Below are 72089 nucleotides of genomic sequence, written 5' to 3' on the forward strand. Positions count from 1 at the left end.
TGCCTATAAAAATCTTAAGGATTCATCTACTATATGTATATATATATGTATGTAGATCTTAAAGTAGCATAAGAAATACAAAGATGAGAAAGAGGAACATGAATTTAAGCATCTTCTGATAACACCCTCTTGTCTATTGCAACATGACATGTCTATTGTTACTAGCTCTTAGTTAATATCAGCCCCGATATTGGTTCCCCTACAGTGAACCTGACATGTATGGGGTTAAAACTAAAGGCCTGCATTCCCAGTTCCCTGGGTCTTTAGTTGCACTCATATGTAAATGTTTGTTTCTTTAACCTCTGACTCCCTGAGATTTACAACCAAATAGAAGAAGTTATAGATTGTTAACGTCCAGATGGCCTCAAACTGGGCTCCCCCTAAAGTTGTAGCTAATCCCAGGACCGTGAAGGTCTTTTTCAGAGAAACTAACGTCCAGAAAATATCAAGAAACTGAAGCTTCCCTGTCAAACTCCTGGGCCTCTTGATGTCAGAGTCTACCTTCCACCATGGAGATAAACAGCCAAGAACAAACATCTAAGAAATGCTTCGTCTCCTCCTCTGGAAGCAGCCCTAGACACAGGCAGATGGGAAAATGCTGACCAAGAAGGCCACGGTCCCCCTGATGCGGGGTTGGTGAGCCGAGGAGTCGAAAGAAAGATTTCTTAGACTCTCAAGATCTGGCAGTAGTGCTCTTTTATTTAGAGAATAGTGTGGAATAGCATGGGGACAGGACCCACGGGCAGTCAGAGCTTCTACTGCCGCCGCTTCTGCTGCCCCCGCTGGCATGGGGACAGGGCCCATGGGCAGGCAGAGCAGCTGCTGCTGCCCCCACTGGCATGGGGACAGGACCCACAGGCGGTCAGAGCTCCTGCTGCTGCTCCGAGTTGAGGGTTAGGGCTAATTTTATAAGGCATGGGTACGTGACTTATTTTTACTGGAGAAAAGAAAAGATGATGTAAAAAGTCATTAAATGATTTCAGTGCAGATGGAGTCTGGTTATTGTGCGGTCATATAACTTTAGATACGAATCTGGCCATATAGATCGCCATGTAGGTGAGGATGCCCTGGGCTTCTCTCCCTGGGGCAGCCCTAATTCATACCATAAAAGAAGTCCACTGGGTCGTATAGTTTGGCATGTAGGCCAGGTCACCTTGGGCTTCTCTAGCTGGGGCAGCCTTAATCCACATCACCCCCTCCCCTACCTAAAACCCGAAATAAAAACCCCTACCCATTTCTTAACTGAGAGCAAGCAACTTTTGGGTCACTGGCCCTTGCTTTGCTCCCTCTGCCTGGCAAATTAAAGCTTTCCTTTTTCTCCCAAAACTCTGTTATCGCTATTTGGATTGGCTAGGATCAGAGACGGAACTTTTGGTAACACTGTCATGTCTACTACGGAATTGTGCTTGTTCCTTTTTACAACCTGAGAACCTATGTTCTCAGTTCTGTACAGCTGTATAAGCAACTGATCTTTAAAAGAACAATGGAATGTGCCAGTCAGATTCAGAAAGCCTCCAATGGTTTTATAATACTTTATTTTATGCATTAATACATCACAACTGCAATATAAAGATATCAAATGGTAGTGTGTGGTAAATTTTATAGAGTTATATAGATCTATATAGAGTGAAGCTTCTATTGGAAATGCAATGAATTGCTCTGCAGTTGCCAGAACAGACATGAAAATAGATAATAATAGAACATTCACACAAATACCATATGGGCATTGGAAGAGGGACAAGTGCTAATGCAGTGTGACTCAGCAAGATCATGCCTTTTGAAAGAACAAACTGACATACTAGTGTGGAATGTGCAGGCATTGCTTCTTTTAGTCCAATTATCTAAATGAGTCTTTAAATATGCTAGAGTAGCAGATTTTATGTTACAGATAGGATAATTATAATACACTTGTTAAAATTAAGACATCAAAGCTAATTTTTACTTGGGGGGGTGGGGGGAATACAAACATCATTCACACAACTTTAAATGCAATCTAAACATGCAAAAGCTATTAAGGTCAACTATTGTAATAATAACATAGACTGTATATGTTTTTCAATACTCATGTAACAAGTTTTTGTTCTTCACTATGATGGAGTAATCACTTACGAGAAATTTTCTAAAAGCCAATACACAAACCTTCAAAAATGTATAAATCAGATTGCTGTTAGGTTTTAACACTCCCTGTCCTCCCAAATGAACATCTCTCAACATTAGAATTGTTTTCCAGAATTTAGGAAAAAATATACTGATATATCAAGGACATTAGGGATATCTCAAAGGAAAATAAATGCATAAATCTATAAGTAAGGTCATTTGTAATTTTCCCTGAATTCGAATGTGTGTGTGTGTTTTTCAAATTTAAGCCTCGATTTACAATTTATGAAGGATTTTAAATTTCATCAGAATTATCATCACAATTCAGGTTAGAAACAATATTTCTACAGTTGGTTATGACAATTTTTCTTTCCTTATTCATAAACTAAATGTTTTTGTTAATGATGTTTCTTCTATGTTCACACTCAGTTGCATCACCCTGACATGTCCTGTTCAGTCAGTTGTCATCATTCTATTTTTTAAAATCCCTCAATTTTGGCATATTTATAGACTCCTCTGTAGACACGAGAAAGAATACCGGGGGTCTTCTATACTGTTTGCCCAGATTCCCCCAATTGTGACATCTTGCTAACTATAGTGTAGTGTCACCAACAGGAACGTGACATTGGATACAATCCACCACTCTGATTCAGATTTCACCAGTTTCATTCGCACTCACTTTATAGCCAATTACCTTCCATCCTCTTCCATCCGTGGCAACCACTAACATGATCATCTCTCTAATTTTGCCATTTCAAGAAAGTTACATAAATGGAATTATACAGAATATAACTTTTGAGGTTGGCTTTTTTCCTTAGTATAATGCCCCTGAGATCTGCAAAAGTTGTTGAAGGTATCAATAGTCCATTTTTTCTTTTTGCTGAATGGTATCATGGAATATATAGATACTTCAGTTCATTCAAACATTCTACAATTGAGTTGTTTCCAGTTTGGGGCTATTACCAATAAAACTTTTACAAATATTTGACTACAGCTTTTTTGTTATGCAAGATTTCACTTCTCTCGGATAAATATGCAAAAATGGAATTGCTTGATCCTATGATAAGCTAATGTTTAATTTCGTAAGGGACTGCCATATACATTCCAAAGTGCTGTACCATTTCACAGTCCCAGTAGGAAAGGGATCCAGTTTCTCCACATCTTCTCCAGCATTTGATATTGACATTATTATTTTTTTAATTTTAGCTATTGTAATAGTTGTGATATCTCATTGCACTTTTATTTTGCATTCCTCTAGGGACTAACAATGCTGAACATCTCTTCATGTGTTTATTTGCCGTCTGTATGTTCTCCTAAGTGAAATGCTTCTTCACACCTTTTGCTCATTTTCTAATTGGATTCTTATGCTTGTGTTTCAAGAGTTCTTTCCATAGTCCAGATAATACGTCTTTCCTGATATATGGTGGCAAATATCTACTCCTACTCTGTAACTTTTTTTCATCTTCTTAACAGAGCATTTTTTAAAATTAATTAGTTTCAGTTTATCCTATTTTCATTTAAGGATCATACTTTTGATGTCAAATCTAATGACTCTTTGCCTAGTTCTAAAACCAAAGAATTTCTTCTATGTTTATATTGTAAAAGGTTTACACTTTTATTGCATTTAGTGTTATAAATATCTCAGTACTAATTGTTTTTTGTTTTACTATATCCTTTTGTATAATTATCTTATCCAGTTATTACAATACACATATTTAGTTGTCACAATCTACTGGTATTGCCATTTTCACTGCCATGTAACTGCATCTGCATATTTTGATATATTGTTTTTCCCCGTTATATATTGTTTGATATATTGTTTGATCCCATTATGGTCAAAGAACATTCTGTATGATTTCAATTCTTTTAAATTTTCTTAAGTTTGTTTACTGGCTTTGAGTATGGTCTATAATGTTGAATGTTCCATGGGCTCTTGAAAAAAATAAGTATTATGCTCTCGTTAGATAAAGGATTCTACATATATCAATTGGAGCCTTTTGACCAATTACGTCATTTATGTGTTTTATATTCATTTTGATTTTGAGAAGGAGTTGTAGGAGTCCCAAAATCTATAATCGTGAACTTATCTATTTCTCCTTATAGCCCTAACAGTCGTTGCTTCATCTATTATGATGCTCTACTGCTTGATATGTACACATTTAGGATTATTATACCATTGGATTGATCCCTTGTCATTATTCAGTGCTCCTCTTTGTCTCTAATAATTTTCCTTGCTGTGAGTTTACTTTATCTGATATAAATATAGCCACTCTGGTTTTATTGTTTTTTTTTTTTCAATTGACGTTTGCATGGTATATCTTTTTCTACCCTTTTACTTTCAATTTACATGTGTTATTCTATTTGAAGAGAGTTACTTCTAGACTGTATATAGTTGGATATTATATTTTTTTAATCCACTCTGCCAGTCTCTGAAATAGGGATAGAGAGTGATGTCCAAGATCAGCCTTGCCAGCCACCAGCCATTTGACTCTTTCCATCCAGGCATCAGACGTGATTTGATAAGTTTTCATTTGATCTCAGCCCTCAGTCTTCAAGCCAAACTGGTTGATGCTGAGCAGAACAGAGAGGTGATACTCTGCTGTAGGGGAGGAAGACATTTCCTCTACCATCTCTAGGTTTGTCTGGCCAGAAAACGAATTAAATTCACATGAGACAGAATAGCAGGAGAAAATTAAACAAAGCTTTATAAGGACCATGACCCGGGGCCTTTCTGCCCAAAGGAAGAAAGGGCACTGAAGAAATGGGGTGCATAGAGTGGTTATATACCCCCAAACAGGATGTTTCACATGTTTGAAATGTCCCTCCCACAATAGTCACAAGATTGCCCTGTTGGCACAGCACTTGATGGACACAGCAGGTAGTGGGTCTGCTATCTTGGTGGGCGTAGCAGGAGGCAAGTCTATTGTCTCAAGCTGGGTGAGCACAGCAATCAGTTCCCAGCCTAAGGAAAGATGCTTAATCCTTAAGGAAATGCCAACCTTGGGAGGGTGAGGGAAGTTACACCTTTATCTCAAGGGCCTTTGTTCTTGCCATAGTAAATGTTTTAAAGCAGATATACAATGCGTGCTCAATGGCCACAGTCAGGCCCTTTTGGAAAAAATACGAAGTCAGGCCAAATTAGGTTTACACCAAATGGCTTCCTCACATACTCCAACACATCCCACTGCTTGCCGTTTCCATTTGTCAATGTATATATGGGAGAGACTCAGGCAAGCTGAGCAACTCACCAAAATGACTGAAACCACCACCTAAATAAATATCATATCCAGCTAAAGACAAAGGAGGATGTTGGGGGTGGGGGGAGTCAGTTACAGGAGGTTACCAGACAAGCACAATAAACAAATACAGATTTAAGTCCTTGCCTTCCCCATTGATGAAGAGTTTCTAGAGATAAGGTCATCTCCCCTTCTTCCTGGTAGAGAGGGAGATAGCTTTACAGATGGAGAGTTCCTTTGCAATGTAAATGTCTCTTACAAAGGGTAAGTAAATTCTACTTTTCAGTTGCTTTCCTGTCTGCAAAGGAACCAGCTTCAAATAATCATCATGCCAAAGAGACATATCTTGGGGTGGCCAATTCCAGGACCCCACACTGCCCATCTACCTCCACAGAATCTATCAGAGATAAAAATGAGTGTGGTTGATTTAAGCCACCCTGTATGGGAGATCATTTGTTTTGTCAGCAACTGATGATTTGCTTTACTACATGAAAAAACATGGAAGAATTCAACTAGCAAAATTTTGAAAGAGAGAAACCAAACACAAAAGCATACACACTATGTGATTCCATTTATATAAATTTCTGAAGAGGTAAAACTAACCTATGGAGTTGGAAGTTAGAATACTAGTTAACTGAAGTACTATAATGAAGAGAAAAGCATAACAGAAATTATGAAATGTTTTTTTCTTTTTCTATATTTGACTTGCATGGTAGTTAAACAGGTGTGCTTATTTCAATAAAAAATATTACTAACTATACTTGGGATTCTCTGTGTATTTGTAGTAATCAAATAACAAAAATTGACCAATAATACAGAGAGAAAACAAATATGAAAGTAAATTACCATTTGGTGTATGGGTAAAATTTCTTTAAGATTCTACCATTTATATTTTAGTTTATGTTTTAATTACCATTAAAAAAAGATAACTAGAACATCTACTGAAGAGGTAATTTTCTAGTTATGTCAACCTCTGGATAGAATACAGTCTTTATGGGCCTCTTCTTAAAATTGAGGTCACTTTTAAGCTCTCAACCTCACATCCTATGTGAGGACGGTTCCTGATTATAATGAGAGTTTCAAAGAACTCTGGGCCAAATTTTGATCCTAAGCAAAAGATTTCTGTTTTTCTTCTCTGACTTGAATTCTGTGCCTCAGTTGTGATTTAAAAATATCAGTCTTCCTCCCTATAAACTGAACGTCTATTGCCATCAATTATTAGAAATTGACCCTAGTGTGTCTGAGTGCTGTGTATCTGGGTCTCAGTGCCCATTTTGTAATTTCCCAACAGACGTCATAAGTGAAAGTACAAAATAAAATGCTGTTCAAGTAAGCAGGCTTCTGTGGGCTAAATTGGTTTAAGCATAATTTATGGTCTCACAGTATGCACCAGTCAGGAGGTAAAATAATCTCCCAGCAAAAGGGAAATATCAGATTATTTTTGCTTTGTCTCTCATTATCAAATTTCCAGAAATATTTCACCATCTTAATCACCATCTCAATCTTCTCCAAATATATGCATGTGAACCCATTGCTCCTAGCTATATTGCATTTCCCCCTCCCTTCTCTTAATATTTCTGTCTTAGTTAAGCTTACTGTGAAATTCTGATATATACTGTTTTACATTGATTTTTCCACTTCATATTGAGACATATTTGGCTAATTGTTTGATTCAGGGGGCTTTAGCTCCTGCAAGACTGGTTAATTGAACGTGCTATGTCCTTACTCTCCATTTCATATTCCAACATATCCCAAGAGGATCTGCGGGCGGCACAAGTGTCTTTCATTTGCTCTTGCTGTGCATTCTGTGGCTTACACAACAAATCAGCATTTCTTTGTGCTCTAAATGCCTTATATATGTATATAAAAAAATGATTAAAACAACTTGATTTTTCTCCGTTTTGCCTTGTCAGAGCTCTGACAGATTCCCTGCTGAGCAGTGGGGTGAGAACCATACATTAATATCATGCACTCATTCCACTCTGACCAGAACCAGTGGTTCTCTGATACTGACCCACTGATTTAAGATGAGTTAACACATCATTTTTGCCATAGGAAACTCTTTCCTGGGCTCTTCATGCAAATACACGTGTGGCATGCCTGTTCTAAAATGCCAGCAGATCTGCTGACACAGTCTTTGGGGAGTAGTGTTCATGCTGGATCTTGAAAGGCCAAGGGCAAAGTAAAACAAAGAGTACACAAATTACAGCAGATAGTTTTCTCCTGGAACATTGTCAAAGAGGGCATGACCAGGCACTGTGGCTGCCAAGTGTTATTCCGCAGACCTTTCCAATGATGTTTGCACTTTATCTTGTTATTTGCCAGTTCCGGCTGTCACCTCACCATGTGCTTTCTTTGCCTCCAAAATGCACTTCCTTCTAGGATCTTAAGCCATGTCCTGTCTTGCCACCTGCAGCCGGGTCCTGGATTCTCCTGTCTCACAGAACTAACTTCAGGCCTCTGTCCTTAGCTGGATAAAGTCCTTTGCATCTCCCAAGTGCCAGCTTTTTAATAATTCATCAGGGGACACAATGTTAATTAAAATTATACAAGTGAATTATTGTAGAAATAAGTGCAGATAGGAATATACATGTATAAAAATACTTGGAATCATATGAAAGTAATGTGACCTAGAGGGAGTTATAAACATTTAAAACATTTGAATTAGTATTTGAATTTAGCCTAGTTTACGAAATAACGTGAGACACTAGAAACCCCATATATTCATGAGTTATAAAATCTACTTGTAAAGAAAGGCAAATATAGAGGAATGCCTTCATTTAACTTTTCTCCTTCTCTTTTCCTTGCACATTTTAATTATAGTCATTTCCTTCGAAAATGTATTTTTGGATGCTGTTACTCTAATCTTCTCTTTTAAAATTATTTCAGTAAAATTCTTACTGAATGAATTCTGGCTCCAGATTATGACTACTATGCTTTTTTTGGCCTTATTCATATCTTAAAAGTATTGAATTCCTGCTTCCCCTTAATTTACTCCCTTCCCTGTCATTCAGCCACAGCACCTCTGCTTCAGCTCAATTTCCACTCTGCCCTATATAATGCACGATGCCACATCTGAGAAACTCGAATGACTAGATGTCACTTCACCTCAATTAACTGCCCTGGGTTTCTCCTCTGTGAAAGGAGAAAGCAAAGGATGCCTGATCAAACTCTTACACCTCAGATACAAAGGGACGGATGTGGCCTCAATGTCACCATGGAACTGACAGTGGGGAATCACGTGCACACACACGCCAGATGTGGTGCTTGCAAAGCTGTATTTGAACTCTCTGCTCCCAATACCAATGTGCTGCATTAGAGGTTTAACGAAGGCCGAAAAAGTAAAGGTCTCCTTTTCCTCTGAATATGGAAGACTTGAGAACAAGTTAGAGCGGCTCTTCTCTGATCCTTTCATTGATATTGTTTGTGATAATCAGCAGAATTTCTGACAAAATGCCTTTGGAGATAGATGGGTCTGACACAATACTTGTATATTTCTATGGTACCTTCTCCATCCAGCTCATTTCACAGGTGAACAAGATAACGTTCAGAGACATCATTTGAGTTGCAACCTCTGAAGTCCAATGTCTTGCACACTATATAATGGGCATTTTCATAGCACCCAACATTTCCCTAAAACATTGAGAATTTTAGAGTCAAGGAGAATGGCCACTACTTTAAAATTCCCTTGTAAGTTGTAATAGTGGGTAAACAACTTTGATATACATTCTGGGATGAATTTCTAGCTTATATTGAAGAGCAAGCTCTTAAATACCAGTGAGATTTGTGTGTTATAACAGGGTCAAAGAAACAAAGCACTTCCTTTCAGTTCAGTGGTACCAGTTGCATTTAGTGATCTCGGGAATTTATTTCCAAATTATTTTCAAGATAAATACATTCAGGATAATAGAGGAAAGAGCATCACACTAAATAAGCATACAATATTTGTAAAATTGCTGATAAACTCAGGTCCCTGTGTGTCATATAAGAAGTGTAAATTTGATTAGAATGTTTTGAGGAAAGCCAATATTCTTAAGAAGAGGTCAAACTCTGCCGCAATATTATGGGTAACTGTGCTAAGCTAAACAGCGTATTAGAATATATTCCATTTGCACGAAACGTATTTTATGGAAGATCATGAAGCAAATCCAATTTCTAACCTTTTAAAAGAAGGGGGGGGGGGGACTTGTATGCTACATTTCTATTCCTTGCTGTTTTTAAGCTTGACACCAATTTTGATATCAGCATTTTGAACCTGTTATTTATTATAGCTTCAAGAATGTGCCCTACTGTCTGCCTGCTGTCTGGGACTGAGCCAGTTGATGATGAGGTGTTATGCAATTTAAAATAGCCTGAGGAAGCCTCATGGCAAAGCTTGCAGTTCGTTTTGTGCATATATATATATATATATATATATATATTCTAGTTATATTATATTTTTGAAAATCTATATTAAAATATAGTTCAATAGAGTTATATTTTGGAGTGAAGCAAAGTGTCGTGAGAGCTGCACATGCTATTTGGGATTGAACACTTTTCAATATAACGGTAGTTATTTTCCTGTCAACTGCCATTTTACAGGCAAATATTAATCTGAATACCAGCTGTATTCATTGTCTTGAGGTAGGTAAAATTTACAAAACTCCGCAACAATTATTGCCACCTCAGGAGAAACATCTCCAATATGTGCCTTTTGAGTAAAGAAAAGAAGAAGGAATGAGCCTGTGTTTATGGGTTGCCTCTCAAATGACAGTCACTTTTCTATGCACTGTCTTGTTACATCAAATCTGTCAGGAGGAAATGCGACACACAATTTCACTAAATTGTCTTCTCTTTTAGTCAAATCTAATTGGAAAAACTTTTGTCTCTTTTTTAAAATATCCTGATTAATTCTTTTTTGGTGTCCTTCAAGCAAACTTCATTGAGAAATGCTCCAGAAACTGAATGAAAATGGACACACATAAGACTATTGGAAATTAATATTTTCTGACCAAAATATGGCCTTCAGTAAAAGCAAATTATGCTTAAAACTTTACATGAATATTTTTAGTCAACAAGAATGAGGACACAAAGCACTCAGTCTCACTCATTCTCTTTTTCTCTCTCCAAACTTGCTATTTGAATAGAAGTAATAATAACCTGGTTTATAAATTTGCATATGCTAATCCTTTTTAAAGCTTACAATAGCATTTGATGGATATAAAAAATTAATTGACATAATAATGCACCATCTTCTTCATGGGGCAAAACATTTCAAAAGGAAAAGAGATATTTGGGTAATGAAAATTGAGGAGACATTAAGAAAGATAAATATTAATTTAAGAATGCAGTTTCATACACAGCCAAAATTAATATGTCAAAGTGCTCTAAATCTGAATTTGTGTTTTATTTTTTCCAAACACAGTCTTCTACCCCAACACTGTTGATGAGAACACTCAGGTAATTACAGCAACTAAGATAATATCTTCCATATCTTGATTAAATAGCTAAGCGCATTTTCTCTTAAGTTGTAATATTCTGTGGAAAATAGAAATCTTATCATTTTCTATAATCAAACTTATTAAATACAATGTTAAATCTTTGTCAAGGTAAATCACTCATAAAATAAACCTTGAGATAATAAAGCAAATAAAAATTTATACAATAACTATCCCAGTAACAATTCACTAGCTCTGCCTACCCCAGTGATTAAAATTGTTGTTAATTTCTACAATTTTTAGCAAATTACCCTAAATATAAATGTTTGCTTTGTTTTATATATCATGCCAATTATTATTTGAAATCATTGTTGATTCCGAAATTAAATGTATTATTACTTAAAAAATTTTGGATATAAAATAAAAATAATTTTCTAATATTTTAATAAATATGTTGCTTTTGATTTAGTATCTATTTAATCCATCATGTAATACCATATATAATGATACAAATAACACAAGGGACTCCAGAGACAAGTTCTTATTTTTAAATAATTTTGCCAGACATAGAAAGGACTAAAGGTACAAGACCCCATACAAAGTAATCAGAGAGTCACCAGATTTCTCTATAACATCGTGGATGCTAAAACACAATGCAACCAACATCTTTAAAATCCTCAAGGGGATCTTTTTCCAACCTAGAATTCTATACACAGGCAAAATGTCAACTGTTATAATCAAATCAATATATTTTCTTGGAACTACATTCCTGGTGTTAGAATACTACAATGAAAGAAAACAACTTAGTGGTGGTTGTTAATGATTCCATCAATTACTGGGAAATTTTACAATTAATTCAAGTGCACACTTCATACAATTCTCAGGATGTAGTCAGATGCTCTGTCACACTCTCTCAGCTCAAATATTTCATCACATGTAACAGTTAAGATTTAGACAAATGGACAGGATGATTCCTTTTACGATCCGCAGGGTAAACTCTCCCATAAATACTCTCATTGTAAAGGTTGACAGAGAAAAGCCATGGATAGCCTTTGCTGAGCAAAGAGCTGAAATTGGCTATAGTTAATCATAATATACTTTGCAAGCTTTCTCTTGGAAGTTGCAAGCCTTCAACAGACCCCAGAGTTAAAAAATAGTTACATGAGACAGATTCTACCAGTTCAATCGTTGTGTAGGTGGGAGACAGATTCCTGGTGCTTCCTACTCTGTCATCTTCCTGGAATCATCTTTTGATGTGTTTATGTATTTTTGAAGTCCTTGGAATTTTTGTGGTTATGTATAATTATCTACTTGTACAAATATTTTCTCTAATTTTAGATCTTCTCCTCTCTCTCAGCTCTCAGTAGGATATTATAAAATAAACCTCTTTTTTCTGTCTTTGACCAACAAAAATGGAGCTCTTTGGAGATTCCTTTGACTTTCATTAAGTCCATTTTTATAGAAAGACTTTCTGTCAGGGATTCTGTAGATGAAAGAGAAGTGCCTATGGATCTGTACCACCTAGGAAGCCTTGAAACGGAAGACAGAGCTGTCTTTCACTACACTTGATCAAAATCATTATCTCTCAATAAATTCTTACTGAGCACATGCCCAAATTCTTACTGAGTACATCTTTCAAAATAAGAGTTTTTGCAAGTAGGCATTTATTTACCTAAGGGATATTGAAGGTCAGGGTGCTCAATATTTTTACTAAATAGTCCTTGGACTTGACCACTGCAAGTAAAAAGATTTGATTGGAGGATTAAATTATAACATCTAGTCTCTTATCACTGTTTGGACAGAAAAAAACCCAATAAGTTACTATTTATTGACTTATCTTGAGCTTGTTTTACTTGCCTTTGTCCATCATTGCTGTTTTCATTGGTGTAGTGGAGGAATCAAGCACTGATCTCTGAGAGGAATTGGATCTGTGAACCAAGGAGGAAATGCCGAAATCTAATTCCTGAACTAAAGCAGGTCAAGTCCTAAGCTTTAATCTATGTGTATGAAATGCCTTTGAATCATTTTCCCCATAATTTTGCCTTCTCATTCTTCTCTCTCCCATCAGTCACCTCCCCCACCTAGGCACACAAACTCTTCCTTTCCCACGTCTTCATTTTTCTTAATAATGTTGATGTATTTAATGGGGATATTCAATAAGATCTCATTTTTATTTGTTTTGACCCATTTTATATATTTTATTAATTTATTATCTAATTTCATACCATTTCCCAAAATGATTAAAAACAGATATATTTCCTTTGCTTGTTAAGCATTTTTGAAGAAGAACGTGTCAACAACTGTATAATGATGTAAGAGTTTTACAGAAATAACTTGAGCACTCACCTCCAGGATCTATCCCTTTAATGCGTGAAATAGATAATTTTGTAACTATATATTATGCAGGGATTTTTATGACATAAAAATAAAATATGTATTATTGAACTCAGAAGAGAGAGTCACTCATTTGGGTGTACCATGTGCTAGGGAATCCTAGCAGGAAAGAATAAAGATGATAGAGATGATAATGGTAGTACTAACAGCTAATCTTTGTCTAATGCTTGCAATATGTCTGTCTTTCTAATCTCTTTACAAATACATATGCAGTAAAACACCATGATGAATCCAGTGTGGATAAGATGTGATACGTACTTGCTCTCATCCTTTGCCTTGAAATCATCACCACTGCAAACCCCAAGCCATTCTCTCTTCCTCTGCTCTATCAAAAGTAACACACTAGAGTTCTTATCTTCTAATGAGAGTGTGTAGGTGAGACGTGAAGAGAAGTTGTTAGAAAATGATTGTATTTTGGGGGGACTAGGGTGGCCAGAATTTCAAAGCTGCCACAGGACCCAGTCCTCCCCAAAGATATATTATCCCAGAGTTGACGATCGCCACTAGAATGCAGCAAATCTTCCTGGGACAATGACAGATTTGGAGTTCAGTTCAACCCTACGTCTTAGGGGCAGCTGGCTGCACAGATCCTGCCTGGTCCTTACATGAACCTTGTAATAATGTCACCCCATCCCACATGTTGCATTATAGTGGGGCAATCTCATTTAATCTTCACAGCAGCCCCTGAGGTAGGTACTCATATTACCTCTTATATTTTTGCATAGGAGGAAATAGAGGTACAGAAAGTTGAACTAGTTGCTCAAGGTAAAACTGCTTCTATGAAATCCGTACTTTTCAGCTCTGTGCTCCAGGGACTATTGATGAAGATGATCATGTAAATTAAAATGTGAAGGGAAAAGCAGGGAAGTTGTATGTAAAATAAAATATGAACATAAGAAAGAAGGTTATTTAATCCTCATTTTAAGATGAAACCAGACTGGTAATTTAACACGAGTCCAGACTCAAAATCCATTTGATAATTCTGGTATTAAAGCGGAGGAGTTAGGGAACTTAAATCCTAAAATGTCAAAGCAGGAAATTATTCATTATGTCTTAAGATCTACAGGCATCAGGTGACCGAGATCAAGTGGTAACAATAATTATTTAAAATTAAATACAAAATTAAGAATGTCACAGTCTGACTTTGGAGAATCCAAAGTCCTGGCGTCCTTGGAGAAATTCATAATTTATCAGTGCAATAGTTAAAAGAAGTAATTAAACCTGGAGTACTTACCAACTCCCCCCCCCCCACTCAGCCCTGAAGTTAAAAGAGATACATCACAAAAGAGACTATTATAAAATGTGGACTAGGAAAAAGGAAAAAGGCATAACATCAAAAGACAGAGGAAGCGCAAATCTGGGGCTCTTCGCTCAGCCTTTTCTTCGCCATCAGGAAGTAGAGCAGCAGCCCGCTGATTCTCCTCCTGAAATGGTGGTGAGCACGCTCTTTCATTACGAGTTTTAAAGGTCTAGGGAAATTCTTCTTTTTCCTCATTTGTTTCGTCTCCAGAAAAAAAAATGTTGTTTTATACATGTTGCTTTGAAAATCATGCCCATTCTAATATTAAAAAAATCACTTCCCAAATGCCAAGATTCTTCTGATTAATTTATAAAATACCATCGTCCTTACTTACTTCAGGAGGAAAAAAAGAAATTTAAAACGTTTTTTAAAAACATATTTATCCTCTGGAATGACCTTTGGCCGGATGCTAGACTTGTGAAGAGCACTTTGGATGGCTCGCGATACTGCAGTAACTTCATTTTAAAAGAAATCTTTTCCCTGGCCCTTCCTGTCACTGACTTAAAGAACTGAGAGGAGATCACATAAGATGACCTGATAAGCCCGTTGTCCTTGCTGGCTTTGTGGAGGTCACTTTGTCCAAGCTCTGCACTTGATGTTGAAGAAACGGAGGTGAAGAGATTGATCCACCAGCACCAGATTGATCCACTTAGCTAGTAAGTACAGAGCTGTTAATTCTGCCCATCTGACTTCAAGAACTATTTATCATTTCCCAACTGCCCCCTCACGAGAATGTGAAAGCACAGAGGATACTATGTGGAGCCACAGTTTCATACAATTATCATATGTGTATGTCTATTGTTTTCTCACTGGTCAAATAAAGCATTTATGGTTTTCAAATAGTGTCAACAAATGAATAAAATGGTTTTATGAAGAATCAGATATATTTAATTAATTGATTGGAGCCCATAAACTACATACTAAAACGCTATTTGTTTGAAATAATACTTTATAGAAAAGAAAATCAAGTACATGATTAAATTTGAAATAAATTAAAGGGTTTCTCAAACTTTCAGATTTGATAACACTTCACAAAATAGTATACGATATCTCCTGAAGGACAACAGTAAATATGGGCAATATTTCAAGTTGGCAGCCAAATTAAAACCCAAGAATTTCTGAAGGGATTTTATCTGAAAAGAAAGACATGAATGAAATGACACATACAAGATTTCCAGCTCTAAGACACTTTGGCCTTTAATAATTTTTGTTTCCGATGCAGAACTCATAGTATCACAGAGAACGTAAAATCTGTAGCTAAACAAATTGACTGCATTTAAACCAAAGAATTACATGTCTAGAATTGTTATTTTCTCTACTTGAAAAGTTTAGTTATTGTATTTACCAATGACTGAAAAATATTTACTCATTCTAAATCAGTAACAACAACATTTTAGTGTTCAAACTTTTGTTTAAGTTCAAATGTTTGAGACAATACATCTTCGGGAGAGTGGACAAGGAGGGGTGGCTCTTGGAGAAAGTAAGGAGCAGTATTAGTTTTGTTGCTGTTTCAAAACAGCTAGATTGAGTGATATTTTACATACTATAACATTCACTCATTGTAAAAGTAAAGTTCAACGATTTTTAGTAATGGATAGAGGTATATAGTCATCACAAAAATTTTGTTTCAAAACATTTCCATCACCCCCAAAATGTCTTTCATTCCCATTTAAAGGTAATTCCTGCTTTGAGCTCCATTACCAAGCAGCTTTCTGACCTGCTTTCTGAAATTATAAATTTGTCTTTTCTGGAGATTCCATTTAAACGAAACCATTTACTATGTAGTCTCTTGTATTTGTCTTCTTTTACACAGTGTGATGATTTGGGGTTTATCCACATTGACATATCGGTAGTTTGTTCCTATTTATAGCTAAATAGAATTCCATTATATTGCTCTACCATATTTTATTTATCCATTTACCTGTAAGTGAAATGTGGGTTTATTCTAGTTTTGGACCATTATAAATAAAGCTGCTATGAACTTTTGTATACAAATAGTTTTGTGGGTAAACGTAATACCCCTAAGGTAGCTTCTGAGGAGTGTATAGTGTAGTTTTAATGAAGTACAATTTATCGTTTTTTTCTTTTATTCAATTTCTTTACTCTCTACAGTTCTATTCAGATTGTCTAGTTCTTCTTCAGTCAGTTTCAGCAACTTGCATCATCTACGTGTCATTATTTGTTGACATAAAATTGTCCATAATTTTCCCTCATGAGTGTTTTGATTTCCGTAGGGTTGGTAGGATGTCCTCTCTTTCATTTTTACTTTGGTAATTTCCTCTTCTCGCTCTCTGTTTTTTTCTTGGAGACTTGAGCTAAAATTTGTAACTTTCACGGCTCTTTCCCATAACTCATTCTCGGTGTCATTGAATTTTTTATTTGCTTATCTGTTTTATATTTCATTTTTTTTGCACAAATATTTATTGTTTTAATTATTCTGTTTTATTGTTTTTTTTCTTTCTCCTAGTGTTCTACCATCACCAAACTATTAATAAATTCAGTAAATTTTCTGCATAGAATATATATATACACAAAAGACAGTCTTTGTAAAGAAATCAAAATACAAATTTTAATGGAAACAAAAACTTAAGTCATATAACAAAAAGTTTCATAAAAATATGCATGAAATTGACGAAAATATGAAATTATTTAAAAAGCCACAAATCAATGCAATATTCATCGATAGAAATCCTCTACATCGGGGCATTCTCTTCAGACTCATGGGTAAATCCATTATATTTCAGCCATAACACCATAAGGATTTTCATAGATCTTGAGAAGTTGATTTATATTTCTTATGGAAAAATAAATGGCAAAGAATAGTGAAAAAGGAAAAAAAAGAGAAGCAAGAGATGATGAAAGAGTGGGTTTGACCAAACTAAGAGTCAAAGTTTGTAAAGCTACATTAACCAAAACAGCATAGCATTTGTCCAACTGTAGACAAGCAATGAGGAGAGCACAGAACTGAAAAAGACTCATCATTATTGGCATGACCATAGTAGGATAACCAATCAGTGGGGAAAGACTTAACTACTTTATAACAAATGCTACTATAATTGGCAGTCTATATTTTATTAAATTTGGGATTGCCTCATCTCTCACTCTTCATCAGCATAAATTCCAAGTGGGTTCAAATTGTTAATGTAAAAAGCAAAACTTAAATATATTAGAATAAACTGTTAGTAAATATATTCAAGATATTGGACTAGGAAATGCTTTCATTAATAGGACATGAAAAAGCATAAAATAAAAAGTAAGCAGTTTATAAATTTGATTAAATTAAAATGTAAACTTAAATATGACAAAATATACTATTTAAAAGATGGAAATACCCACAACTAGAAGGATCTGCAACTATGATATATAACTGTGTACAGGGGGGTTTGGGGAGATAAAGCAGGAAAAAAAAAGATGGAAATGACAAGCTAGAGATTGAGGAAATTTGCTTGCAATGTATATGACTAAGAAGCTTTAATGCTCCAAATTTAATATTCATTAAGGTGATTCTCAAGGTTCCGCAACAAAGGCTTTTACCTTATATGGAGCAAGAAATGCCTGATGTCCAAGCTGGATTTTGAAAATGTGGAGGCCCATGAGATCTAATTGTAATTATTCGTTGGTTACTGGAATGCTCCAAAGATTTTCAGAAGAAAGTTAGTCTATGTTTTATACACTGCATTGGAGCCTTTGACTGATGGGTCATGAAAAGCTATGGGCAGCTCTGAAAGAAATGAGTGTGGCTCAGCACTCGATTATCCTGCTACATAAGCTGGATTGTGGACAAGAAGCCACTGTCAGGAAAGAATAGGGAGAGACAGACCGGTTTCCTACAGGCAAAGGTGTCAAACAAGGGTACATTTTATCTCCCTGTCTGTTTAATCTGCACACAAAACATATCACACAAAAAGCTAGCCTCGACTCAGATAATGGAGGAGTGAAAATTGGTGGAAGAAATATCAACAAACTAAGATATGCATATGACACCATCCTATAGGCAGAAAGCAGCAATGACTTGAAATGACTTCTGATGAAAACGAAAGAAGAAAGTGCCAAAGCAGGTCTGCATCTGAACATAAAGAAGACAAAAATCATGACTAAGGAAGAACAGTACAACTTTAATGTAGAAAACGAAGACATTGACATTGTTAAAGATTTTGTTTACCTTGATTCAGTCATCAATTTAAACATAGACCACAGCCAAGAAATCAAGAGAAGACTGAGACTTGGAAGGGAAGTAATGAAAGAATTAGGAAAGACCATCAAGTGTAAAGAAGAGTCATTAAAGGCCAAAGCCAAGATTATCCACTGTGTAAGGGTGCAAAAGCTGGACAGCGAAGAAGGTTGACAGGAAAAAATTGATTTATTTGAAACATGGTATTGGAACAGACCTCTGTGGATACTCTGGACTGCCAGAAAGATGAACAAGTGGGTCTTAGAGCAAATTAAGCCTGAACTATCACTGAAGGCAAAAATGATAAAACTGAGGCTGTCCTACTTCAGGAACATTATGAGAAGGCAGGATTCTTTGGAAAAGATAATATCACTGGGAAAAGTAGAAGGAAGCAGGAAATGAGGAAGACCAAATATGAGATGGATTGACTTCATAAAGGAAGTCATAGCCATGCGTCTACAGGAGCTGAGTAGGGCTGTTGAGGACAGGACCTTGTGGACATCACTCATTCGCAGGGTCGCCAGGAGTTGGAGCCAACTTGAGGGTGTGTAACAACAACAAAAGTGAGTTAGTCAAACTTCCAAAGAGAAGTTGAGGAAAAACTCAAGGAAATTTCCAGGAATAGAAACTAAAGTGCACAATACCTACCAAAATGTATTCAGACACCCTGGTAATTAGAAACATGCAAAAGTAAATATTGAAATACCAATTCAAACCCATAATTTTGGAAGGAAATGGAGGCATTTCAACATAATTTGGCTTGGATTGTGGGAAATATAAATTGCTAAAAGGTAAAACCAATTTATTACAACCACATTGAAGAAGGAATAAACTGAAAATATTTAGTTAATATAGATATTTCCATATCCTATGTCCCCCTACGCCCATTTATTTGCTTCTATTTGGGAGGCATTTTCACATATGTGCTCAAGACATAGTGTTGTTATGGTGGAATTATTTTTAATAACAAAGAAAGGAAACAATCTACCTCTTCCTCAGTACAATAACAGGAAATAAGCCTGGCTACTCATGGATTGTGTTGACAAATACTTCTTTAAATGCATGAGTGTTATCTATGCATGTCTGTGAGGAAGAATCTAAACATAAAATGGTTACAAAAATCGTGTGTTTAACAAGATGCATTTTTTTAAAAGTTTTAACTCAATAAAACTAGTGTTAACTCTTTATGACATACACAACATCAAACAGACAATACACATCAGGATGATAAATGACTCTTTGGAAGATTGGTCACCTGTTAAGTACAAGGAAGCAAGAAAGATTGTGAGGTGACTAAAAATATCTGTCATTTTCTAAGAAAAGCGTCATCTGAAACAAATATGGGGAAAAAACCTAAACATCTCAAACTCAGGAGGACATAACATGGTGACTAGCATATTATGTTTTGTACATTTTCTCATAATTATAAAATTAGACTTAATAATTACCACAAATTCAACACATGAATATCATTTGTTGAGTTCTTCCTCTGTAACAAACACTCATTGCATAGTTTATTGTTCAGTAATCTCAGTATGCAAGCAAGTTTGGGCATATTAATGCCTTGTACAGGTGTGGCCCTAGGCAAAGAAAGATTGCATTACTTCCTCAATTTTCTACAACATGGAAATACAGAATTTAAATTGAATCATCCAGTTGAAGCTTGTGCTCTTTCTACGTATAATATTTTGGGCATTGCATGAATTACTTTCATTTCATCAAGATACCATTTGCAGTTTCAGAAGAAAATCAACTAAATTAGCTCCTTTTTGGGTCTATTAACATATATATTAAAACAGTTACAAGCACATCCTATTTACAAATCTTCCCTACAATTTGAAAATGTTTATCCATTTGAGACTGAAGGATGCGTTTTATTATCTAATTATTTCTAGAAATCACTCTTTCCAACTCTAACTTTGTAGAGTACCCTTAATACAATTTATATTCTCCTGAGATGTTTTACTTTATTTCCTGTTCTTAACACTTATCAGTTTCTACTAAAATAAAACCTAATAAAACGTTATTAATGAAAAATTCTGGTAATACAAAGTTTTCTAGGAAAAAATGTTAACTACTGTATAAATGTCAATATATTTTAAATGATTTTCCAAGTTAAAATATTTGCCCTGAAACTTAAATAACATTTCTAGTTGACCCAGAAAATAAAATGAAATAAAAAATACAGTATTGGGTCTGGCCGGCAACACAGCGGTTAAGTGCGCACGTAATGCTTCGGCGGCCAGGGGTTCGCTGGTTCAGATCCCAGTGTGGACATTGCACTGCGTGGCAAGCCATACTGTGGTAGGCATCCCACATATAAAGTAGAGGAAGATGGGTATGGATGTTACCTCAGGGCCAGTCTTCCTCAGCAAAAAGAGGAGGATTGGCAGCAGTTAGCTCAGGGCTAATCTACCTTAAAAAAAAAACAAAAACACCCCCCTATGTTCATTGCAGCTTTATATGCAACAGCCAGGACATGGAAGCCTCCTACGTGCCCATCAAGGGACGAGTGGATGAAGAAGATGTGGTATTTATACACGATGGACTACTACTCAGCCATAAGAAATAATGAAATCCGGCCATTTGTGACAACATGGATGGACCTTGAGGGTATTATGCTGAGTGAAATAAGTCAGAGGGAGAAAGTCAAATACCATATGATCTCCATCATACGTAGAAGTTAAAAACAACGACAAAAAACCACATGGCATTGGAGATTGGATTGGTGGTTACCATGAGGGAAGGGGGGAGGGAGGAGGGCAAAAGGGGTGATTAGGGTCACATGTGAGGGGATGCACTATAATTAGTGTTCGGGTGGTGAACAAGATGTAATGTACACAGAATTCGAAATATGATGTACATCTGAAAATAAATTAATTAATTCAAAAAAATATAAAGCTTGAGATTAGTAAATATGATGACACGAGGTTACCCTATGAAAAAGCTTTTCTGATGATATTGGACAATTGGTATTGGATTAGTATTGGATAATAGATTTGGACATGAATAATACCTATTGGACAATTGGTATTGGATTAGTATTGGATAATACACTTTTGTAAAAAATTTGAATTTCTGTTTATACACTGCTACATTTTCCAATTGTTCATTCAATGTATTTCATTCTTTTTCTTCTGCTATACGTATGACTACCATTTAAATGATCTTGTTAATCATTGAGTGATATGACATGACCATAACCACAAATATTTTAAAATAATTTACCAAACATCATGGATTTACTTGATATATTACATTCTCACATTTTTTGATAAACTAATGTGCTATTTATGGAATCAATAACTGAAAAGGATATCATTTCTGGCAATGTATGAATAACTTTCTCCCAGCTAAACCCAATTACATTTACTATAACTGAAAATTTTTCATTTCCTTTATATTCTATACCCCACATCAAGGTCCAATATGCCAGCAGACACTAAATTAATGTGGTAAATATAAATAAACCTTTTAGATGAGGTCATATCGTGAAACAAAATAGTTTGGTAGATTACATGGTGTTAAAAAATACAGCACAAAGAAACAGTAGATTTTCTCCTTTGTGTCATTAATCAGATACTGGAACACTTCTCCTATTATCATCGGACTTCTCTTTCTTCAAATTGAAATTATGGCTGATTGGATGGACAAACTTCAGGAGCTCTCTTAGTTCTAATAGTTTTCTTTTGTCATTTTTTCATGAAACCAGAAAGAAGATAAATTGTTCATATTTAAAGAGAAATGGGTAAGACTTTTTATTATACATTTAGAAAAAGAAATAATGCCATAATCTTTTCCAGGTAGAAGCTAATGATATATTTGTCTTCTTTTGAGGATTTTTTTTAATACTTCAATGTGCTTCCATGCTATATGCAAAGTGCCAAACATTGGGCATAAAAAATAAAATCAATATGTTCCTGGATTCCAACATTTTCCTTTCCAGTGGAAGAGAGAAGACAAGCAAAATGAATCGTTTTCCAATATGATCAGTGCTCTAAAAGAGCTATTTTAAGTATTATGAAAAATCGTCTCTCAGAAATGATAGAAATAAAGTAAGAAATTATCTCATTCTCTTAATTTTTATTCTACTTACAATTATTTCAGAATTTTATGGCAATATTAAGCAATAATTGTATTACCCGTGTAGACATTTGTCATATATAGTTTAATGGATTAGTGTTTTTGCAGAGTTTCATATGATAATAGTCCATTAGATGTGGAGAACACAAAAGGTACTTTTATTAAAGGTTATGGACATGAAGTTTCTACCATACAGCAGACATTCATGACCTTTTAAAGTTAATTCTAGCTCATCTTTATGAACTCACTGTAGAAAAGACACCATAGTAAACATCACAGAGACTATAAGTTAGGTGGTGCTACAGTATGGAGAAGATGGAACAGCACACACATGGTGCAACATTCAGTCTCAAACGTGTGCATCAATGGCCACTGTATACATCTGGAAAGGTTGTTAAAATTATGCTACTTTCAATTTTGCTATTTGTAAACACCACTATTTGTAATACAGGTATCAGTTTATTGTTGAGAGAATGTTGTGATATGTTATAAATATTGAGAATGTTAACATACATTGTAAAACCCCTGGATGCTCAAAAACGTGTCTTTATTGCCTTCCTTCTTAACCACTAAAATGTTCTTATTTTACAAGTGAGGAATTTTGAAAAGATGCATTGGCTTTCTAAATGTCTCAAAATGAGTCAAGGTAATGAAAAATGTTGAAATGGTCCCTTGTTTGGATCTCTGCTATGTGCCCAGCATTTTTTGAGAGTTTCATTAGTTCTGTAATTTTTAATGTGTATGATGACGAGAATGGTAGTAAAAAAAAAAAAAAAAATTCTGAGACTAACCAGATAGAAAATCATGGCAAACACACTAATTTTGTGACCAAAGATTGAACAATTGATAATAGATTCCAAGTAGAATTCAGAAGATATTTGCTGTAAGAATTATTTCAAAAGAGATAGTCAAACAAGAAATGGTATTCTCAGACATAGGACATGTAAGTTAGAAGATGTATTAAAATAAGCTCTTTAGTCATATAGATATTTAATCACATATAAAAGATACTAGAAAAGTGCTTAGTAGTGAGAAAAAGAAGCAAATTCTTACACTGTAATTTTGACATTATTTTGTAAATGTAAGAAATGTATTGTCTTTTTAAATATTCATTTATACTCCTTCTGAACGTTGGCTTTATTTTAATGCCTACACTCTTAGGTAGCCACTGCATTGACTAATCCATAATAACTAGAAATACTGCAGAGAACCCTCTGGGAAAGTCTCTAATTTTGGAAAATAAATCTATCTCCAATTACATTCTTCTTACTAGACACTTGACAATGCCATCATGTTCATTTTCAAGCTGAAAAATGCATGTATCGAATCTTCTGGCAGATGCAGCCTGTCCTGTGATATTTACTTATGGAAAATTATTAAAATTCTTCAAGAATAGCTGGCAAACTTCAAATTTTTAAATAGAATGGGCAAGTCTGTTTCTATAGACATCTTAATATGTGTGCTAAAAGGAAGAATAATATTCAAATTCCAAAACTGACCATACACTGCCCTGAGGTGTGACCATATTAGCTGTGTCCTACTAGACTCTTGGGGGCAGTCTTGAATATGTATTAATGCTACCGTGATGGTGTTAACCTTGATGATGTTTCCTTTAAGATCTATTTCTGCATTAAGGGAAAATAATCTATATCTGACAGAAAAGGAGGCGAATAAAAGGAGAGGATCACTTCAGTCTTTTCATTTTAAATAAGTCAATATGTTATAAATAGAACTGGAACTCCACTGCTGGGAAGAGGAGAACGTAAGAGCTACACATTTTAACTTTATGAGATTCTGAGACTGTCATTCCAGTTCCGCGAAATCCCAAGGAAAGTTTTGGTTTGTTCATTTATGTATTTTCAATCTGAAGTGAGTTTTCCTTGAAACAATTTTATCAGAAGAACTCAGACTATTTTCAGAAACATTGTGCCATTTATATTTCCAGACACTATGCTGTATTTGTTGAGTAAGAACTATCATTTATGAATAATGAGCCCCAAAATATATGTCTACATTCCAATCCCCAGAACCTGTGAATATTACCTTATATGGCAAAATACTTGATTAAAGTAGAGAATCTGAGAGGAGGAACTTATCCTGGACTACGCAGATGGGGACTAAATCCAATAGCAAGTGTTTCTATAGAGTGAAGCAGAAGGAGATTTAACACACAGAGGAGAAGGCAATGTGAAGACAGAGACAGAGATTGATGTGACCACAAGCCAAGGAAACCAGCAGCCACCGGAAGCTAAAGTAAGGAATAAATTCTCCCCTAGAGCCTCTCTAGGGAGTAGAGCCCTGTGACATCTTGATTTTGGACTTCCAGCCTCTGGAATTGTGAGAGAATAAATTTCTGTTGTTTTAAGCTAAACACGTTTTTGCTAATTCATTATAGCAGCCCTAGGAAACTGGTGCAGAAGCCTCAGGAAAGTAATAAAATTCCTATATTTGTAAAAATAGTTGTTAAATGCTCTGAGAGATTAAATGACTTGCAAACAGATATTCAACAATTTGGTTTCTAATATAAACACAAACACTAGAATTCTTGGGGACACAATTACGTTCTCTCTCCACATGGTAGAGGGCAAATATATGAATCATATTTTATACTTTAACACATAACCTTATATCCTTGTTCAGAATTGGAATTTGTGATACGTAATCATTTACACTCCTTCCCATAGGACAAAATATTTCCTTCAGACTTGTATAGTGTGCTTGGTGGGGTTAGTTGTCAGTATGTTTTCTCAGCTTGTAGAATAATTAATGTGACCGGTAGAGAAGCATCCTGTAACAAACCATATGGGAATACCTTTCCTTGCTGACTTCTGTTCTTCTACTGGGAGTGAAAACCTTATGCTCAGATTCATTTGTTGTGCTGTAGGAATAACACTGGGTTGAGGCATGCTAATTTGTTATTCTATTAAGGATAGAAGGACCTTTTTTTTTTTTCTAAGAGAAAGTATAGAATGTGATAAGTAAAACTTACAGGTAGTTTTGTAAAAAAAAGAATATGTTTATCAAAGCATTTAAGATAGTAAAGGAAAACACATACGGTTCATAATTGCCTAACAAAATACATTTATAGATGTTTAGACTCTAGCTTCATGTCATTTTTACCATTTATTTTTCACTTTAATATGTACTTTTTACATGCCATTTCAGTGATAAGGAGAAGACAATATCCATCAAAATAATATGTATCTCACTGGGAAAAGTACTCTGTATCAGATGTCATTTTCAATCAAGATACACAATTTATTTAATTTCTTAGTTTGTTGGTTGCATCCTGACACTAAGACATAAAAGTGTGAAGATCTTTGTATAATATTTGCTCAATATTGTATTTCAAGCACCTGAGGACAGCACTGAGCTTAATAGATGCTTAATAATAAATATTTGTAAAATTTCTGAAAGAAGAGTCAACTTCACGTAAGATTGTCCTGCTGATCTTATTATCACTGTTATATTTGTATTTGATGTAAAGCATTGTAGATATCTGTATTATTTGTTGCAATTGGATATAAATGCACTAAGCATATAAATTTTGAAAAAGATGATTAGTAAGATATAGGCCGTACTCTAAAATATATTGTAGTTAAGAATACTTTCCTCTAATATTTAACAGAGTAAAATCTGCTCCATAATGAAGTGCAAAGTGTCATACTAACTACTAGGAATACGACATTGTGAGCTGTCAGTTTAACCAGGAAAGCTATGTTATTTATTTACATTTAGCGAGAAGATTACAAAAACGGTCTTTTTGAGAAACATGCCTTCCAGTGAATGAATCAATAAAAGATATTAACATGGACTTTTGTATCTGTGCTATTTTTCCAGACCTTTTATTTAAGATGCATATAATAAATTTATTTGCTAATAACCTGGAATAGTTTTTCTTCCTAAAACCAGACTCTCAACCAAGTGCTATGCCTCACTTATCAGACCAATGTATTCAGAGAAAATAATAAAGTTCTCGATTATGGGATTCTAATAGACGGATTAGGCATCCCTGGTGGCCTAGTGGTTAAGATTCAGCACTCTCACCACCATGATCCAGGTTTGTTTCCCAGTCTGGGAACCATACCATCTGTCTGTTGGCTGTCAGACTGTGGTGGCTGCATGTTGCTGTGATGTTAAAAGCTATGTTACTGAGATTTCAAATACCAGCAGGGTCAGCATGGTGGACAGGTTTCAGTGGAGCTTCCAGACCAGAGACTAGGAATAGGGACCAGGCCATGAAAACTCCATGAAGAGCAGTGAAGAATTGTCTGACAGGACATCAAAAGGTGAGAGGCTGACGTAAAAAGACTGGGTAGAGTTCTGCTCTGCTCTACACCAGGTTGCTAGGAATCGACTCAATGGCAGTAACAACAATAGTACATGGAATGTGCTCTTAATAGCATCAAAGATAATTTTATAATAAACACTATCATAAGAAAGTACATTTGTGATGAGAGATTAATTGTCCAATTAGGCACACAAATGATCTCACAACTCTGATATAGTAAGTATATAAGAGACTGTAGATACTGTAATTGTAGCTGTAAATCAAAAAGGAGGAATGGACAAAAATAACATCCTAGAGAGATGCTACATGAACTTTATTGATTTTGTTTCATATTGATTTCTTCCTGTAGTCTGCACAGTAGACTTATTTCATTGGAAATGCTACTTTGCAAGTAGCATTTTACTGGAGATAAACACTGACTAGGAAATTGTCATTGGAAATGACTTAGGCCATTAACAAATCTCCATGTGAGGATGAAGCTGTGAAAATGCAGATCTCTGCTAGTCCCATAAAGGACATGTCTCAGAGAAAGATCAGGTGCTGTGAGAATATGGTATTTCATGTTCTGACATTAGAGTTTCACTTTCTTACTCTTTGGTGTACACATGTCTAGGAATGAAATAAAATATTTCAATGGCATAAATATCCAAAACTAAAAGGAAAGGACATCAAGAATTAAAATAGTTTTAAGAAAAGCACAATGATATGAATACAAATAGAAAGACAATATTCTCACACCAACAGATTAGAATAAAATACTGATTCAAGATTGAATTGATCAAGATTGAATTGGAAGAATTATTTCAACCCTTAAAGTGTATTTTAATTGTGATTCCTCTAACTGCTAACTGGTCAAAAAGATGATGCATTTAACAAAAAATCTGTGAATCGAAACTAGTAACCAAATGCAGAGCATAAAGTTAAAGTTGCATTTATTCTTCTTTTTAAACATCACCAATTTATAAATTTTGCAGGCTTTGTACTAGAAGGAAAAAACAGACATTGCAATAGCTTTTGGGGTATTTTAAAAAGTGAATAAACAAAGAACTCACTCAGCAGTGTAAGAGGATATTTTTACAAAGGGCATAGTATATGCAATAAAGGCATGCCATAAAATGGCACTTTCAAGTATTAATGAGAATTTAGCGTATTTTCAGTGAGATATAGTAAGAATAAAAGTTTGCTATGACTTAGGTCTTAGTCTAAAATATTTAACCTAAGTTAAAATAATATTCGCTTCACAAGGGCATTGTAGAGATCAAATGAGATAAGCTCCCCAAAACCTTCAGCATAGATCACATCCCTCAGTCCACTCTTTTTTGCACACACAGCTATGATGAGCAATTCCTTGAGTTCTCAGACTCAAGAAGAAAACATCTATTCTAAGCACCAAATGCAATTCTATCTTCTGCCTCATGGAAAGCCCCTACTCTGAACTCTTTGCTTACAAGCAAGTCCATATGGAACTGTGGGTGGATTATTGCCCTCAAACAGTGGTGTCAGGGCATCAGTGAATTGTTCTTTTATCCTCACTTCCGTCATGGAGACAGTTCTCAGAAGCATTCTGTGTGCATTCCAGAAATCACAGTGAAAGTGAGCCTCTGTTGTACAAAATAGCAAGCTTGATAATACACCATTTTACTGGCTTTCTTCCTTTCCTATCTCAGTCTCTCACTCCCAAGCCCTCTCTTCCTAGGATCTCCTCTCAAGTAAACTACCTGCACACCAGCCCTTCTCTCAGGCCCTATCTCCATTGAAACCTGTGGGGGACTGGGATTGGCCACCCCAAGATACCTCTCTTTGGCATCAGGATTATTTGGGGCTGGTTACTTTTAAAAACTACAGACAGGAAAGAAACTCTGAAAAGTAGAATTTGCTTACCCTTTGTTAAGAGACATTTACATTAGTAAAGGAAATCTCCATCTGTAAAGGTGTCTCCCTCTCTGTACCAGGAAGAAGGGGGGATGACCTTATCTCTAGAAACTCTTATTAATGTGGAAGGCAAGAACTTAAATCTCCATAATAACCTTACTCTTGTTTACTGTGCTTTTCTGGTAATCTCTCATAACAGACTCCCCCCACCCCCAACATCCTCCTTTGTCTTTAGCTGAGGGTGGTATTGAAGGGGAGAGCTTCTGCCATTTTGGCGAGTTGCTCAGTTTGCCAGAGCCTCTCCACTGTGTAACTGTTATAAAGTTTTGTTTAATTTTCTCCTGCTATTCTGTCTCATGTGAATTTAACTCTTTGTTTGGCCATATAGACCCAGAGTGGGTAGAGGATATTTCTTCCTCCTCTACACTGTGACGTGTGTGTGGGCATGAACTGAGCACATGATCTGGTGGGCAACACCTTGTAAATTCACTCAAATTGAAGGCATTTTGGGATGACATGACAAACAGTTTGAAACAAGACAAAGGAGATGTATACCATCTGTTATAGACTGAATGTTTGTATCCCTCCCAAATTCATGTTGAATTTCATATGTTGGAATACCATTGTGATGGTATTAGGAGGTGGGGCATTTGGGAAGTGATAAGATCATGAGGATGGAGCTCTTGCAAATGCGGTTAGTGCTTTTGTAGAAAGAGATATTAGAGAGCTGATCTCTCTCTGTCTCTGCCATGTGAGGACACAGCAATATGATGGACATCTACAGACCAAAAGGAGAGCTCTCACCAGAAACCAAACTATCCTGGACCTTGATCTCAGACTTTCCAGCCTCCAGAACTGTGAGAAATAAATTTCTGTTGCTTAAGCCACCCAGGATATAGTAATTTGTTATAGCAGCCTGACCAAACACAGCATTGGATACAAAATTCCACAGGATTGAGTATTCTTTAGGTGCTTTGATTGTAGGAAAAACAATCAGAGACGAAGTGCCCAAGAAATGGAACTGGAGCCAGGTGATGGTGTTTGTAACGATGACATCAAGGAAAAGAAAGGTCCTGTTGGAGCTAAGATAGCCTAGAGGAACAATACCAAACCTTGAGAAAGGCAGAGCGAACACGGGATCTGACACTGATGACAGAGTTCTAGAGTTAAGAAGCTCCACACAAGTGTCACCTCCTGGCAGAAGTCCAATGAAATTTCCAGGTTGCAAATATTTTTCTCTTATTTCCTAGACTTTCTATTAAAAACGATGCCATCTGATACTTATGAAACAAATCACATTTTGAAATCATTAAGAGATACTTTAAAACAGTGTTTAGTAACTGTGAAAAACCATACAAGTCACGATAGCAAAGTGAAGACCTCACAGGTTGTGTTATATAAAATTGCATTTTGCTCACTCTTGGTAACTTTTTTGGAGAAGAATACTACTCCTTTTAATCCCCAAATACACACAGAAATTGAAATCAGCATGGGAATGGCACTCTCAGATTAAATATGCTCCACAGGAAAGCAAAAGGGTTAAAACTGTATTTTCCAAATCTATTGACGCCAAGATGAAGATCATCAGACGGTTGGATCCAGATATACAAAATTATCGGCTTGCCCCTATAATTTAACCCAACATATTCAAGTGAGACCTTTGAAAGAGTTAAGTAATAATCTCCATGGATCTAAGAGAAGGTTTTAGCGGGATAAGATATGATGTTTTCTGTTAAGTAGATAATCTCCGAGTGTCCTTGGTTAAGAGTGAGATATAAAGAGCAGGCACAGCACTACAGGGTCTTCAGGGTCCTTCGAATTACGTATGAACCTTCCAAACTCACAGATACCCACCAACACGCCTCTGTGTGATTGGAGGAGGGCGGGACAGTTGTGCTCAGAATTGACCATCGGGCCGACTCCATGTTTTCTCCAGTCGTAAGGAAGTGTAGCACTGTCCTAGATATCTGCCACTGGGAGCTGAACAACTGATTGCCTTCCAAAGGACTGTCTTCAAGTCCATCTGTAACTAACTGGGTTTCTTTGCACCTCTCTGACTGCCCTCCTTCAGTGTCCTAATACCTCCCCAACTAGAGTTCTACATTAAAAAAGAAAAGTTCTCTGAATTTGGTTGTTGGGGAATTCACGGCCTCACACCCTTACACATGGTGACTCTTCCGTAACTAGTCATCAAAATAAAAAAATAAAAGTAGCTGTGCTTAAATCAATCTTGACTAGTAGAAAATATTTTTCGTTTAAGAAATATGTGGAGGAAAATTATAAACATCTAGATAGAAACAGAAACTGTTGAAACCTGAGAAAACTTTACCTTTAGAACAAGAGACCCTACGAAATAGTAGGTGACATATATGACAAGTAAAGTCATAAGTGTAAAACAACTTATTAAGTTGAGAGCCTCAGGTAAATGCCTTCATCAAATGACAGGTGAATTCACAAGCTCATATGAATTAACAAAGGGAAGTATATCAAATAGACTATATTTATTGTGTGAGTTGTCTAGTATTTGTATTTCCCTGGAGAATATTAAATGACAAATTTCCAAAATTTTGGGGAAAATAAAATATAAAGGTAGCTTATTGTTCAGAGAAATATTTTTCTGCCAGTCTCATCATTTTATTTTCCATTGCAATTGTTTATATAAGTACTTCTGAACAGGTGATATATTCTATGGCCAAAAATTCAAAATGCACAGCAGAGTCTGTCCTCAGATGTCCAGTCCCCTCCCAGGAAGTGACCAATGTCCATAGGCTGCTCTGAGCCTTGGTTTCTTTACCTAAAGGCTCTCGGGGTCCTTTGATATCACTAGCACAGACTGTCCTCATTCTTTTCTGTAACTGTGCAGTATTCCATGGCCCGGATGGATCCTGATTCTGTGCACACCTCCTACTAGTGGCAAATCATGGCATTAATTTTATTCTACTAACCAAAATGCTGCAATGAGCAATCTTCTGTCTCCTTTCACAAGCGTGTGTGTGTATGCCTGAGGGATAAGTTCCTAAAAGCAAAATATAGCTGCCTCATAAGTGATTTCCAATTTTGAGAGATATGACCAAGTAGTTCTACATGGAGGGTAGACAAATTTGCTTTTCAGCAGTGAGGGGTAAAAGCATGGGTTTTCCTGCACTTCAACTTATGTCTGTCTGTCTATCCAAATCCAGTCTCCTTCCGTATCTTTCCTATTTCTCACCATCTCTGAGAAATATTTAACATTATGTAGGGACAGTTATTAAAATTACAGCTTCTATGATCTCTAAACACGCACATACACACACACACAGATGCACACACACACACACACAAGAATGTTTACAACATCACACAAGGAGAGGCATTTCTAAGCATAACACAAAATCCAGAAAAAAATAAAAATTTTAATTTGTCAATCAAAAAATGTCAAAACAGAAACAATATATTTGGAGAAAAAAATGGAGTTGATGTTATTGGAGAATAATTTATGACGTTCCCAGGTCAAGGAGGTAGTGACAGTGGAGGCTCTTCCAGTCCAGTGTTCCTGGAGGCATAGTTGAACCAATTTCTGCATACCATCGAGGGCCTTGTTATCCAGGACAGTGACATCACAGCCTGTGCTGAAGCCAGCAATTTCTGGTAGCAGTTTTGATATTGTCCAGACTCATAAGTAATATTGCCTGAGTTCAGGGCCAGCAGAGAAGAAGGAAAGCGAGTAAATTTAATAACCATCTGTGGATTCCAGGACACATAGCAGGAGTAGGAGCTGCGAGAAAGATCGATTGGACTCCTTGTCAGTCTGATGCCTGGGAGCTCAGGTGTTGTCTATTTCTGTTGGCGGGGCATCTACCACATGGACTCCATTATCCACACTGTGGGTTTTAGCATTCTAACCACTCAGTACTCAGTGGGCTGCATTCATGCAGGCAATGTGCAAGGAGAAGAGTATGCAAAGTTGGTTTTCCCAGTTTTTGTTGGTGAAGACAACCAGGGGAAACAGAAAGTGTAGCACTGGGCATTGTCAAATGATAAGCTATCATGCACTCTCCCTGAAATGTCTCAGTTCTGTCAAAGAGGAGACTGTGTGTGACACAGCTGAAGAGTGGCATGCCTGCTAGAGAGAGGCACTCCCCGAAACAAAGCAGCAGCTAGCTTCAAGAGAAGGATGCTCTGCAGAACAGCAGGAATAGAAAGTGGATGCAGGAGATGGAAGTGGGCAGTAAACTGAACAGAGCAGAGAAGCAGTGGGATGGTCACAGATGAGTAACCCTAAGAAGTTGTTTACCATGCAAATACTAGAGACTGTGGCCATGGAGCCTATTCTGCCGATGTCCCAGATTTCCAGGGGAGCTAAGACAAAACATCACATTTATTAATTAAAATAGGCACTCTCACTTATACAATAGTGAAAATGACTATCTGGGAAGGGGGATACTAATATGCTTTAAGACCTTAAGGACACAGACTGTATAAAATGATCTTCTAGAACAGATGTTATCATGTTTTTATATTTTAAAAATAATGAAGATGAGATTCAGAAAAGTTGAATGACCTACTAGAAGATTGTAGACCAGGTCTTTACATTTCAACTATGATGTCACCTCTATGACACTATGCGTTCTCACAAAGTTAGGCAGTTAGATCAATTCTCATCAGCTTCTCTTGATTTTCCAGATCACATAGCTGTCATTATAACTGTCACATACATACTTACCTGTATATAATTAAGGGGTTTCTAGTGCTTACACTCAGTTTTCAATATATGACACTACAATTTAAATATTTTATCTCAGGGTTATAAAATAAATGGAAAAAATAAATTTTAAAATTTAAAAACTTTCCTTGGTCAAAGGGAAACAAATTTTCCCCACTATCACAGTTTCAGTCTAGATTTTCCAAAATGGCAACTAAACTTTATTTCTCTATATAAACTTGAGGCCCTAAATCTGGAAAGATATTGCTTTCATCATGATTGTTCTAAAAGAAACATAACATAAACACATAAATAAAAGTAAGTTAAGGTATAGGCGTTGTGAAAAATGAACACTCACAGGCAGCTTTATTGAATTGACTTAAGACTCTAGGCACTGAAAATGGAAGCTAAAGAAAGTGAAAGTTGCTGAAAAGATGTCAAAGATTACAAGACAGTATCATGGAATACCTGCCTTAGTGCAATTGTAAGAAATGAAGCATTTCCTGAAAATGAGAAGTACACAATTAAAATTGAAGGTAATATGCCAGTAATCAAAAGAATGATTTCCCAGCAGATATTTAATTAAGTGGAATCAACCCAAATCCAGTGAGGAAATGAGTCAGAATCCCTATGATCTCAAACAGGAAAGTTTACAACATTGCACTGTTATTTTTTCTGAAGCATGCTGCCTTGGGATTATGATAAAGTGTTAAAACACACGTGCCTACACGAAATGACGTGTTCAAAAGCTAAGATTGTATGATTGAAAAATATTCATTGCATTTATTTTCTGTTATAAATTAAGCTAAATTAAATGCTAGTATGCCTTAGAGAGTATATAAAACATTGCAATCTCTTTTTAGAGCTTCTATAGAAAGAGCAATCAAGACTTCACCTTATGCTGCATATAAATTTCAAGGTACAATAGATGGTTGACACTAAAATCTTGCCAACTGTCTGTATTTTTTGAACATTGTATTAATTGGGCTACTGTAACTGAAACAAAACATTATGCTGGCTTTAACAACATGAAAATGTATTTTCTCTCATTTAACATTCCAGGTAAGATGTCAACTATCTAGAGTCAGGGACCCAGTCCCGTTCAATTGTCATGCTCTCGACTATGTAGGCATGCAGATACTACTACATGGGCTCAGCTGGTGCACCACCTCAACGCCCCACTCCTCATCACATCTATCCTCCTCCCAATGGAAGGAGATGAGTGAGGGGCTCTCAAAGGGCATAACCAGTCAGTTGCACAGAAGCCACTTCTACATATATTGAAATTAGCAAGAAGGTCATCAGAGGACCACAGCTGCCTGGAATGGAGGTAGCTGGACAGCCATCTGGTCCACTAAAAGTAGGGATTCTATTATTGAAGAAGAAATGAAGAGAATGGAGCTTTAAGAATCCAGCAGTCTCACAAAGCTATGTCAAGCTTATTTTTAAGTTTTTGTTGTTGTTATTTTTTGCTGAGGAAGATTCACCCTGAGCTAACATCCATGCCAATCTTACTCTATTCTGTATGTGGGTCACTGCCACATCATGGCTGCTGACAAGTGGTGTATGTCCATGCCCAGGAACCAAGCCTGTGCTGCTGAAGCAGAGCACCCCAAACTTAACCACGTGATCACAAGGCAGGCCCCCAAGAATAAGTTTTTATATTTTTTTCTTCATACTTTAGGCAAATAGCAGCAATAATGGTATAACTCATAGAGTTTGTAAAATAGAAGAGATAGGAAATATACATTTCTTTATTTAGAATACTTAAGGAATAACAATATAAACTTCCTGTAGACGTTATAAATTGCCAAAGTCAGGTGACATTTCCACAGATAAGCCTAGTCTATATGAAAGTAATTTTCACTTCAAATTAAATCTCTGACTAGGCTAACTTTGCTCCCTATGCAAATATATCATTTAATTTTCATGCTTTAGGGTATTCTCATATTCACGTCCATGTATGTTAATGAAATGCATGACATAATTGTATGCTTTTAACTATTCGTGGCATAGTCACAACTATGAACTTTATTCATCCTGATTATTAAGTAAGATGCTATTTCAATTTAAATGTTTTAATAAGAATTGCTTTACATAAATATATTTGTATAAATATATATAAAATTTTTGTGTATGTTATATTCAGCAAAATAATATTTTCTTTAAATTTTAAGCACAATTCTCTTACCAAAATATTTCCACATTCTTAAATAACTCTTGAATAGATAATGAATTTGACTTGTAAATGTAGTAAATTTTGATCAGTTTAACCTCTGTACATACCATTTTAGTCAACAGCCTTCACTACTTGTTATATTTTGCATGGTTATCAAGGAAATTTAATATTTCCAAGCTAGCTCCAATAACATAATAATGTCATTGTACCTGATACATGTAGTAATTTATTCCAAAACTATTTATTGAGTGAATGACTACCAAATTCTAAACACAGTCAAAGGCTCTGAGAACACGTGGGTGAAGAGCCCGCGGGCTAGTGAAACTTACATTTAGTTGTGGGGGAGGGAAGTTTGATGAACAAATGAATGTACATTATCCTATAAATAAAGGAGTAAATGCAGTAAATATACTTTTTACCTTGTAGAGTGAAAAATTCTACACTAAGCATATTAATATTTTGCAGCTGTGATCAGGGATACAAAAGAATATTGCAGAAATTAAGGAGGAGGTAGAGTGACTTCTTACCATTCTTTTATATTTAAACTGACTATGCAAAATTACATTTTTCTAATATTAGGAAGGTGAAAGAACCAACAGCTTTAACTGATCAACCTCAGAAGATGTTTAAATACAAATCATGGATTGGGGGAGGATTGTAGAGAGTGGCCTCAAAATTATCTATTGTAAAGCTCAGTGCCAGATAGAATGGTATAAAAGGCACAGAATTCCTAGAAAACCATGGTCCCCAAATGTCAATATAGATCCAAATCATCCTTCAACAGCAAAGTTGGTGGGCAAAGATTTCCCAAGTAAAATATTAAGGAATATGACATGCATATATCCTTCTATAAAATATTCAGTATGAATATGAAATGTGAAGAAAAATGGACCAATTTGTTTCATGCTTTATGTATTACACTAGGAGCCTATATCCTCAAAAACATGAAATTTTATGATAGAGATTAGCAGTATAAAGTTGACCCAATTAAAATAATTTAGCTTCTTGATATTTTGTGGAATCTTAATAAAGCGTTTTTCTGTTTTTGTTTTTGTGTTACATACAGAACAAAATTATTTGGCAATGGATTTGTCACAATATTTCCTTCTTGTGCATCTGTTCTATACCCTAATTATCCTGCACTTTTTAATAATACATTCACATGTCTGACTATAACCTCCTGAAGTAGCACATAGGTAAGAGAAAATTGATGTTTAAATAAAAATAATTTGTGACACTAGAATTAATATCCCATAGCATTACATACGTGGACTAGGTGTGTAACTTATCTCTTCCATACCTAGGTTAAATAAAGTCATTGAAGTTCAAAATTTGTTCACACATACACACACACACACATGCACTCCTAACACATTTACCATGGTGAGACAAGTAATTCAACAGCTTAAAATTTTCATGTGGCCACAAGGATTAATTTGGAAGTTTTAGTCATCAATAGTCAATCAAAAATGTATGCCATCACTTTAGGTGCACATATCTTATTCTTCTCCCAATTTTTATGTAAAAGCTAAATTTTTGTTTTCAAAGAGAGCCTACTTATGTATCAGAATATATTCAAATGGCTGAATTCAAACAGCACGTGTCTCTTCATGGATACTCTAGTATTGTAAAAGCAAAAACCAAATGAACAATCCAGAAAAGAGCAGAGGTAGTGATTTGGCTCTAAGTGCCCACACTTAGTAGGGGCGCAGGAAGCAATTGCTGCTAGAAAGAACCATACTTGTGAAGTGCCTGCTATCCAGCTTCCAGTCATAGTAACACTACAAAATGAGTTTTTACTCCCGGTCTACTGCATTCTCATAGAAACTACCTGATTGATTTATTAAATTATATTTTCAGAGAATAGCTTAAATTAAAAGCTGCTGTCCAAATTGGTTTTGCTATTATTATTAATATCATCCTTCATAATAGTACTTGAAAAGAAAACAACAATCAGAAATGGATCTGGTTGCTAACTGTAGTAAATCACGCTGATGCTGTTCTTTCTGCAAGAATCTACTGCAGAACTGTGCACTAAGTGCACTAGAGTATGCACACACAGTCTTCTAGCATGCCTGAAACGCCACACCTGGCTCATTTAAACCACAGACTACCAAGAGAAGCGGACACATCTACAAGCAATGACGTTACCGTATAGCTGTTTTATACCCACACACGAATTGTATTATGTATATATATGACTGCATGAATCTCTTATTTTAAAATTTATGCATAAATTTGTAGTTATATAATGCAGGTAAACATATAAGAACGAATATTTTTATCCGCCACTATATCAGGCCTTGCATTTCATTGTCTGGCAAAATTGGGATCTAAGTTATGACTCATGGGTCAGAGGGTGATGAGGGTAGATGGGGGTAGATTTTGAAGAATATTAGCATCTCCCTACGTGCAAGGAGATGCATGGGGGAATAAATACTCTGACTTCCTTTTCTTTTTGTCTTCTCCTCTCAGTGCCTCACAGGTGTCTGGAAGGAAAGGTAATAAAACTCATTGATATAAGCTGTAACCATAAACCTGGAGGAAGTCAGAGCATGTTGGAAAGGGTTGGGTGGCTCTGGGAAGACAATAGGAGGAAGAGAGACTAGAATGGAATGATCGCAGCTGCTGTCTACCTTTGTTGAGATTGCTGTGACCGATGTGCTCACTCCTGAATATGTGTTGCAATGCAGATATTAGCACTGCTATTCCAGAAGCTATTTCTCTATCCCTATCCTAAGGTTACGGTTGGGGGTGCCATTTTCTGTTTCCAGAAATACTTAGCTTCATTCTTGCAAAATGTTCACTCGGCTTTTTCATAACTAGGGTTGCCCTATATTTTTCAGGAAAGTTGTGTCTTTCTGCCTACTTCGCCACTGCTATTCTCTCTTCCTGTTATTAAACAGCCAGGTCACAAAATAGACCATGTCTTGATGCTTTTATGCTGTGACCACACATTTTTCCTAGCTACTCAGCCGTGGCAATTTCATACTGCTCTAAATTTGTAGTGAGGAGAGGGGTTCCCTCTGGAAGCTCTTGAAACTGTTTTTATCACGTTGCTAACAAAGCCAGGTTTTGCCTGCTTTGCATGGTCAGTGATCCCATGTAGGTTAATCGTAAATGGTTTTCTCGGTTAGGATGTAAAAACTTTAATTAGTTCCCCATGGTGCCTAATCCACAATAAAGGAGGTAGTTTACTCACCAATAAATTCTTTGTTTTCATCACTTATTAGCCTGCCATTTACTCAGAAAAGACTGCATTAAGATAGAAAATAAATGTAACCATGCTCACAGTGCCGAGGTGGGGAAAGCACTAATAATTGTCTACAGGGTTCCTAGACTTGCAGAAAATATTCATACATTATGAATTAATAAAACATAAGGAAAACTGAGCTAAGAAATAATGTCAATATAAAAAATAGAACTACATCTCGATTTAGTGCCATTTAATATAAATTGTGTACATAAGTAATTTTAAAATAAGACAACTCAGAATGTTCGCAATAACTTTTACAGGAAAAATTATCACAATCTGTTAATGTTGATTCCTATTGCAAATGACTAGGTATTCTAATTTCAGTGTGATCCCTTCTAAAACTATGTAGAATTTTGGCTGGTCCCATTTAAGAAAATACTCCCTCTTAAATTCCTACTCAAATTTTGTCATCAAAAATTCATAATACTGATTTCAGGATCATTAATATAAAGAAAATAAGAGATTGTTTAGACTGTTTAAGATAAAATGGACCTATATCATTACAGCCTTTCTGTGCAGTTAGCATAAAAATTAGATTTGATTATAGGTTTCTTTATAAATTCTAAGAATCTTTTTTAAAAGTATATCACTTTCAGAGTATTTTAAATCTAAAGTGACATTCTATTTTTGAAAGAAAATTTTGGCATGTTGGGGTATTAGATGAATATTGTAGTCACTGTAGGAAAACTGAAAGGACAATGACTTTACCCCATAGATAGTTAAACATCTGTCTCAAAATTTATGCACCAGCAGGAAAAATCAATACACCCGTACTTTCATTACTAGGCAGACAGCTACTGCGGGCACGATCAAACGGCCTTTTATTATCATTACAACATGAAAATAAAAGAAAAACTATTTCTAATGTGTGCAAAATATGTCTACGAATGCTTCAAATTATGACACCTGTAGCGGCATTTTTGTTTCTTTTGCTTTCATTATTTTAATGAAATATTCTGTATGTATATTATGGCTTAAAGAGTTTGACCCTTAGATGTAAGATGGTGGCCAGATCAGTCCAGCTTCTGAAGTAACAGACATGGATTTACACTCACAATTCTCCACTTACCTTCTTTGCTATCTTCATCCTGTTTATAAATCTTTTCCTGCTTTCAAGTCTGCAAATTTGGTAGAATATTTCATATAATAGATTGTTTTTGTGGATGTTGAGTTAGTGAAAGTAAAGTATATGGCATAACTAGGCACTCAGTCGAATGACATCTAAATATATGATAGAGGTAATTATGTATGTCAAGAAATGGTGAAGTATGAGGAATTATAGAGGAGAAGAAAGTGAAGGAGAGAGGAAGGATAAAAAGAAATTCTACAATTTATTGTATTGGCTGAAAAAATCTTTATAGTGTTCATGCCAAAGCAGGATACCAACTTTTAAAGTAAATAACACTTGTACACATATTTGTATAAAAATCCACTGGCATTAATTATACATGTTTAAATATCAGAAATGGCTTTTTAATTTTGTAAATTGTTTTTACTTATTTTAAAACATCACTTATTAATGTCTTCTATTATTTCTATCAGTAACAGTTTTTAGTTTTCAGTATAGAATTTGTAATAGCATTGGTTCAGTTAATTCTTATCATTTTGATACTCTTTTTTGTTTTTGAGGAAGATCAGCCCTGAGCTAACATCTGCCACCAATCCTCCTCTTTTTGCTGAGAAAGACTACCCCTCAGCTAATATCCGTGCCCATATTCCTCCACTTTATATGTAGGACACCTGCCACAGCATGGTTTGACAAGTGGTGTGTAGGTCCACGCCTGGAATCCGAACCTGCAAACCCCAGGCCACAGAAGCAGAGCATGTGAACTTAACTGCTGCACCACCAGGCTGGACCCTTTGATCCTATTTTAAATGTAATTGTCTTAATTTCCTCTTCGTCTTCTTTTTTTTCTTTTGGTGAGGAAGACTGGCCCTGATCTAACATCTGTTGCCAATCTTCCTCTTTTTGCTTGAGGAAGAGAGGCCCTGAGCTACAACTGTGCCCATATTCCTCTATTTTGTATGTAGGACACCTTCCACAGCATGGCTTGATGAATGGTGCACAGGTCTGCACCCAGGATCTGAACCTGCAAACCCCAGGCCACTGAAGCTGAATGTGTGAACTTAACCACTACACCACCAGGCCAGCCCCTCAACTTCATTTTTTAAATGCTTGTAGACTGTATATTGAAATGAGATTTAGTTATCAATATTACTTTATGTGCTATAACCTTGCTAAAATCATTTATTAGATTGAAAAATTGTTTTCCATATGTTAGAATCTTTGTGCAATCATTCATGCCATCTGAGACTAAATGCAATTTTATTTCTTCTTTTCCAATCTTAAGGCCATATAAATTTTTCTTGTATTGTGCTGTCTTGTCACACCAGCCTAATGTAGAACAGAAGTGGTGAGAGCAGACAGCATTTACTGGTCTCTAATCTCAGGGGTTAAATTATTTAATATTTCATGTTTAAGTATAGTGCGTGTTGTAGGTTTTCCATAGACAACTCATTGGAAGGAGAATATTTTCTTTTATTTCTAGTTTTTCATGAGTTTTTATTCATGAATTTACTTTGAATTTGGGCAACAGCTTTCTTGGTATCTATTGAAAAGAGCATCTGGACTGTCTCCTTTAATCCATCAATGTGGTGTTTGTCTAATTTTTGGATATTAAAGAAAACTTGGTTTTCTGACCTCCCCAATTACGATGCATCTATTCTTCTTATATATTATTAGATAACCTTGGTAATGCTTGTTAAGAATCCATGGTGGATATTGGTCTGTAATTTATATTATTTATGAAGACATTTTCAGGCCTCGTAAGACTAGCTGTAAAGTGTTCCTCTTGCTCTATTTTCTGAAAGAGGTCAGTGCTCTATGCAGGTCCCCCTTCTTGTTCACAGGCCAGATGCACCCATTCCCTCAAGTGCTCAAAGTGCAGGCAGCTGGCAGCTCTAGAGGAGCCCCTCTCCGGGAGTTTTCTTAACCTGAAGGAGCCACGTTTCCCAAGGCCTGACTGGTAAATGTCTCAGGCATCTGCGAGGCAAAGCAGTTGTAGGTACTGGGGGCAATCCCAGCCCTGGACAAATATGGGAAAGGCTGAAAGAGATTAATCATCATTTAAAGGCTACCCTAAAACTGGAGGTCTGCCTTTCAGCATATTACTGGTCCAGCATCAATTCCAAGCTGAACAGTAGTTAAAAGTGATGACTAGGTCCAGAGGTCAATTACAAGAGGATCAGAAGTCTGGAGAGAGTTCAAGTCTTGACAGAAACAGCTCCCCAAATCCATAAAGTTTAGTCCCTTTGGGAATCCCTTATTCTTTGTTTTTTAAGCAGTTCTCCTTCTATGAGCAAACCTAGATGGTATTGGGAATGGTTTTGAGGAAGGAAACCTTAAAAATGGATATCTGAACTGGTTCTTAGTTTTCTGGAGTTTGTTTCCCGATCTGATTAGATTAAAAGGCACTAAGAAACCTGCTTCTACTGATAAAGGGTACACTAGGTGCACATCACACAGTGGCAAACAACTACTTAAATTACCACCTGCAGATACAATGACATCAAGTGAGTAAAAAGAAAATGATCTGGGCAACAAAGTAGTTGCTGTGATAGAACTCTTTAATAAAAATCAGGAAATGTGCTTCACTAGTTGTTTCTATGTGTACTGGAAAAATTGGCAGAAAAATGATAATGTCAAAGCTTCCCATCACCAAATCAATGTCCAGGTAAGGGACCAGAAACTTCTATGACTTAACTAAAAAACTTATCTCCTCGGTCCTCATAGCCAAGATTTGTGTAAACACAATGCAAAATTTAATCCTATCAGTAGCTGAATTAAACACAAAATTAATCCACAAACTCACAGGATTTATGTTAAAGTTAGGACATAAGACTATTTGTTGGGAAGGCATGAGACACTTAATATGAGGAGGGAGAGAGGCAGATTCTGTTGAATTTGGGGTACTTGAAATCCCCAAATGCCGTCAAGTCTCCTTTATCAATAAAAGAGAGCTCATCCCTTCCCTGGTTGAGGAGGCCCTCTACTCTTGCCTGAAGAAATTATAATCACCTCCACTGCAGTAAGACGTGAACTTCCCTGGGCCCTCTCTTCACCATTTCTCATTGCTTCTAGTCCTATAACTAGATTCAATTTTCAACATAACCCAGAGAGTCAGGTAAAATATAGGACCTCTAAGTAAGTGTGAGAAACTCTAAAGGAAATGTTTACCAATTTTGTTGATAGGAATCTTGGGAAAATTTATGAAAATGGATCATGGGGTATTGGATCAGAATTACAGGAATATAATGATGTATCAAGAAGGAACTACCAATATATGAGTTTACTAAGCAGGGATTCTGAGTGTATCAGGTTAATTTGAGAATCTGAGAGTGGCTAAAATGGGTAGACTGTTTGGTGATCTGAAACTTGAACCTAAAAATGGTCTACACTAAATTAAGTTAAAATGCCAACGTTGGGATATTATAGAGGGAAATATCCAAAGACTTATGAAGATTGGAATGCTAGTGTAGAGTAATCATGGAAAACTTACTTACTTACTGACACCCTAAATTTATCCCTGAGGACTGTCCAGATGACATTCCCTTCATGAGGGCTGAGAGAAATATATTCTTGACAAGACCCAGTGACCTTGAAGAATTCTAAGGTGACTATTATCTGTAAGCAAAACACGACAGTTCCATCAAAGTAGGTTTTTTTCTGTGAGGATGATTGGATTCTGGGGTTTGAAGGGCCAAGGAGTGACACTTTATCACCCATGGCAAGGTTGGCAGGATTGTTCTAATGGGAATTGGGCCAATAGCCATAAAAAGCAGATCCCCTCTGGCTGGTTGGAACTCCCAAGTATTTCAGTCACATGCGATCTCTGAGTTGTTCAGTTTAGGGAGACCTGGATATTTTGCAGATTTTCACCTTATGGCTTAATGCCATGGCTTAATAGTCAGAATCAAAGGGACACTATGCATATTTCTGCAGCTTTTTGCAAATTCCAGCTGCAGCAGTCCCTGAGCTCTGACCTGTGTCTCTTCAGCTGGGGAAGAGGCAGTACTCTGTCTAGGACAGCCCTCCTTGAACCATGATCCAGAAAGCCACTCCAGGTAGAGATCAAGGGTGATCAGTTAGATCACGTCATTAGTTTTCCACCTCTCAGGGAGCACAGTGCTGCACAGATAATCACCTAATGTCTTAAATCAGTTAACGTACATTTTGTCCAATTTTCCAGCTGCTTAAAGTGGGAAGAGATTCCTGTCCCAATTATTCCATCATTGCCATAAATTGCTTAGACCAGTTGGTTCTGATTCTTTTCTTTAACTCAGTTTTGCTGCTGAGATTTATTGACTCTTTTCTCATCTTTAAGATCGTATTGTATTTACTTGTCTGACCATAATTTCTTTTATTTCCTTTGAATTCCTTTCAAATCTTTGTCTGCTAAAACCAGCATCTAGGCCATCTTGGGCTCAGTAATTTTTATCTATAGGGCATATTTTCCTATTTCTTCTTTTTTCTAATGTTTTTATTTATTATTGATTTTTTGTCAGATATCAGTTCTTCATGGATGATACAAAGTAGATTATTTGGATTCTGTTGTTTTTCTCAGAGGAGTGCTGTTTCTTTTCTCAATAGCTTTTCAGATTATCAGATAAGAAAGTACAGCTGTTCTTTATAATATAAAGTGTTTAGTTTACATGTAACTTATTTGATTATTGAAAGGTACTCATTTTATGTGTCCTATTGGAATAAAAATAATTTAAATCTATATTTATTATGTTTATTTGATAAAGAATATTTTAAAAGTTTAAGATTAAAACTTCCATGGATAGAATATTATTATTATCTCTAAATATTGAGGTGAGAAGTAGAATGTTATAGTTCTAAATATGTAACGAACTTTGAATCATTTCTGTTGAGTCTTGAGGCAATAGAAAATGATGATAAACAGGAAAAATGGAAATCTTGATTTGTACCCTGTACTTTGGCTATAATCCTCATTGTCTCTTCTTTGGGCCTTAGCTCATTTCCTTTTGCTAGATGAAAAACAGGTGGAGAAGCCTCTTTTTGGCTCTATGGAATATCTGTATCTTATCACTTCAAACTTGAGAGAAGGCATGCAGAAGAAACCTACTTTTTCTGGCAGGCCTAAATCAGATTTTCCCTAAACTGCCCACTCCATGCTTTATCTTGCTTGAATTTCACTCTTGTCTTCCAAGAAATGAGAAGTGGAACGTAGCCCTGGGCTGTTTTAAAAATATTAGCCACCTAGAAACCACAAGAAGCCACAGAAAAGCACTACCTTTAAAAAGAACTTTTTCTTCCTTCTTCCAAAAACATTTCCTTATTCCCCTGGCAAAATTGTGTATATATGAAGACTTAAATTTGCTTGTAGCCCATATCCAAGCTCAGCATGAGCATGGGACAATCTTGAATTCATGCTCAGTGTTTGCATGTGGGGTCACTGAAGATCAATGACAGTATATCAAGGTAAACCACGTGGTCGCACTCCTGAACTACAACTGCAAAGTTTAACTGTGCCTCCTCTGCTCACTGATCTCTTCTTAACACTATTGATGATATTTTTTACACTCAAGAATTTACACAGACTAAATGGAGTTTATAGATCTATGCTGTGTAATAAATAAAACAGGATGTACTATTAACATAAATAAAATCTGTACTTATCAGGTTACATTTAATCTCATATTTCTAATTCATCATAGTATGTCACACAGTGGCTAAAATCAATTTATTTCAACAGTAGTTAATCAATGCATGCTTATTGTAGGATTTGATGCCATTACTACTAAAAAAACAGATAAAGCCTTATTTACTAAAGAGGATGAATTTTTCTGTATAAAATTTCAACAATTTTCCTTCAGACAGAGAAAATTAAAATGATACACAAAAGGATATTGAATTGGTAATTGAAATTGATAACTAGATGTAATAAATAATATTTTGTCTTCTCAATATTTTCTCAAATTCTGCCTTAGGAACTTTGAGATATTGCTTTTACATTAAGAGGTTAATTTGACGGTGTTATTAGGTTACTTCATTGAACTAAAATGATATTTTATAATCTGAGGCAAGATATTTTTAAAAGCTTTAAATATAGTTTCCAAAACTATTGCATGAGTTTTGAGCAAGTGGATATTGATACAAAGGGAAGTTGAATGTATCTAGTGTTCTTGCTACGCATTAAACAACAATAAACTCTGAATAATACAGGTCAAGGGTTAACCTTTTTTTTTTAACTTCTATACTAAAAGTTGCATCTATAGTCAAAAGAATCCATCTGTTCTGAACCTGAAACCTGAAACCACGGACTGTACTGTCCCAGATTTGCTTAAACTTTCTCTTTTGCTTGTGAAATTCAAATACATAGAATGTACTGTCTGGACTGCTGATCCTAAGGGTGTCCAATTGTAAGTACTGATCATGGAACGTTCTCCCTCCTTTGTACTTCACAATCCTATTTCTTTGTTTCATTTTTTTTCTGACCAATCTGAGTGCCTATAATATATAAACCTTTCCTACCTTCCAGACTTTTCCTGCTCCTAGCAGTGAATAAAGGCTTTCTCTTTGTTGCTCTTCTTCTGTGGCCTTTATTTCTGGACCCATCTCCCTCAGAAAAGTCCTAAATTAATTCACTTTACACAGAGCAAATTGTAGCAAAACAAGCTTAGTGAGCATGCTCTGAATTCTTACTTTCTTGGTTTAAAATTTACCTTCAACAACTGCTCATTTTTGGCCTATTAGAAAATTATGTAAACTTTTTAAGTGCCAGCTTTTCCATTGGTAAAACAGCACTTACATTACGGACTTATCCATATCCATAAGGCAATTAGATTCATTTCTGGGACATGATGACCATTCAAAACTCAAACGATGAGCAATTATAATCTTTAAGAAAGAAACATAGTATTTTATAATTATTTTATAAAAGAAGTGGATTTTCCAATATTAAAAATAATACCTATGAATTCTGTTGAACGTTTGAAAATTATTGAAACCCTTCATTAGGAAGCATTTACATTTTGTATAGGAATGGAAAGAATCACAAGCACAACTCTGGAGATTTGACATAGGTGTCATGTTAAAATAGGTACTGTGTCTTCCTTAGTCTCATTTTAGTCCAAATACACTTTGTGTGTAAGTGCTATTTTATGTTTCCACCCCTCATAAGGCACATATTTTGTGAGAGGAAATAGTCACTCATGGCTAAAGTTGCCTTCCAGCAACAAATAAATCCACTTCATTATTTACATGAAAGGTTAAAAAATTATAGTTTTAGAAGCAGCATAACATTAGAATGAAATGAGAAATTTCTATGAAGTATCTGGTAAAATTCAATGTTTGCAAATAAGGCACTAAATGTAACTAGTTTCCATAGATATTACACATTCTTTAAAAATTGAACATGCTGAACACATCCAACATTCTACCTCCAGCTTGAACTAGACTCATGCTTCCAACCCTGTACTCACCTCTCCACTTGAATGTTCAATAGGCCACACAAGGATTGCCCCATCTCGTTTACTGATGATTCCCTCTCTCCATTGCTCAAGCTACAAATGGCGAGGTCATACTGGATTCCCGTCATTCTTTCACAAGTCATATCCAAATCAGATCAAGCCTGCAAATCCTCCCATTTTCACTCACACCAAAGCCATAAGCCATGCAATGCTCTTTGAGTTCCTAAACCTGTACATCTCTCATTTCTGCTCTCCCTCTCATGTACTCTCCTCCAGACATGCCTGGAATAGACATTTTCCTGTTTCAAGGCTTTGCATTTCAGGTCTGTCTGACTCATCTTCTAACAGTTATCTCCAAGACTTCATGCCTCATATAAGTTCCTCTGTGCTCAAACATCACCTGTTAAACAATGAGGCCTTCTTGATCATTGGTGAAAATCTCAAACCCCATTCGAAATTCCCCTCACTCTCCTTGCTTTATTTTCCTCATACACTTGACAACATCCAATTTAGCTTTAAAATGATTTGTTTATTGCATTTCTCTCTATTAGAATATAAGTTCAAAGAGAATGGAATATTTGTTCATTTTATTGGTTGCTATATACGCTCTGTCTGGAAGAGTAAAAGTTCAATACATAGCAGTTAAATGAATAAATAGCAATCATTTACCAACAGAGTACACAGATGCATGTAAAAGCTGCAGATCTCAGGAAGAAAAGGTGCCTTATGGGGTTGACATTTTTGACTAAGACATACAAGTATTTCCTACGAGTGTAAGAATGTAAGAGAGTAATTAAGTTCTGTTCTCTCTCTCTCTTATTATTCGGCATGGCAAGTTCTAAAGCATGGTCTCACCTAAATTAGGTAAGATGTCTGTGTATGGGGGTAACTATCACTTATTTCAATGGAAAAATGTCTTAATCATTCACTTTAAGGTGTCAGTATGCAAATTACCTATGGACTTTTTGCATCTCATACTCACATAAACTCTTTTAAGGTGATCACATTTTTTTTATGCTTTATAAATCACAAAAGACAGCTCCAGGAACATTAATTGATGCATGTGCTTACTCTGTCTTCAGTTCTCCTTTCTCTTGAACAGAAAATTATGGCAAATTGTCTCCTTCACTCCTTTCTCCTCACTTCCTCTCTCCCTCTCTCCTTCCTTTACTCCCTCTCTCCCTTCTCTCCTCCTTTCTTTGGTCTAACAATATTCTTCCGAAAACTATTTTTTCAAAAGTACTAAAAAAGAGATAAAATAATTTAGTGTTGATTTCAACTTCTACACGTTTTTCTTGATCAGGATATAACAGGATTTTAAAAAAACGTAATATTTTAGCTGAAGCTGAGATAGTTTGCTTAACAGTAATTAGATTGGATTCTCCATCTAAAACTAATCAAAACTGAATTAGATTTAAAAAGAGAAACTAGAATAATATTTCATCACCATGATTCAAGATATGTTCTTACGAAAAAAGTTCACCATACAGAAACAAGATGGTTTTCCTTTAAACAGAGAGCAAATGTGAGTGAGGAGATAGTGTGTTCATGTTAAACTCCTAGAGAAAGATTAATCCAAACTACGCCATTGAGAGCAAACCAGAAAGCATCCGGTATCTAATCGCCTTATATTATTTTCACAATTTGAATGCTTTGACCGAAATAATGAATATTTTACTATTAATAGTTATGAAAAGGGAATGTATAACAATTTATAACATAGTATGTACATACATGACTCTGGGATATGTTTTTGTGTTTATATTTAATAATAAACCATGCCTATTCAAAACTTTATCATAAAACCTGAATTAGATGCTAGAGAGAAAAGACGTGGATTTTACGTTTAACTCTGCTTAAATCTATCCTGAAGCAGGTTGTGCACAAATTAATAGCTAAAAACAGACTCTCAATTTCTAACATGAAAAACCAAACAAAGCAAAAATTATTTGGGGGGGTTAGTTCTTTACATATTTTGATGAAGATATATAGTGCCCTTTTATAATGCAAGCCACAAGAATCATAAACAATGGACTCAAAAACCAAAACATAAACAATTACATAAAGTTCACAAACAGTAAATAACATTATTTTCTCTAAGGATGACAATACTTTTCCATAATCCACTCACGAATATGTCTCTTTTATTGTAATGCTACGTAACTTTCCAAGTCCCCACTGACGGTTAGAAGTAAAAGGGAATTTTGCTATTCCTGCTGAGTAGACAGAATAATGCATCATAAAACTAAGGTAATAAAATTATTAGAAATCTTACTAATAAAGCAAAGCAATATAAACTGTTAACTGTTGACTTACATTCCCAAAAGAAATCGTAATATCACACATGGATTAAGTAAAATTTAAAATGTTTCCCTTGCAGAACTGAAATTGTATGTATATACATATATAGTTTATTTTTTTCCTCTTGGGGCTATAACTATAAAGCCAGCTCTGAAAGTATTTTATCTGGTGTTTCACCTGCCATACCACAATCTTTATCAGTGAGCCAAAAATGAATAACCTAAACCTTTTATAACAGCTGTCACTAGAAAGCTAAACAAAGTCACCATTCATCTTGCTCATAGTCATTTTAGCCTTTAGCAGATGTGTTCTTTGAACAAATTTATTGGCCTCATGAATAAAGATCAGCACTCCTCTGTTCAACTCTGTTGGAAAGAACATTATTCTACTGTAAATGGACATAAAACTCAACTAAATGAATATGTTAAAAAGGAAAAAAACAGTTTTTGAACTAAGATTTCTGAATACAACGTGGGATTGGTTTTCTCAGGTGTATTTAATGGATATGTTATATTCCTCAGCACCTCCATCTGCAACAATGTGGATAAAGGAAGGTTGAAAATTCAGGTATAATTTTATTTATAAAATTAATAATGGAATTTAATTATAGTCATGATTACAAAAATATCTATATGCATTCATATTATTTGTTTTTATTTTTCACTTATCGCAGTAGTTTGTCAACACTGATACATACTCACAGATGTATGATTCAAGAGGAATTATAAATGACTCCTCTTTTAAATACAAGAATGAAGCTATATGTTTAATTATAAAATGTAATTGTATTCAAATTGAAGTCCAGGATGCTCCATGCTCATATGCAAGCTTCTATAAAGCAGAATAATAATATTCAATTTAGCTACATGTTTTTGTGCAGATCAAATGAGATATCTGAACATATACATTGTAAAGTATAAAATCTTAAAATATTTGGTTAACACATTTTTGTCTCTGTCCACAAACTGAAATTTAATGTGAGGGCATGCCACCATTATCAAGGACATTGGCTAAGTATCTCGATGTACATAGTTATGCGCTAAGCATCAGATAGCAAAATTAGATGAGAACAGTATTTGACCACCAGAGGTTTATAATTCCTAAGAGTCATAGTTGGATTGAAATTAAAGACATTAAATACTCCCTCATCTAAATTCATTGTGAAAGTCATTTACAATTTTTCACTTTTAAGCTTTAATTCTTCTGGTCTTATAGATTGCTTATAACTCAGGAAACCTGCAGACTATTCATCTCTATTGTTTAATCTGCTCTTTTATAAAGACATACAATAGTGTAGCAAAGAATTGAACTCACCTGAGGATATGTGTAACATTTTAAATTGCATGTGTAACAAATAAAATTGCATTGAACTGTAAAAACAATTCAATGCATTTAGTATATGGTCTCACAAGTATGTTATGTGCGCTTATTCATAACATGTATATAAATGCACAATTTTGTTTAATTTTAGTATTAAAAACATCAAATAGGAAGTTCTAATTTATTCATATTGTGATGCATATATTCTGTGAATAGAATTTCAGGCCACGTTTTTGAGTTTAAAGGCTAAAGACAACTGAAGAAGGAAAATAATCTCCAGCTTTCTGTGGTTGTGAGGATTAAAGAAAATGGCAAAAATAGAAAGCATTTGATGTTCCAAAATTGGCTTCGTTCCTTTATGATGGGTCAGTGGGATTTGATTGCTCCTTCAAGAACTGTGCCACCAAAAAAGAAGATATAGCAGATTTTAATAGAATGTTTATGCCCAGGACAGTGAACGAAACTGAAAAGACACACAGTTTCTGCCCTGGCTGAGACAGCAAGAAGTGCTAAACAGCTTCCCTGAGACCCAGGAGCAGGACGGAGCAGTGTTATTTGGTACTTCCTTTCCCACTGGATCAGTGTTATTTGGTACTTCCTTTCCCACTGGTAGACATCTGGGTGGAAGTGACGTGCCAGAACCCCCTCGCAGTGTTTTCTGGTCTTTCCGCTACAATTACACTCCAGATGTTAATAGGTAGTAAGAGAAATGACTTTGCTCTGTGTTCAAATATATGAGAAAGCATTACGGTGAGATAGTTATTTGCCTCTAGAAGACGTATGAGTTGACCAGAAAAAAAATGTAATTTTTTCCAATTTGGAACCATGTGGCCCAATTAAACATTACTTAGTATATAGCTAGAGGTATTTGGTCTTTTGCATTTAATTTCAGACATTTCAAGAAAGAGCACAGAGTTTCTCTTCAGTTGAGAAGATTCCTGAATGTTTATCAATTGAAGGTCTTTTTCAAGGTCTTCATGCATCACTTCAATTATCTATAATTTTTTATCTGTTGCTTATTATATCTGAGGCTAATTTGCATTACTCTACATTTGTCAACATTAAATTTCATTTACCACATGTCAGCCTATTTAAGGAGCAAATTCAGGGCATATTAGAATGTACTAGATGTAAATCTGAGTATTATTACTGCTTAATAGCTTTTTCCTCTTAATTTCTAAATTGGAAAACAACATCATATTAAGAAGAGTCTAAATGTCTAATTTCCTTAACCATAATAAGATAAAAAACTGGGAGAAAGAGAATACAGTCTGCAGGAGAATACCTTTGACTGAAGAATATTTACATCTTTACTTTTTTTTTTTTTTTTTTTGGTGAGGAGGATTGGCCCTGAGCTAACATCTATGCCAATCTTCCTCTATTTTGTATGTGGGGCCCTGCCACAGCACGGCTTGATGAGCAGTGTGCAGGTCTGCGCCTGGGATCCAAACCTGTGAACCCCAGGCCACCAAAGCCGAGTGGGCGAACTAAGCAATATGTCACCAGGCCAACCTCTAAATTCTTACTCTTTTCAAAAAGTCAACAACACTAGTTTTTAGAATTTCGATTTAGCAGCATTATTTTCAAAATATTAAATCTCAGAAGAAATTACAAGGAGTTAATACCTACCAATGACATTAGAGAAACTGGTAAATTAAAAATGGACACATTTTAAGAAATAAGCCTATAAATAAATGGAATAAATTATTAGTAATATTGGTAAATTATTACATTATACTTAAAGTTTATTCCAGTTATAATTAAACAAAGAGTAAATGAAGTAGTTTGCTATTAAAGGAAATATATAATCATAGCCTTTGAGCAAACAGATAACAAAATAATTTGAATATATATATCAGGAAGCTTTATTTTTTTTCACTTTGCAACCAAAGTCTTAAAAGAATTAACTAATATTTATGAAACTGCTTTGGATATATGTTGATTTTGAGGAAGGGAGCGTAGGGTTTTCAAATAATTGGAAAATGTGCTAGTAATTTATGTTTATGTGAATATCTCAATTGCAGTTTAAAACTGTTTTAAGATTTCGAATACTGATACAAACATACGTTACTGTATTGCTATAGGAGGAGTCTGTCTTGATAGAATGTTCTTGGAATGAGTCCAAGCTAATGCATTTAAACGATTAAGAGGATCCATAAAAATATGTCATCATTTTGGAAGAATTACCAAATAACCAGACCATGGAATAAAGTGTATGTGCTCAATATACATTTTTTGGGCCCTAAGTATATTTCAAGAACTATTAAATTTTGATCAGAGCTGAGTCGAAATGCATTATAAAAATATATACCTTCCCAAAAGAATTGAAAATCAGGACTTGAGCAAATATTTGTACACCCATGTTCACAGCAGCACTATTCACAATAGCCAAAGGTGCAAATAACCCAAATATTTATGGACAGATGAATGGATAAGCAAAATTTGGTATATAGAGATATATACAATAGAATGTTATTCAGTCTTAAGAGAAAGCATATTCTGATAGATGCTACAACATGGGTGAACTTTGACGATATTATGCTAAGTGAAAAGAGCCAGTTACAAAAGGGCAAAGGTGGTAATGATTCCACCTGTATGAAGTCCAGTTCATAGAGAGAAAAAGTAGAATGGTGGAAGCCAGGAATGTGAGGGAGTTGGAATGGCAAATTGTTGTTAAACGGGTCCAGAGTTTCAGACGGAGGAGATTCTGGAGGTGGTTGGTGGTGATGGTTGCAGAACAATGTGAATGTACTTACTGCTGAGCTATACACTTAAAAATGGTTAATGGTAAATTTTGTGTTGTGTGTATTTTACCACAATTATAAAAATATACAACTCATCTATATCTACATAGTTTTACCATTTCACTTTATATTAGCTTAATGTTTGAATATTATGTTATTGTATAGGATATGAATTTCATGTTATATAATTGTAGTTTAACTTTCAAAAGCACAGAGGAGAACACTACATATAAATTCAAATTATTAAAAGTTAGTTTAATTTAACCGATTGTGAAGACACCAATTGTTAGAAGAAGCTATGAAAATTGGATGCCTTGAGTTACTTTTTCCTTCTGATTATTGTTTACTTATTAATAATAAACAGAGTTTAAATGAGTTGGTAAATTTGCAGAAAATATTATAACAACATGTGCATTTTGGAATTTGTCACTAAATTTTCTGAAGTTCTGAGATATTTTGCTTCTTAATCTTAAAAGATGTAAAATTTTTAAAAGATAGTGTTCTTAAAATGTCACTAATTCTATAATCTTAAAAATGTCTAAGTTTGAGTAGTTATTTTACATCTTTATATGTTCATAATACATGTATTAGGATATCATAATATCCTAATGTATATTTCTAACTTAAAGACTTTATAAACATATTTATCACAACAGAGTTAAGGAAAAAAATTGATCTAAGATGTCAATAAAGATGACACAAACTGGCACCATTTTTAATCTGGTCAATTTATTGAACTCTTATGTACTCAATATATGTTGTCAAGAAAAATGTCTAATGGAAAAATAAAAGAATTTAGGTACTTGCCTCATGTCTTATGTAAAAATACACCTAGGTATATTAAATAACGACATGTAAAAAAAGTCATTCTTAAAGAAATAGTAGGATATATATGCAATTATTGTCACATGGATGATGGTAAGAACAAAGGAAGAGAAAAAATTATAGCAAATACCATTCTTGAGTATGGCTTGAGCTTGGTCCAATATGCAATTTGTGCTTATAAATACTCATGAATATTCTTACATATTTATATACATCAAACATATTATGTGTATTTTAATTCAGTGTGATAAAATTCACTTGGGGACTAGAAAATATCTAGCAAATAAATACTTCTTTCACTGGACCACATTTTCTCCTAAAGCATCTTATCTACTTAGTTCAAATATAATTTTTAGCTGTTATTTACTTCATTCTATTATTTCTCTATTAATCCTCCTTTCTTGTCATTTTTTAGTTTATTAATTTTTCTATCTTCCCCTTCACTTAAAATTTTCCTCTCTTCCCTCTTTTTTATTCTCTCTTACGATAGAATTATGCTACTATGCTATTGATAATCGTTGAGTTATAAAACAAGAAAAGCTGGTTCACTTGGAAATATTGCTATATACAAGTTATCTTTTTAAACTTTCTCTTCTATTGGGATTTATTTTAGTATCTAAGATATTCATTGCATAGTCTCGTTTCATCTAGGTGTTGATATACATTCGTAGACCATCATTCAATACAGTGTCTAATGATTCGCTCTTTTTCTTGTGGGTCTTTTCCCCTTGCCAGTCTTTATTTTACGTATTTCTGGGTTTTTTTTCCTTCTTTCAACATTTTTTCTTCTAATATCAGGAGATGATTTGATTATTTTATTGATTTTGTTTCAGAAGTTTCATTCATTCATTATTAGTTTCAATGATTTTTTTCTTTCCTTTTATTATATTGTTAATCATGTACTGAGATAAAATGCAGCTCTTAAAAGCAAAACAAAAAATGAAACAAGGAAATATTTATTCTATGAGTTCATAAATTCAATCAGAAATTTCTCTTGGAAGTTTAAGATTATAATTGTTTTGTTTGAATTTCCTTGATTTCATCTGAGGGTCTCTTTTTATATATATTGAAAAATCTTGGTGCTGTTAAAAGTAATATAATACCTTGTTTTATATTACTACATATAATAATCATTTCAAAGTGACAATAAATATATTGAATGAACTTTAAAGTTTAAAATTTCTTTCTTGTTCTTTTTGTACTCAGAAGCCTACAGAGAATTGCAAGAAAAATGCTGTAAGTCACTTGAATAAATTACTTTCTCTGTGTATGTTATGCACCAACTTAATATATGTTTAGATTAATTTCTTTCAGCTTACTTTTGAACTATAGAATATTAATTGTTTAATTTTGAAACAATGAATAGCACAAAACCTTATAGAAGCAAAATCACAATAAATGAGGAACATTTGCTAAATCTACTCTATTAAAATCTATTTAGGTAAAAGTACTTTCAAAGATAACAGGCACATTGAAAGGAAAACAATGCTGTTCCCATTTGTGTTATGGGCCTTATTAGTTAGTCCAAAGACATGAAAATATACATAAAGAAGAAGGAGAAGGAAAAAAAAGTAAATTGGTTATTTAGCATATTCGGTGATCAAAATACCACATTTTATGAAATGTGATCCAAATAAGCTGTTGCCCCTTTGGGGTGATATTTTGTTGAGTGATATTTCAAATTGCAAAGTGATATTCAGTCGTGGATACTACTGAAATGTAGCTATAACACAGTGCACCTTCAAGGCAAAGACTTTTCATTTTGGAGCTTAAACGGTGCAATAATGTCACGACTTCCAGGAGTAAAGAACTCAATCAATACGTTGGTTATATAGCAGAGGCACCCTGGGATTTAACTGATAAAGGGGAGATCCCAGCCACTTTCCTGTCGTTCCTCTACAGCTCTATTCAAACTTTTCAATACAAACCCTGACAAATGCAGCAAAAAGAGGAAGAGAAAGAGAAAGAAAAAATAGAAGTCAAATGTTAGAAAATAAAAGTAGCCACGAATGTGAACTCTCTGACCTTCAATAAAAAAGAAAAAAATGTACAAAGTATGGTGCTGAACAAAGTCTTACTGGAATAAAGAGAAAGTTTTGTTTCACTGTCTGTGCAGATTGCTTAACAGGCCAAATTTACCTGTGGGTGCTTTTTCAGTAAGTTCTTTATTTCACTACAATTTTAGGTCCATAATAAACTTCACCAAATATCTCACAGAGCTTTCAAATCAATTAGATAGACCCAAGAATATTCTTGTCGTCTAAATCACATAGTGTACTTGAACATTTTCGGGAATAAAATAATTCACCAGTTCCAGGGAACTCACAGAGAATTAGAACTTCCCAGATACTTCACAAAGAAAGACAGTGAGAAAACAGTATTTACCCTCTCAAATTAATTATCTTTATTTAGCCATCTCTACTTAATATTATATTCTCTATTTTGAAAGCATTTAATATATTTTCTAAATTTAGTGAAATGTAAAATGTTTATAGAAATGTTAATAAGAAAGATCTAATATCAGCCCTATATTAAGGTATATGTTCTTATTATAGTAATTGTATCTTTGGTTAAGAAGGTGTGACTTCAATTCATGATAAAGAACAAGGAAATAAATGTGATTCTTTTCTTTTTTATTGAAATACGTTAAATATGGGAAAAGGCACAAATCTTAAGTGTACATTTTTTTATTTAAATTATACTTATTTATGTGCTATGGCACCAATACTCAGGTGATGAAAATATGTCCAACATCCCAACAGACAAATTCGTATCCTTTCCATTCAATACCTTCTCAATCACCCAACCAGTGATAAACATAGTTGAGATTTGTTTCATGATGTGTTAGTTTTGCTTGTTTTTTAACTTGATATAAAAGAGATCTCACTCCATATTATGACTGCGAAATTCATGCATATTTTTGTGTCAGTAGATATTTCTTAAGTATCACAAATAACATGATAAACTTTCAACAGGTCTTTATTGAAACATAATTGACATACATTTCACCACACAGTTTGGTGAGTGTTGACACATAAATATACCCATGAAATAATCCCAAAATCAAGATAATAAATATATTGATCACCCCCAAAAGTTTGATTGACCAGCATTGAAACCGATGCTCCTGAATTATGAGAAGTTCTATTTGGGATTTGGGGAACACATAATCATACAGGCCACATGTAAGCTTGGAGTCCTCTTGTGTGATGCGTTCCTCCTGCATGAGTGCTGATCAGTACTCAACTGAGGGCGCTCAGGAGATGCTGAAGATCCACACCGTGCTCTCTCTACTCTGCCCTGTGAACTCTAGTCACCCTGGCTCCCTGCATTCCCAGTTTCATCTCCTAAAATCAGGGACCCTGCTGGGCTCTGCCTGGGTTCCACCTCCCTGCAGCACACACAGCCTGGGACCTTTCTCCAGGCATAACCTGTGGCAATCACAGGGCTCTCCTCTTTGGTTTCCTATCTCTTGGAGATCATTTTTCTTCCTTAACTGATACTTTCTCTTTAGATATTGATTCTTGATTACTTCTTTCTTTTTCCAAGTTCTCCTCTCAGGATCATGCTATAACTCACGCAAACATGAACACAAATGGGCCAACGCTGGGGCACCTGGTGGCATAGTGGTTAAGTTCACACATTTTGTTTTGGCGGCCGGGGGTTCGCTGGTTCAGATCCCAGGCACAGACCTACCACTGCTTGGCAAGCCATGCTGTGGCAGGCGTCCCACATATAAAGTAGAGGAAGATGGGCACAGATGTTAGCTCAGGGCCACTCTTCTTCAGCAAAAAGGAGGCAGATTGGTGGTGGATGTTAACTCAGGGCTAATCTTCCTTAACCGAAAAAACAAAAACAAAAACTACAAATGGGCTGACTCTATAGTCAGGTGGGATTTTCTGCTGAAAAATGTCCCCTCACACTGTTCCATTCATCCAGGGTGGCTACCTAAACCCTATAAACAACCTTCTTCAGACGCTCCCTCTAATCCCCAGACTCACTCTACCCCAGGGAAACTTCATCATATCCTGTAATTAATCCCTTTAAAGCAGAATGCCATTTACTTTCTCTTAGATCTTTCTGATATAGTTCTCTTTTAAAATTCATTCCTGCCTGAGAGAAGGAAACAATCTAGAAATGCCTGGTAAAATTCAGGCAAATTCCGTGGTTGCTCAAGAGTTGAGGTGTGAGATCCATCATATTTTCCCTTTTTGTTCTCCCTTTGCTACTGCAAGATTCTGGGCACTAATCAACAGTCATGAAAGTGGGGAGAACGGGGACATGGGGTTCGCAGTTCTCAGAAGAGTTTGATTAAGCCATGTTTTTATATCATGGCCTTTTGCTTTGAAGGCCCAGAGACTTGCTTTTGTGAGAGCCTACAGATGATTGAGCCCAAAGGACAATTAAAAGTTAATTAAAAAGCACACCGACTTGGCCTGACACCAGAATGACAGCTAATTATTCACAAAGACAGATGTAATAGTTGCATGAATTGAGATTCCATGCAAGAAGCTCTTGATTCATTCACTTCTTTAGTAAATTAATGGGAAAAGAAAGTCAAAACCAAGAATTGTTTACTGATTTACTCTGAAAAATCCCTGGCTAATGTCGAGGAAAATAATCCATAACCAATCTATAAATGAAAATTTGGGAAAGTTTATTCTGAGCTAAAATATGAGGACCATGGCCCAGGGCCTTTCTTCCCAAAGGAAGAAAGGGCTCCTTTGGGGGCCTGGATTTGGCCACCCCAAGATATGTCTCTTTGGCATGATGATTATTTGGCACTAGTTACTTTGCAGACAGGAAAGCAACTGAAAAGTAGAATTTACTTACGCTTTGTAAGAGACATTTACATTGTAAAGGAACTCTCCATCTGTAAAGATATCTCCCTCTCTGTAGCAGGAAGAAGAGAAGATGACCTTATCTCTAGAAACTCTTAATCAATGGGGAAGGCAAGGACTTAAATCTGCATTTGTTTGTTGTGCTTGGCTGGTGGCCTGCTGTGGCTGGCTCCCCCCACCCACAGTGTCCTCCTTTGTCTTTAGCTGGATGTGATGGTTGGGGTGGTGGTTTCGGCCATTTTGGCAGGTTGGTCAGCTTGCCCGGGCCTCTCCCATGTGTGCATTGACAGGTAAAGATGGCAAGCAATGGGATGTGTTGGAGTACATGAGGAAGCGATTTCGTGTAAACCTAATTCGGCCTGAACTTGTCTTTCCAAAAGGGCCTCACGGAGGCTGTTGAGCATGCATTGTATATCTGCTTTAGATATTCCCTACGGCAAGAACAAAGGCCCTTGAGATAAAGGTGCAACTTCCCTCCCCCTCCCAATGTTGGCATTTCTTTAAGGATTAAGCATCTTTCTTTAGGCTGGGAACTGATTGCTGCACTCACCTGTGACCACCCAGCTTGAGACAATAGACTTGCCTCCTGCTGCCCCCGCCAAGATAGCAGACCCACTACCTGCTGTGTCCATCAAGTGCTGTGCCGACAGGGCAATCTTGTGACTATTGTGGGAGGGACATTTTAATCATATGTGAAATATCCTGTTTGGGGGTATAGAACCACTCTGTATACCTCACTTCCTTGGTGCCCTTTCTTCCTTCAGGAAGAAGGGCCCCAGGCCATGGTCCTCATAAAGCTTTGTTTAATTTTCTCCTGCTATTCTGTCTCATGTGAATCTAATTTATTCTCCTGCCAGATGAACCCAGAGACAATAGAGAAAATGTCTTCCTCCCCTACACACCAAAGAAGTGAGGTATACAGAGTGGTTATATACCCCCAAAGAGGATGCTTTACACATGATAGAAATGTCCTTCCCACAATAGTTACAAGATTGCCCTGTCTGCACAGAACTTGATGGACACAGCAGGTAGTGGGTCTGCTATCATGGCAGGTGCAGCAGGAAGCAAGTCTGTTGTGTCGAGCTGGGTGGTCACAGGTGAGCTCAGCAATCAGTTTCTAGCCTAAGGAAAGATGCTTAATCCTTAAGGAGATGTCAGTGTTGGGAGGGGGAGGGAAGTTGCACCTTTATCTCAAGGGCTTTTGTTCTTGCCATGGTAAATGTTTAAAGCAGATATACAATGCATGCTCAACAGCCAAGGTCAGGCCCTTTTGGAAGAACAAGGTCAGGCCAAATTAGGTTTACACCAAATGGCTTCCTCATATACTCCAATATATCCTATTGCTTGCCATTTCTATTTGTCCCTAGAATAACTAGAAATGCTCATTACTCTCAGGATCTGCAAAGATCTGCACATTTTCTCCTCTTAGACTGACCTAACTTTGCATTGGAGAGCTAGTAGATGAGGATAGGATGAGAAGAAAAGGAACTAGTTAAAAAAAAATTAATATTTATTGTTATCAGGCTAAAATTTTCAAAGACCGTTATTAACTTCAGCCACACACACACACAGCTTTAATATTTTAATACTAGGGACAATTTGGAATTGGGACCTGAAAATCTCAAACTGAAAGTGTAGTACTTGTATTAGTTATCTATTGCATCACAACAAATTATGCAAACATTAGCATCTTAAAACAATCCACGCTTTTTTATCTCATAGTTTCTGTGGAATCCAGCATGGCTTAGCTGGGTTGTCGACATCTGAGTCTTTCAAAAGGCTGCCATCAAGATGTCCTCTAGGGCTAATGTCTCTTATGAAGACTCCACCAAAGGTAGATCTGCTTCCTAGGTCGCTTATGTGGGCTCTGACAGGATTCTGTTCATGAAAGACTGTTAACTGAGTTCCCTGTTTCCTCTCTGGCTGTAGGCTAGAGGCTACCCTTAGTTCTTTGTCATGCGGAGCTTTCCAACATGACAGCTTGGTTCCTCAAAGTCAGGAAGAGAAAGAGTCTGCTATCAAGATGGAAGTCACAATCTTGTGTAACATAATCACATAAATGACATTCCATCAACTTTGCTTTTTCTATTGATAAGAAAAGTCGCTAGTGTCGAGGCAAATAATCCATAACCAACCTATAAATCAAAATTGGGGGGAGTTTATCATGAGCCAGAGTGAGGGTTATAACCCGGGAAGGCCCTAGAAGCCACTCCAGAGAAGTGTGGGTTTCAGTACAGTCTTATATCTTTTTAGAACAAAGAAGATACATTAACTCCCTGAATACGTTTTCAAAGAGGTATTCAGTTGCAAATTAGCAGGTCAACAGGACCAGGATGACAGGAAAGGGACTAATCTGGGTGTTACCAATAGGGTGTTCCCTATAGAGTGTAGGAGGGGAAGTATGCATTCTTATTTTAACAGAGTGCACTTTTTAATGGTTAAGCATATACAATGTATGTTTGATAGGCCATTAAGTCAGGCCTGTTAGTTCCAGCTGAGCAGATTCGGTTACCCCATATACCTCAATACGTGAAATCTCTTGTCAACAGGTACAGCCCAATAAGAGAGAGCCCACAATCTGCAGCAAACCCGCAGAAGAATCCAACCCTCTGACAACAGATTTTCACATATTGTGGCACAGTGGGTAACTATTCAAGTTCAAAACTGGGCTTGAACAGGAAAGCCTGACTTACGGCCTAGCAAACATACATTGTGATGAGGACTTTTAGGCTGCTTAATTTTAAAACCGTTTATGATGAGGATTTTAGGCTGGTTACTTTTAAAACTGCAGATGAGAAGCAGGCTCCGGGGACTGGAATTTTGCTTGCCCTTTTGAGACATTTGCGTTTGTGAAGGAAAGGGGGATGACCTTGTAGGGACCTGAAATTGGCCACCCCAGGATATGTCTCTTTGGCATCAGGATTGTTTTGGGCTGATTGCTTTCGATAAACTGGGACAGGGAGGGAGGCTCTGGGGAATGGAACTTGCCCTTGTTGGGACACATTTACGTTTGTAAGGTAAATCTCTATCTGTAAAAGGTGCCTCCCTCTCTGTACCAGGAAGAAGAGGAGAGATGACCTTGTCCCTAGAAGCTCTTAATGGGGAAGGCAAGAACTTAAGTTGGTTGCTGTCTGGCAATCTCATGTAACTGGTTTAGGGTGGTGGCATCTAACCTTTCTAACCTTTACTTAATCCAATTTGATTCTTGTCTAAAAGTCATGGGATCACCCAATGACCAGACCCCACCTGCACTGATACCATTTTAACTATTTTTCATGTTCTTTCCTTTGTCTTGTAAAGAGATGACTCACATACCTATGCCTTAAATTTAGCCCTAACCCTCAACTCGGGGCAGCAGCAGGAGCTCTGACTGCCCGTGGGTCCTGTCCCCACGCACCAGTTCTGACTGCCCATGGGTCCTGTCCCCATGCCAGCGGGGGCAGCAGCAGCTGCTCTGCCTGCCCATGGGCCCTGTCCCCATGCCAGCGGGGGCAGCAGAAGCAGCGGCAGCAGAAACTCTGACTGCCCATGGGTCCTGTCCCCATGCTATTCTACTCTCTAAATAAAAGAGCACTACTGCCAGATCTTAAGAGTCTAAGAAATCTTTCGACTCCTCGGCTCACTGACCCCGCATCACATTGTACATTCGCTTAACCATTAAAGTAAAGAATGCACTCTCTTAAGATAAAGAATGCATGCTTCCCCTCCTATGCCTATTGGTAACGCCCTATTGGTAACACCCTATTGGTAACGCCTGGATTAGTCCCTTTCCTGGCATCCTGGGCATGTTGACCTGCTAATATGCAACTGAACACCTCTTTGAAAATATATTCTGGGTGTGTTTAATGTATCTTCTTTGTTCTAAAAAGACATAAGACTGTACTGAAACCGGTGCTTTTCTAGAATGCCTTCTAAGGACTTCCTGGCTTATAATCCTCACTCTGACCACTAATAAACTCACCCCAATTTTACTATTGGTTGGTTATGGATTATTTGCTTCAACACTTCTTATCTGAAATAAACAACCCGGGAAGCCAGCCTGCTATGTCAGACTTACAAGACACCAGATGTTATCTCTAGTGACAATCCAGGAAGCTATTCAGTAACTTCTGTAACAATCAGCCCCAAGTGGCCAGGACTTGATTAATCACTGGCAGCTTCTCTAATTTTTATCTCCAGTTCCAACATAGGACCAACCAGAAAAAATCAAATATGCTCCCCTAACCAATCCCACAGGCTACCTGGACCTCCAGCTTCCCCAGGCTAACGGTCTCCTGGAGCCTTCTTTTCATCACTGTAAAGCTTTCCCACACCCCTGCCTGCCTTTGAATCTCTGGCAAAATGCAAGTATTGGTAGCTTACTCCCTTGCTATAGGAAGCTCAGAATTAAAGAACTTTTGTCTTCTCATTTGGTTGGTTTTTGTTCATTTCCACATGGCATTCAAGGGGAGGGGTAAATAGACAAGGGTGTGGATACAAGGATGAGGTGATCATGGAGGGGCATCTTTGAGGTCTGTGTCCCACAGTGCTTAAGTAGACATTGTAAGTACCTTCTGCCACAGTTGGTTTTCTCTGCTTCCTTTGATGCTGATCAGTAGTGTTTTTGAATGACACATTCTATCTTTAGAATTAAACAAAGCCATGCAGGTGATTTTATTTATCTCACCACTCAAGGACTGTGTAAGGGCTTTCCCTGATGGGAGATGAGATGAGAGCTGTGCCATTACTTCTCTGAGTTTCAGTAACCACTGGTATTTCACTTGGAGTCCTTACCACACTGATACTGATACCTTTACAGGAGGTCTTTCAGAAGCAAGTCGCTTTTTTTTCTTTTCGTCTATTGTTCAACCAAAGATCTATTCCAAAATTGGGGGATTTGGTCATTTGGATTCTTCTCAATTTTCTCATTCTATATTGATCTTAGACTCTAACTTAGGAAATATATTGTGAAATGTAAATATATTTTTCAGTTTAGATAATCACACAACAATTGTTCATGAAAATTGTAGCCTTCAAAGTAAAAAATTGAACAAGAGTTTGAATCATTAATTTATCTGGTCCTTCATAGTTTTTATCTACATCAATAGCATGATTAGCCGCTGAAACGCTCAATATCCATGTCTCTTCATCTTCATACCAATGAGTGAACACTTATGTAGCAATCACTGAATAGTAGTTGCTGGTACATAAATCCTCCTGCTTTTTGACTATACTTGATTTAACCAGAGTGCAAGTGCTTTGCCAAACAGATGATTGTCACTGGGCCTTATTCATTCTCTAGAGGACTTTAAGGCACAGAGAAAGAGAATACGTTTGTACTAGGATAGGCAAAATCTAAGTTCCACAAAGAGAAATGTTAAGAATGTATGATATAGAAAGAAGATTGAGAAAGGCACTCAATTGTGTCACAGGGATAATTTGCGCATGTCAAACTGCTACATTAAGAAGATATGAATGTGGGCTTCAGAAACAAATTACTACAATTACATTTGGTTCATCAGAGCAATTTTAACTGCAGTTGTATCCATATAAACATTTGGTTTCATGAGACCTGGGCCTGTAGCTGCTGAGTCAGTGCTATAGTTCTCATTTCTTCCCTCGGGTGTCGTTACAACAAACGTTCATCATTTGGAGCCCACTGAGCATGTTTCTTTACCTTAGAATCTCCAATAGCCTCACCAAATACTCAGCCAAAAAACCAAAGAGGAACAAATGAAAAACTGATGAGAGAAAAAATACCCACCCAACCCAATTCCCTTTGGCAACATTTTAGGTTGAATAATGCAAATTAGACAATAGTGATGCCTTTGTGTATGCTATGTCATTTCTAATATATTTTAGCTACTTTAATTACTGAGGCTCTTCTTTGCCGTTTAGAAAGGTGGAATCTAGGTTTTATGTATTACGGAGTGTTTTTTCCCTCTAGTATATCTTGTTGAGGACATATTAGAATGAGTAATACTAGGAAGCAAATATTTCAAAAACAAGTCTCTCCAAAAGTATCTCTGCTTTTAATAGTGTACATAAAGTCTCCCACTATATCATTTTTAATTAGCTAAATGAATCTCATTCCACAGAAGAAACAAAATTTAACTTTCTTGCTTACAGTGTAAGTTGATACTAATTTACTTCAATAGCATATTCTCTATAATAAAAATATTTTTGTAATTTTATATACATACATTATTATTTCATTTTGGAAAGGTAGATTTATTGATTAAAAGATACACTAAATTTTGAGTTTTTGAGATGCACTGGTGGATTACCAAGAGTCTATTGCTCCAAAACACTCAGGCCAATTTGTATTCCCACTATATTCCCATTCAGTCACTTTCTGATTATTATTGGATACTATCATTTTTTTCTATTTTCACTTTTTCATAGGCAAAATTCTTATTAATTTTTGCATTTATTCCATATTTTTACTATTAATAAGGTTGGATATTTTTGTTTCATAATTTGAACATGCATTTCTCCTTTATGAGTGATCATGTCTTCTGATCATTTTCCTGTGAAGATTTTTATCTTTTCTGATTAACAACTAAGAGATTTTTTTTACATGTGTCAAGGATAAGAAGCTTATGCCTTCCTCTAATCTTACTTTTATTTCATGTAATTTTTCTTTGTAATATTTCAGTTTGGATGTTACTGAGCAACATAAATGTGTGCGTTTAAACTGTTTACGCAATGAAATCTCTCAGTCATTAAATGTTGTATTGGGTTGCTGATGGCGTTGTTATTGTTTACTTTGTTTTGGATTGATGCAAACAGCAAATTTGCATGTTGTTGTGATTTGTTTTGTTTTGTTTTTGATGCCAAATTTGTGAAATGCCACTATGTCAAGAATATATTATCACCCTTCCTATTCTAGCATTGACCCCTATGTTCATATGCCTGGATTACATCTGTTTATAAAATATTCACTCTGCATTAATGATTTGCAACAAAAGTCTCCTTATTCACCTCATTCTTTAGGTCTCAAGTTAACTGCCATTTATCCTCTATTTTAATGACTTTATGTTAATTATAAAGACACTGATTGGCCATTCCTGGGATATATGTCCACACATATGACCAATTATAGTTGCCTAGGGGATTGATTTCAATATGGGGACCTGGAGCTACTCTTATACCAAGGGGAAAAGTTTCCAGTATTGGCAAGTCCAGCCTATGTTACAGGGAATCAGCAAATGATGATGTCCTAATGGACAATAACAACAATAAAACAAACAAAACCAAAATAAAACAAAACAATGGCTGGGCTGAATAAAACTACAACCTGTTCACTGTATCTGGCCACTTTTTCCATTCCTCCTGCCACTGCCTTAGTTTGGTCCTTTGTAATGTTTTGCTTGAATCGCGTTGGCAGCCTCCACACTTCCCCCCGAAAGTATTTAACATCTTAGTGCCAGCAGCAGATTTCTCAGAACATAAATCTAGTAATTTTCTTATATGGTTAAAATTATTTAATGCACAAGCATTGTTTTTACAATAACACTTTAATTGTTTTACTGAATATAGAAGGCCAGTTATGAACTCAATTAAATTTGTTTTTTTTTACCTCTCCTGTATTACATCTCAAAAATCAAACTATATAAAAATTCCTGGATTTTCTACAGCAGGCTCAGTTGCCTCTCACCTATTGGCATATGATCGTGATTCTCCAGAGAAATCTACTTTAAATGCAATTTGTTTTTCCTGCCACAACAGCCTGAGTTGACCTCAATTACAGCATTTATCACAATCTATCCTGTTGACTTGTTCATGGTCCACTTCAGAATTGAAGTTCCCTGAGGGCAGGGGTTATATTGTTCAACTTTGGGATGGTAGAGCGGTCATCACAAAGGAAGACACAGAAGGTGTTTGTTTAGGAAATGCATGTATGAACATGTGAATGAAGGCGTCTGTGATTAGGGGAGAACATCCTGTCCACAGAATCAAGTTTTCGTGAAGCCGCTTCTTCTAAACCCCACTTAACCACCCCTCCTTTTTATTCCTTACTGCTAGGAGGAAAATCTTACCTGATAGGAGAAATGGAAAGAAGATAGTAAACCAGTTAGCATAGCTGTTTCTCAAACCCTTTCCTCTTCAGTTCATGATCTAGATGCCTACCCAGACTGTCTGTTCCCTTCTGTTCTCCACTGTAGAGGAGTAATTTATTTACCTTGAATGAGTATATCAGATTTTCTCCAAGGTAGACAGAAACTGAATAAACTTGAAACTAAGAGTCTTGCTCTCCAGCTTTGCTAATTAAAACTGATTTTTTTTTTTATCCATTTGATTGATGTGCCAGTCTTTCAATTTGTTGTGAATTCGATATGAAAACAAAGGGATTATTTTATTGGACCCTGGAACCTAAATGATTATGTCAAAATTTTCTCCGATTTTGATAAGATTTTGAAAATATTGAGCCAAAACTTTCAAATGTAAGATTATCTAGGGTGATATGTTTTTACTGGCATGTTTTCATCCCATTGACAGATGGAAATCAATTAGGAGTTACTGGAAAATGAAATCTGTAGAAAAAGACAGTGCACTCATCAGGTGAAGTCGAAGAGTTACTTAAGTCATCTTATTATCCAGTTTTGCAAAGGAAAAAGCTGACATGCTACAAGGGAAGTGACAAGATAGTATAATGAGCCAATAGCAAATTCACTTACTTTGCTTAATTCTCCTGTTTATAGAGAGGTTCTCTGTTCTACATTTTCTGTCGATTTCTTTTACATTTGTACCACATATTTACCCTCTCCTGTAATATGTAAATTGATTTCTTAAGGCAGAAGTATAAAAAATTGCACTACAATATTATTTAAAAACAAAAACAGTACAGAAATGACACACTAGCACACATAAGAATGAATATTACCTGAATCCTTACATCAAATATTCTAATAAAAAGAACAAAAAAGAAAAAATAATTTACTTTAATGTCCCAAGATTTAATTACAAATATGAGTAATAATATAATGTCCACAATGAGATTACAAATTTGAAGATGTTTGTGTGACATAGTTAACAATGGTTTGACTTATAAGTTTTTGACTTTATGATGGTGCAAAAGCAATGTGCATTCAATAGAAGCTGTACTTTAAATTTTGCATTTTGACATTTTCTTGGGCTTGTGATATGGGGCATAATACTCTCTCATGATTCCGGGCAGTGGCAGTGAGCCACAGCTCCCAGTCAGCCAAGCGATCATGAGGGTACACAACCATTTTGTGCTTATGCAATCATCCTGGTTTTCACTTTCAGTACAGTATTCAATAAATTACATGAGATATTCAACACTTTATTATAATATAGGCTTTTTATTAGATGATATTGCCCAACTGTAGGCCAATGTAAGTGTTCTGAGTACGTTTAAGGTAGATGAGGTTCAGTAGATTAGGTGTATTAAATGCATTTTCAACTTATGATATTTTCAACTTACGATGGATTTATTGGGAGGTAACCCCATTGTAAATCAAGGAAGATCTGTATTTGCATGCGTACACATCCAGCAAGATATGTGAAGGGATAGTCAACCAAATGTGAAGAATAGATGTATTAGTCAGTCCTTGCTGTGTAACAGCCTCAAAATCTTAGTGGTTTATGCCAATAAAGATTTTTTTTTTACTCACAGATTTGCAGTTGGCTGGAGTTGGTTTGATTTTGCCTGAGCTTGACAGGTCTTGCCTACAACTGTGAGTTGGGGTCAGGTCTGCACCACCTATGCCCTCTCAGATGGGCCAGTGACCTCGAGCTCACTAGGGCATATTCTTCTTGTTGCAGGTGGTACAAGTGCTAAATGGTGAGAAATATAGAAATATATTTACATCTACTCTTTTGTTAATGTCATCTCTTAATATTACATTTGACAGAAAAAATCACACATGTCCAACCTCTGCTTTAGCAGAAGGTACCACAGAGTTATGTGACCAGGAAGAAAAGAATTAGGAACAATAATGTAATCTACTACATGGAGTTTATCTGAAGTGGTAGGTATTCAGGTAATTTTATTCTTGTGCTTTTACTTCTTTAAAAAAAGAAAACAGGAGCCGGCCCAGTGATGTAGTGGTTAAGTGTTCAAGCTGCTTTGGTGGCACGGGGTTTGCCGGTTTGGATGCTGGGTGCGGACAAGGCACCTCTTGGCAATCCATGCTGTGGTAGGCATCCCACATATAAAGTAGAGGAAGATGGGCACAGATGTTAGCTCAGGGCTAATCTTCGGCAAGCACAAAAAGAGGAAGATTGGCAATGGATGTTGGCATAGCATGAATCTCCCTCACCAAAAAAACAAAAGAACATTGATTAGGAACTTTCACAAAGTTGAAAGATGGTAAGTAGTTAAGCTAGATCCCAATCTATATCAGTTTCATCCCAAAATTCAGGCTTTCACTTCTTGTATTTATTATCTTTCTAAAGTAAATCCCTATCTACATTAAAAAATATATTTTCCTCCTCAAATTGCAGTGGATTGGAACTTTATCACATTTTACTTTGTGACATTTCTATGATATTCTTTTGAAAGATTTTAAAGTATTATATTTTACCTATTTTTTCTTATTTTTCTACTGCCAATGGAAACATTTTGAGAGTGTGGTCTCAATTGTACTTAGCACTTCTTAGTATCTTGTCTTTTGTCTAAAATCTCAATGGGAAGAGACCTGAGAAGATATCTAAATCACCTCCTTGAAAAATGTTTGAAATTCCTCCAGTATAAACCCACTAAGCATCAATTCACCTGTTTTGTGGTTAAGAGTCCATACATATTTATTCTTGTATAGCTCCTAACATGAAGTGATATGGCAGTTCTGTCCACTTCACATTATCAACATCGTGTGTCATTAGCAATCCCTGTGGGTAGGGTCAGGTGCACCTGAATTCAACCTGCAGCTCGATGATGTGATACATTCCTCAGGTGCCTTATCATCTCTGTCCTAGGCCACATATAACACAAATGCTAATGCTTACTCAGAACCACTTTTGTAAAGATTTTGTGAGATTTCTTATGCAAAGTAACTGGCACAGAACACACTTAACTGGTAATTTTAATATTACACCAAAATTGTCTCCAATGTTTAGGAAAAGCATGAAAGCTCAAATTCAAAATTATTTTGCTCATGTAATCATGTATTTATCAGTGGTTATTTCGCTTGAATTTTACTGCTGAATATTATAATATATCCCATCGATAATTCACTGCTAAAAATAAGCAAGAAATAAAAGAAGAGAGCAAGCCATCCAGTGCAAAAATTACTATATTCAATATTAAAAAAAAGTTTAGAAAAATAGAGAGATGATCAACATGCAATCATCGTATATCTATGCTAAATTTTATTTGATAATTTATATTTCAAAAATACATACAACAAATCAAAATCAAAACTTAGAAATATGAATTTTGAGTTGTTGCATCTGTTAATGAAAATTAGTCACTATTTTTTCAACAAAAGCCAAAAAATCAGTCTGATGGGAAAATGATTGTTAAATTATTAAAAATAATTATTAGAACAAAATTTCAAGCAATTTTATTGAACACAAAATCAAAACAAAACAAATCTAGGGTGCTGGCCTCATGGCCGAGTGGTTGGGTTTTCGAGCTCTGCTTTGGCAGCCCAGGGTCTCCCTGGTTGGGATCCTGGGTGCAGACATGGCACCAACTCATCAAGCCATGCTGAGGCGGCATCCCACATGCCACAACTGGAAGGACCCACAAGTACAAATACACAACCATGTACCGAGGGGCTTTGGGGAGAAAAAGGAAAAATAAAATTTTTAAAAAAGAAATCTAGTCTTCTAGATTTGTGTTATGAATAAGACAAATATTTGCATTTTTCATTACCAATTTGTTTGAAATATTGAAATATATCTATATCTATATTTATATGTATATTTATATACATCTGTGGTTGCTGAATAACCATAAAAATGCTTTCCTCAACCCAAGATGACATGTGTGCACATTGATATATTCTTCTAACCTGTTTGTAATGCATTATCATACTTTATCACTTGCTGCTATTTGGAGGGGTTTTTTTTTGTGGTAATGATCGAAAACAAGCCAATGATCCCAGCACCACTTTTTGGTTTTCCGTGCATGCAAAATTGAGCTATTATGAGATACAAAATTTGTATAACCTTAAATCTGCTTTTTTTCTATTTAATCTATGCCCTTCATCTATATGATCCACTACTCCTTAGTTTGTATTATTCGACCTTTTTTTTTAACGATTACCACCTGAGTTAACATCTGTTGCCAATCTTCATTTTTCTTTCCTTCTTCTCCCCAAAGCCTCCCAGTACACAGTTGTATATTCTAGTTGTGGGTCATTTTGGTTCTGCTTTTTGGGACACCACCTCAACATGGCTTGATGAACAGTACTAAGTCCTGTCCATGCCGAGGATCCAAACTGGCAAAACCCTAGATTGCTGAAGTGAAGTGTGCAAACTTAACCACTCCGCTACAAGGTTGACGCCTATTGGAACTTTCTAATTTTTCTTTTTTTTGAGGAAGATTAGCCCTAAGCTAACATCTGTCACCAACCCTCCTCTTTTTGCTGAGGAAGACTGGCCCTGAGCTAACATCCGAGCCCATCTTCCTCT

This window comes from Equus caballus, chromosome 8 (genome assembly GCF_041296265.1).
Source record: "Equus caballus isolate H_3958 breed thoroughbred chromosome 8, TB-T2T, whole genome shotgun sequence".
In the NCBI taxonomy this organism is placed as follows: domain Eukaryota; kingdom Metazoa; phylum Chordata; class Mammalia; order Perissodactyla; family Equidae; genus Equus; species Equus caballus.